We start from the raw sequence: 72,089 nt of genomic DNA on the forward strand, positions 1-72,089 counted from the left end.
GTGAACAGCACCCTCTACCATCCGTACCTCTCCTGCCTCGACTCGGACCCCCGGACCACTCTACTCTCAAGACGTGCCCTCGTGGCTGTGGGTGGCGTTATATCCTATCCCACCTCAGCACCGCGGTCCCGCCTCGTTTGTGGTGAGCTCGTCCTGACACTCAGGTACTTCAGGTTGGTTTAAGTTTATGATGTTTCGCTTGTCATTTTTGTCCAAGATGGATATTGAAGTTTCAGGATGTTGAGATATGCTCCTGAGCCGGAAGGATTGTTTTTCTTGAGCTCAGGCCCAATGACTTTAAGATTGTCCAGACATCTGCAGAAGGTGCATCAATCTAGAAGGTATCATGGTAAGAGAATAATAATTGTATATAAAACACCAGCGGTACCAGATTTGTTTTTGGCCAGTGTTTGGTGGTGTGCATTTTCAAACTCGATCCGAGTTTGAGATCGAGACAATCGGAGGATCTCCTCTTTGGCACGATAGAAGTGCATGTGAACGATGGTGTCTCGTGACTTATTAACCTTCAGATTCCCGTGTTTTGTTGCTCTATGTGCTCAATCTATTTGTTTCATGTCTTCTGGATGGTCTGAAGGCGAGAGCGCTAGGAACTTAGCTGGTCTCCTCCAATCTCTTCTGGGATGCCTCTAATCCTAAGGTTATTTTGCCTGAAACAATTTTCAGCATCCTGAAATTTGTTAAAAATGGATTTAATTTGTGTTTGTATTTCTTGCATGTTGTGTGTATTAGATGTTTGAGCTTGTCACCTCCATGCGCTCTTCCAACTTGGCTATGGGCTCTCCAATATAAGTAAATTCTTCCTATAAACTTGTGCATTATCTGGATTTCCATTTGGAAGTTAGACTTTGTCTTTAATATGTTCGTCTTTGTCATGACATTGGCGCTCTTCAGTAGCAGTGACTTGCGTTTCAGCGTTAACAGTCTCTTGCCAAGTTTAATAACTAGGGTGGCTATGTACAGGCTTACCCCGGTTTAAGGACACTCACTTTAAGTACACTCGTGAGTAAGGACATATCGCTCAATAGGCAAACGGCAGCTCACGCATGCGCTTGTCAGCACGTCTTGAACAGCAATGCCGGCTCCCTACCTGCACCAAAGCTGTGCGCAAGCGGGGAGACTATAGAGCCTTTTACAAATGCGTTATTTATATCAGTTATGCACGTATATGATGATTGCAGTACAGTACATGCATCGATAAGTGGAAAAAAGGTAGTGCTTCACTTTAAGTACATTTTCCCTTTACATACATGCTCCAGTCCCATTGCGTACGTTAATGCGGGGTATGCCTGTATAAATAATTGTTTTTAAAAAAAAAAAATTTAAAGGGTGCATTGCTTAGAGAGTTGGTATGTCATTCTTTATGTTCTTATATTTAGGGAATGCTTTCTTATATGTAGGGTATGCTTCATGTTCATACATATGAATGCATTAAGAATTCTTTGTATCTACAGTACCTGCATTTGTCTTTTACGCCCCAAAAAACTTGACAGACACCTTTGACACATTTATGGTGCACAAAAGCGACTCATACCTGAAGTTTAATATTTCATATCATTTACATATGTACACCACAGAAAAAAATACACATTTACCTTAACTCCACCCTCACATGAAAATCATTTTTATACATGGGTGCCAGGAGGCGCACAAAATTGCTCCTTTTCTGTACATCGGTCTTACTACAAAATGACTTACAGTAACACGTTATACATAGCCTCCTTCCTCTGGTAGTTTGATGGCCTTTGGTCCCTCTATAAAATGAGCCCTTATAAGGTCTCAGAAGTTGGGGACAAAGTATAATAATTTGCCTTTGGGTACACACGATGATGAGAACTGTTACTGGATAGTCCTCTGTTTGTTTAATGCTAATTTTTAAAAGATGTACTATTGTATTGAGCTGATACAGTTCAATTTGGCTTTCAAGTTTGTCCTAGACAATAACAAAATTCCTGTTCAGATAGTCTTGGAATCCAAAGCAATTATTTTTAGAACTACAAACCTAAAACTAAGTCAATATTGCTTTTATTACATGTTCCCTCTTTGCTCTCAGCTATGATCTGAAAAATATATTGCATTTGCTTTTCTGAATACAGAGGTAATCAGAATTCAGTCAAGTGGGTTGACTCTGAGTGCTGACATCAAAGGGAAATACTGTTTGATTGCTACTACCCAGATGCCAATATTGTTTGAAGAAATGTAGTCAGAAGGCTGACAATTTACAGACTGTGAAAAGTTTCCAGATATGAGAGTGCAATGTTCCATACTGATTTCTGATGCACAGGGCTTTGTATTACAGAATTGTCAGCAACGTTGCAATCTTGTTTCTCAGACACATATTGCTAAAAATATAGAGAAGAAACTCCAGATGTAGGTTTCCAGGGGAGTTATTGTCCACTAGGATCATTGAAAATCTTTAAGTAAAAGCTTCCTTATTTTTGGTGTTCCATGTTACAGTACATAATATACCAGTGTACTGTAGTTTAGAGAAACATATAGCATTAGTAAACTACAATGATTTTATTTTTTCATGCTTTCTACCGGTAATTGCATTTGTTACATATACTGTATTTTTAAAGTGTTGGAAAGTAAATGTTTTTTACCCCCACTACATAATGTTATAAAAGTAAAAAAAATAACATAGGTTAACATTTCTGGGCATGAAAAATATAAATACAAATATGTGTGATGCCTACAGTATTTCATATCAAATAAAATCATTGTTAACTATGTTTCAGCTTGATAGTTATTTCACAATACATACAAAGTCAAACACATTTTGTTAAACTAAAAAAATGTTTTGCCCAGAATGGAGCTGGCTTCCCAACTGGTACGTTTCAGGAATGAGAAGCATAAGATGTGGCAATTTTACAAGGATTACAGTGAGGGCTCCTACAGGGTTACTGAGAGATTAAGGGCTCAAATGCTCCACATAAATTGTTGTGACACTGATTTCTATTGTACCTGTGCACCCTGTAGTGACATAAGTATCTAAAAATTAATTAAAATCGTTACAGTGCATTTGTATACAGCTTGCCCAATGGAGATATTACACTAATGCTAAATTTGAATTTTAACATTAACACGGTGGATAAATTCGCAACCAAGTTTTTTTTTCCGCTTAGCCAAAAACAAAGTAGTTGCATTGTTGTCTTTTGATTTAGCACCATTGTTTCACCAATGTACTAAACGTTAAAATAATTGTAGTGTTTGACTTCAGCCATGTTTACAATGGATGATATATTAGGAAAACTACTAATGTGTCCGTCAATAGTAGAAATCTCCCCTCATATCGAAAGTCGAGCCTTTCTTGTTGACACCCAAACATCATATGAGATTCCACAATGGCCAATGTGTAACATCAACGATTGGTCCTTATTAAACATCTGTGACATATTTGACATAAATTACAATCACTTCAAACGAGTAGCATATGATTTAAATAATAACAGTGTGGTAAATGATATACATTGCAGCTTCTACAATGAGTCGGCAACAAAAAGTTTACAATCCAATATTTGCTATCTGGAACGCAGGAAGACGCAAAAGATATTTTCCCAAGGTCACAGACTTTGGAATTGATTAGAGAGAAGGAGAGTAAAGACAAAGACTGGCACTGGGTTTGGAGCAGGGGAACCTGGTTTAATTCCCGGTGTCGGCTCTTTGTGACTTTGGGCAAATCACTTTGTCTCCCTGTGCCTCAGGCACCAAAACATAGACTGTAAGCTCCACGGGGCAGGGACCTGTGCCTGCAAAATGTCTCTGTAAAGTGCTACGTAAAACTAGCAGCGCTATACAAGAACATGCTATTATTATTATTATTATTATTATTATTATTTAACTAAACGGTCCAAATTCAAAGACTAGCACATTTTTGGCATGCCCAACACCATTTTTTTTTTATTTTTTTTTTTAAAAAAGGCTTATTTCCATATTGGGGAAAAAAACAAAAACAAAAGCCCATCAATTTTTAAAGTTTTTTATTTTATTTTTTTTTAAAGAATTTGAAATGAGTACTATGCCAAGCTGTTAAGTGTGTGGTGGTAAACAGTGTCATGAAGCATTCGGAGGCTGAAAAAATAACCATGGCAACAGCAGTACAGTAAGGGATGAACATGGCTATTAGGATAAGGGAGCTATGTAATAAGAACTTGGCACTGAGGTCTTTTAACAAACAGACTTGATTAATAATCACTAATGTTTTCCTTCAAATGGTCTCCTTAATTATATGTATTTGATACCAGCGAGTAACTTTCTTTTGAAGCAGTAGGATGCCAATGTCAATCTTGACTGCCCTACAACTAGCACTGGCTCTTATCCAAGTTTTCCCTCGCTCAGCCTCTAGTCTTGTGCTAAGCCTCTGATGTAGAAAATGCTCAACATTTGTAGATAGAAGAAGCTCGGCTTGCAACAGTTTGAAAAAGCAAAATAACAAAACAGAATGTACAAGTTAGCTGGTTAATGCAAGAGTTTAGCTGTAGGTATTGCAAGTAAAAAACATGCATGCACCATCAGATGCCTGCTTATTTTACACTTCATGTAGAATACCCAACCTATTAAAAATATGTGAATATATGTACGTTTTTAAGATGCATACCAATTACCGCAGAAAGATGTAGGCAATGAAAATGCACTAAACACACTGTTTATATTTTTGGACCAGTTTAATGGATTACATTCTTGTTTAGAGATTGCTATAGCGCTCAATTTATCAAGACAATTGTGGCAATAAATTGATTCCGAGAAAGGCATTGTCATCTTATATGCTACAGTACGTGTGTGTGTGTGTGTGTGTGTGTGTGTGTGTGTGTGTGTGTGTGTGTGTGTGTGTGTGTGTGTGTGTGTGTTCCTGCCTCCTGCTAGCTCAAAGTCTTAGCCACTTTCCAAGAAAATAACAGAATGAAAAACATAGGAATAAACTACAATTATATATGCATACTGCTAATTTTCCATCCTATGCATTACAATGTGACACCATTACTGGGCTCATTATAGTCATCTGAAGTTACAGTAATAACAGGAAGGCATTGCAATTTTGAATATCCTGTTAATCCGGGGTGGGAAACAGAAAGACAGCACAACTAATGATATTAATAATAACCATGAACCTCTTTGTAACCCCTTAAACCATACTAAAACCTTGCCAGCTATTTATACTATATGCAATGGAAGAAAAAGCCCCCTATTTAATATGCTGTGGAGCTGCTGCATATCAAGGTTATTGAATGGCAGCCAACAAGTCACTACAGCTTCACTAGGTTATTTGTAGTAAAAAAAAAATTTGCATCTACTGTAGTTGTAAAAGAGAAAAAGAACAAAGCGCACGACTCTCATAGCGTAAAAAAGTAATTATATTGTGACACTAATAAAGTGGAAATTATTGCACGTACAAGAAAGACTAATCATATGAGCAGGGCATGTTAAGGGTACATGTTACCACTCTGGAAGATGGGGACTTGCTTCGTGGGGCTCCCTCAGCATACACTGCTCCTGATCCAGTATATTAAGTAGCAGCAGGGGTAGCCAAACAACGCTAGCAAGTATTGTCCGTAACACAGTACCCAATACAGGTTACATTGAAGAGACAAATGGCAACAAATCTCTACTGCGCCGTCCGATCCGCTTCAGCTCAAAGCCTGTCAGGGAACAGCAAAGCCTCCGACTCGCCACACTCACAGACCGGGACTCTGACGTCACCTCAACGCGCCGTAGGTCCACAACGGGCCCCCCAGTGATCAGTGAAGTAAATGAAAGTCCCGTGGGTAGCGCAAGCAGGATCAAAGACCCTGGTAGTATTGCAGGAGAGTGTCCAATGTAGCGTAAACAATCCTACATGTTTCGTAGCGAACTACTTCGTCAGGGAGTCTGCAGTAGAACATTCCATTTGTCCTGTTTCCCTTTTCTGCACGTATAGTTGTTTCTTTTTTAAGTTCCCATTTTTCTTACTCCTGTTTGTGGATGATTTGTTTGCTGCCTCTATTTCACACAAAAATCTCATTCAAAAGAGGAGAAGAGTGGTGTCCTAAAGTGTCTAAAACAATGGACTTCCCACTACCCAGTCTGTTACGTCCCACAACTCCAGTCCTCAAGGGCCACCCACAGGTCAGTTTTTAAGGATATCCCTGCTTCAGCACAGGTGGCTCAATCAGTGGCTCAATAGACTGACTGAGCCACTGATTGAGCCACCTGTGCTGAACAGGGTCATCTTAACACCATTATAGGCCCCCGGGCAAAGCAGTGCACTGGGCCCTGCCTACACAACCCCAGCTGTTAATTGCCTCCCGCGAATCCGTTACGATATTCTGCTTCCGTAACATTGCAAGCAATAAAAACGGCAAAGCGGGAGATTTGAATGTTGAGGCGGGTGTTCGGAAAATTAGTGTTAAATTCTGGTCTGTGCATAGATTAGCATGGGGCCCCTATGCTCGTGGGGCCCCCGGGCAACTGCCCAGCGTGCCCATGCGTTAAGACGGCACTGGTGCTGAAACAGGGATATCCCCAATACCTGGCCTGTTGGTGGTCTTTGAGGACTGGAGTTGTCCACCCGTGTATTAGTGCCATTGATGGTACATAAATAACTAAATTAGATAGTAATACGACAGCCAAATACACACATTCTTCCATTTCAAATGTTGATGATAATTACACAGAAGAATAAGAATATAGATGCATATACAGTATGTATGTATGTATGTATGTATGTATGTATGTATGTGTAGCACTGCTTCCCCCCCCCCCCCCCCCCCCCTCTGGGAGATTTACTCTGGCTACAATCCTGTATGGTGCTCGGTACCTGTTTGGCTCACGAGATGTTGAGTGTTCCGCGGTGTAGTGGGGAAACAGGACAGGCTCACGGTGATCCTGGATGTTCTTTCTTGGTGTCAGCGCCTCCAGCCATAGTGAGCTCCAGTAGAACTGAAGGCAATCCCACATCCTCATCCTTTGAAGGGGAAGAGGAAACTGCCTGAACCTCACCCTGTGAGGGCTGGGTTCATCGCTATAATTTAGGACACCTCCTCCTTGGTGCAAAAGGGGAGGGCACAGAATCTGCATCCTTATTGGACATACACAGACTCCCATGTCATCTCCACTTCTGCCACTCAAAGAGGCTTTAGGAGGAGGGGAATCCCCCACAGGATAGCCTGTCACTGTCTGGATCTTACTAGAACTTACATGACAGAAAAGGCAGAAAGGTAGTTGGCCCAGCCATGGCTACATATGTATGTATGTCTTTATTTATATAGCACCATTAATATACATAGCACTTCACAGCAGTAATAAATGTGACAATCATATAAATAACAAATTATACAAAAAACAGAACATGGGAATAATGATTATTTATTGACATTCTTTCCCATAGTCAGTACAACTGTCATTTAGTAAAAGAAATGTACAAGGTTGGAGCACAGAATAATTGCGGATAATAGCAATAGAAAAATCTTAATTGTTCACTAAGAAAACGCAAAATAATATCACATAGTTTCTATAGGATTCACTGACAGTGCTGGTGCAGAATGTATTTATTATTTTATTATTTATAACATGTTTTACTAGGAGGTAATACATTGAGAGTTACCTCTCGTTTTCAAGTATGTCCTGGGCATAGAGTTATGTTGACAAATAATACATAGTTACAAATACATAGTTACATAAGTGAACAGGGTATACATTATATACAAGACATTCCATGCACAGTTAAAGATAATATATATTATAGGCATATGTAACAGTTACAGACCAGATTAAAATGTGAGACAGATTTAATTTGGAAAGAACTTAGACTGGTTGTGGCTGTGAAAGTCTCCGGTATATTGCTCCAGTTTTGGGGTGCACGGTAAGAGAAGGAGGAGCGGCTGGATACATTGCTGAACCTTGGGACCATGAACAGTCTTTTGGAGTCAGATCTCAGATGATAAGTGCTGCATGTGGTAGGGTTGAAGAGCATGTTCAGATAGACAGGTAGCTTGCCAAGAAAGTATTTGAAGGCAAGACAGGAAAGATGAACTCTGCACCAAGACTCAAGTGATGACCAATCAAGTTCTTTGAGCATTTCACAGTGATGGGTGTTGTAATTGCATTGGAGAACAAAACTTCATATTGAATTGTAGAGGGTGTCATGTTTGCTAAGGTTGGTTTGGGGGTGCTGAGCTCTATACTATGTCCCCATAGTCGATAATTGGCATTGGCATCTGCTGTGTGATACTATTTCTGATCAGCAGACTTTGGGAGGATTTGTTCCTATAAAGTACACCTAGTTTGGCATAGGTTGTGGATGTCAGGTTATCAATGGGTATCCCGAATGTTAAATGGGAGTCAAACCATATGCCCAAGTATTTAAAACTAGTAACAGGAGCTAGGGTGGTATTAGCATTGGTTCTGATCTGGAGCACACTCATTGGAAGCTTTTAAAATTTAGCCTTGGTCCCAAATACCATTGTTATAGTCTTGTCAGTGTTTAAAAACTGTTTGTTTTGGTAAATCCCATTTTCAAGTCTCAAAAAGTCAGATTGAAGTATGTGTTCAAGGTCTGAGAAGCTAGGCCTGTATGCATATAAAATTGTGTCATCTGCATACATGTGTATTGAAACTGCCTTACAAGCTGTAGGAAGATCATTGATGAACACTGAAAAGAGTAGGCCCCCTAGAACAGAGCCTTGCGGGACACCACATCAAAAGGGTTGGAGTTAGAGCCTGAAATAGACACATTTTGGGATCTACGTGATAGGTAGGAATGAAACCAGTTTAAAGCATGCTTCCCTATTCCAGAGTACTGGAGTTTGTTAAGCAAGATAACATGATCAACAGTATCAAAAGCCTTTGCAAAATCTAGGAATATTGCACCAGTGAGTTGTCCTAGTTCCATTCCACACTGGATCTCATTGCAAACAGCAGGGTAGTTACCGAGGAGGGTTTGGGGTGAAAGTCAGATTGGAATTGGCTAGGGAAATTTGTCTTGGTATAGTAATCGCTTAATTGAGAGTGAACACTTTTTTCCATGACTTTGGATAGTATTGGGAGAAGAGTGATTGGCCTGTAGTTTGAGACAGTGTTTTTGTCTCCACTTTTGAAGATTGGGACAACTCGGGCACGTCCATATTGGCTGCTTAGTTTTAATTTGAGGAGTGCTTATGTAATCTCCTCTTCAGATACTGGGAAAAATTGAAAATTGTGGGCAGTGTTGGGAGAGGGTGGGGCTATAGGGGTATTCTCAGAATGAGGTTCATGATTGTGGTTTGCATTTCGCTAATAAGTTAGTGGTACACCGCACAAAGTAATCATTGAATGCATTTGCAATGTCGGTGGGATTTTTCAGAGTAATATCCTCAGAGATATTACTTGGTTGTTGATGGCTAGAAGGCTGAATAGCTCAGCATATACCACCAAAAGGGAATAATAAAGTCTGTTACATGTGTAGGTTAACAATTACATCTAATATCAATTTCCAGTCTTATGGCAGTCAATGCTGTGAACCTAAACATATTTAATAAACGTGAGGAGTCACCATGTGCATCTCTGACTTCTCTGACTTTGCCAGGTGGACCAATATGGCGCCAAAACAGGAAGTTAGCTTCCTCTTTGAACTGGTAATTGTTTGCATTGTTTGGTCTAGGCCTACAAAGGTTCACCAGATTGTTAAGCCCTTTGCCAAGCAACGTGTCTCTTGCATTGTGTTCCTGGTCCCTGTCTGTACCCTGTTACGCGTTGCCTTGCTGAACCTCTGCAGGAACTTGGGCACTGTTTGCTTCTCTCTTGTCCTGACCTTGGAATCGTGACCCCAACTATGCTATCGCACCTTGCCCTGAACTTGGAACCGTAATCCTGACTATTCTGCTGCACCCTGACCACGATCCTGGATCCGGACCTGACTATTTTTGTCTTGTCTAGGCACCAGTTGCCAGGTCAAGGGTTGGTTACTATACTCCCTACTACTTCCCTGCGCGTCCGTATCCTGTACTGCAGTTAGCAAAGTTACAATAAGCTCCCATTTAAGACATGCCTAGACACAGGGCCTTAGCCTTTATTATGCAAAGAGGCCGCACGGGACGGTTTGGACAAAAACTCGATTGAACTCGAGGAGTTTTGACTGAAAATGGTCTGAACGGCATATATAGAATTACTCCCACAGACCTGAAACCGAAACGAAAATTAAGAATCACATACAAGCTCCCTTTCATGTTGGAAAGGCTGTTGTGGACAGATGTTTCAGCCTGAACTGTTTATTTAACCACACAATGTGCATAGCTCAAATACATGGATGGGCCTACAAAATAATCACTACAATGATCATTTGAAATTCTGCCTGTTTTGGAGACAGCTGAGTGAACTAATGTCAGAGGTACAGAGGATTATGAGAGAAGGAGCGGTAAACACATATGACATATATGACACATGAGACAATTTGGAGATTGTGACTTACTCGATACAAGGCCCTAAATTCACAGAGTACTCCAAAGACAAAACCACCAGACAATCCCTTCTGCCTATATCTTTTAAATATTTCCTCTTTACAGTACAGTACAGTGTTGTGCATCTAAAAAAAAACGATAAAAGATGGTCAACCATAACTTGTAGCAAGAACTTTAACAGGACAGAAAGATTTATGATGGCAAAGAACATACAATAAAAATCTATATATTGTGAGATTTATCAAATGGGTTACCAAATCTGACAAAACAATATCCTATAAACTTACGTATGATTTAGGAAAATCATGACGCACAAAAGAAGTAGAGGGAATTACAGTCTAAAGTGTGTAAGTGTTGATTTTTTGGGTTATATGATATCTAGTGCCAGAATAACTTAGCCTTGTTTGGGTGGTATCTTGCTTACTTAACTAACTGGCAAAAGAATTGGAGGTCCTCAGTCGAGTTTGACAGGTAGCAACTCGTACCGAGAGTCTGTCAGGTCTCATTATATTTGGGTATTAGTGAAATTACTGAAGCATGGATGAGTGCTGCGTAGAACTACATTGTATTTAAATCTCTGTACAGTGATGAAATAACCTTGACAAGTATACAAATGAAGACCAGTCCACACCAATTGAAGGGTAAACATGATTTACTATTGGGTCGTGGGAGGTAAGAAAGCAAGTAAAGAGCAGTGATATCCACATCAATAAGCAATAATAACATGAAATTATGAAGTCAACTTTTCCATTCAATTAATATATTTTTCAATACTTTTTAGGACTGGACCCATTCTTTTGAGACACTCTTTCTGTATCATTATGATATTTTTCCTTTCTGACATAACAAGCCCTGAAATGAACAAACTGATGCCTTCCATCATTGTAGAAGGAAACCCAGGCTTACTTCACTTAATCTTCATAGCCGGGTAGCATCTGTACACGACACTCTTCCGGAAAGGAACTCATAAATGCATATAATCCTTAAAATCAAAATGTAAATGAAGTTGACCATAGAGATTAAAAAAATCATTAAAAACAGACTTATTTCTTCATTTAAAATAATCTCTGATCGGTTTCGGCATACTAGACGCCATCATCAGCTGATTTTCATATGAAATCAGCGTGAAGTGGTTTTTGGAGGGATTGCAACTTTAACATAATATTCAGAGCCTGCAAGTTCCCACTTGGATGCACTCTAGTCCCATGTCCTGTACCACAGTGTCTCTATCTATTTCTCCTATCACTAGTGATGGTAACACAGTCATGGGTATGAGGTCTAGGGCTTAGAAGAATTGGCAGAAGGTATTGAAAGACCCAAGGGCGATTAACAAAGGGGAAAAATGGGACTGGAAATTATCTATTTTTCATCTTTGTGGCATGAGGTAAGTGGTGATTGGCTAGTGAGTTGCTGAGGTATTTTGGCGGGAAAGGTGTAGGGAAGTTGCTAGGTAGAGGTAGGTTAGGTGTCACGGCATTGGCTAGTATTGTAGTACTGGAAGAGCGAGTGCTGCCCCAAGCCAAGATCCCTTCTAGTCCCACAGAAGATCTTCACCTTCAGGCTGGAAGACAGGATGTATCTGGAGCAGCGCCTGCATCTATGGGCAAAGTATTATGTCTTACCAAACCCCTGGTTGTCCATTAGGAGAGGTATTGGGTTTTCTTCAGCTTAGCGTAGTGAGATTCAATGCAGCTGTGAACAAACAGTTCGTTGTGTCCTCTTGGCTCATTAACATTCCAGTGGGTGCGGTTGACGTTCCACAAAGTACAAGCAAATGTTAACCCTTAGCACGCTGGTCCTGTCCAGAGGGGAGCAGCTCTGGGGAGTCCCATCAGGCTGTCCGCCTTTGGTGCAACGCAGATGTACACTGGGGTGGTTGAGATTCATTGCAGCTCTGAACAAAATTTAGCCTTGTATCGTTATTTATAGTCACTATATAAATCACAAAGAAAAATATCGTTCAGTTTAAAAAAAATTAAAAAAATGTCTAAGTCATTATTTGCAAGACTAATAATGGAAACTTCCAAGTTGGTTGTATACAAGTGATTTTTTCTCTCTAACCAAAGTATTTTTTCACTTATGTTAAAGGGACGTTTGCAAACGAATTTGGATATCTGACTATGGTGCTATTGCCAAGGTTCTGGGAGAAAGAAAACTAAATGCTGCTTGCGTTTGATAGCATACACATTGTTTCTTTATTTAGAGCCTCTTTATCAGTATCAATTAAACTCCAGTTAAATCTGACACATCTTAACCTTGCATGGAATCCAATTCGTTGCTACAGCAGAATCCATATGGCACTGAGAAAGCTGCAGACATCAATTCATTGCTTGTGTGGCATTCCTGGATACAGGCCAAGCTGTAATCACAGCTTTTTGTTAATAGACGTGTTTGCTTTTGCAGTCATTTCTACACAAAATGCACCACTTTAATTTCGATAAAATCTGTCATCTGAGAAACTGCTTATTTTTTGTATATATATTTCAGGGGCGTTGAACACAGCCCTGCTGCAGTACAATTGCATCTTTAAACCAATCATAAAAAATAAAGCAGGTGTGCACTATTTAGCCAGCATAAGGTAGAATAAATATATGTCGCACCTGTTCCCCCCTGCCACGGAAGATCTGCCCACTACATGGGTGTTTCCCCGGTGCTGTAGCTCACGTGCTTGGTACAGGAGATCTGAGTTGCTTCGCGGTCTTTGTATGGGAGAAGCAACAGGGCAGGCTTTCTCCTTCTCATAGTGCAGCGCCTCCACCCCATGAGGATCTTGCTGAAAGCAGGATGGTCCCCTCAGGCAATTCTTCTTCCCAATAACCACACATCATAGTTGGTTCAATGGCAGGTGTATTGTGCAGACAGCATGGTATCATCTCCATTCCCTGGAGCAGACCCCCAGGAGCTTGATGCCCCAAAAGTCCCTCCTAATCTCTTTTACCCTCTTGCAGGGAAAAGGGTATCACACAATACAGCAGGGGTGTGCAAACTGGGGGCACAGGATTTTTTTTGGGGGGGGGGGTGCGGCAGTTGCAGAGGCCCCGCGCTCGTCCCCATGGCATTCAAATGAAATGCCGGGGCATCGCATGAGGCCTCTGCAACTCTACTTACCGTGATTCAGATGGCTGGTGTGACGTGTCGCTATGGCAAGGCAGCGTCAAATGACACTGCGGGTCATGTGATGGGATGTCACATGACCCCATGCCGTCACTTGACGCCGACCAAAGAGGTAAGGGGGGCTCGAGCAGTGCAGGGAGCGGGCAGGGGGGCGCAGCTTCAAAAGTTTGCGCACCCCTGCCATACAGTTTACTCATAGCCTAGCCTGCAGTTTGAGGACTTAGGGGCTCATGCAGAGAGCATAGATAAGGAAATAGCGCCATCTTCTGGCGAAAAAACTAGCCAGAAATCCTTAAACTCGGGAGAAAATGGCGCGATTTTTAAAAGTGCTCTGAAAATTTTTCAGAGCTGTAAAACTCGCCAAACTCGTGGCGAGAACCTGAAACTCGCCATGCTAATATAGCGTTGTATTCCAGAAGCTCCGAATCGCTGGAACACGCCAATATGTGCATTAGTATGGCGAGTTTCAAATAGCCAGGAAAAGTTGGCAATTTGCAGTTTTTTGCCGAAATGAGTTAACGACGTTCCCTGCATAACACCTTCACGAACGGCAAATCTGTGGCTATTTTACAGCCATTTTAAACTTTTTTAACGTTCCTCTCTGCATAAGCCCCTTAGTCGTCTGTGCTGGCCTATAGGTGAAGAGACTCCTTCATTTGTTCTCTAATGCAGCCGTGTGCTGAGTTAAGGAGGCAATCTCTTCTTTAAACTCTTTTATGGATTTCTGTAAATCTGACGGGAAGGAGTTCTGCATCTTTTGAAATAGGGTTTCAAGAAACTCCCGTGTTACCCCCGAATTCTCTTCTCTCTCCATGTCAGAGTCAGATGCCACACGTGGTGCGCTCTCTCCCGAGTCCGCATTGTCCAGGTCTGCGCATCAGGCTGAGTTCTGACATCACTTGGGCCGTCTTTTTTTTATATTTTGGGGGCATCCAAGGTCATTCCCACACCTTTGGGAGTCTTTTTGGGTTGATTTTGATAGGGGTTCTGAGTTGTTTTATTTTATTACGCTATGAAAGCTCAATAGATCCCTCACCAGATCTCCATGCCTGATGACGTCATGTGCGTGCCCCGATACTCTAATTTTTTTTTCTTTTATAAATTTCATTTTTATTTGGTTTTACAGTTCTTACATTGCATCACAACCCAATGTCATACACCAGTGAACAATAATTGGACATAATGCCCCGGTTAACGTGGGCAAGTACATAAACACATGACTGACTTGACACACTACATCTACTTACGATACAAGACATACATGACTCACTGGACACGGGCGGGACACGTGAGGGAAACCAGACCGGGCAGGGGGGGGACACGAAAATCACTTCATCGGAGATTAGTATTTCTTCGTGGTTTGCATTCCGCTCTGTTGGCCCTCTGATACCTTGGTATAACTGCTCTACCAGGGGGTCTTACCTACTCTACCTGTCGCTATGTCGTCGTCTAACCTGCTTTGTTGAAGGAGAACACATCTGGATCTATTAGTGGAGGATTGTGCCGGTGTCTATCCCCGGGATGTCTGTTTGGGCTAGCCACGGTCCCCATACTTTTAGAAAGTTTGAGCCAGAGTCGTTGATCCAACTAGTCAACTGTTCCATCTGGCAGACGTGCCAAATTCTGTTCCTGATTTTGGGCATAACTGGTAATTCCGCTTGTTTCCATAATGCTGCGATCTCGCACCTCGTGGCAGTTGCGAAATGTGCAACCAATTTGTGTATCGCGTTGGACACACCCCGGACCCGGCTGCCCACCAGGAACAGCCACGGGTCCAGGGGGATCTCCAAGTTGAGTATCCTCTGTAACCAATCTCTAATATTTTCCCAATTCGGGACCACGTTCGGGCAGGACCACAGCATATGTTTTAAGTCAGCGATCTCCCCGCACTGTTTTGGGCAGAGCGGGAGTATCACCTGACAAATTTAGAGAGTTTTAGTGGGGTATGATACCAGCGCATTAGGACCTTATATGCGTTCTCCTTCAGCGTGGCGCATATTGAGCTTTCAGCTGCCGCTTGCAGGATTTGGTCCCAGTCTGCGTCCTCTAGAGCAGCGGTGTGCAAACTGTGGGGTGCGACCCCCAGGGGGGCGCGAGACTGCCGGCGGGGGGGCGCGGGGTTTACAGAGGCCCCGCGCGCTTCCCGAAGGCACTTAAATTAAGTGCCGGGGGAGCTGCAGGACCTCTGTAAACCTTCACTTACCTAGGCTCCCGCAGCTTCCTTCCTGCGTCGCCATGGCAACGTGGCAGCAAAATGACACTGCGAAGTCATGTGACGTCACGTTGCTATGGCAACGTGACGTCATGACGCCGGAGCGCAGGTGAGTGGGGGTTAGGGGGGGCGCGGGAGTGAGGGGACCGCCGGTAGGGGGGCGCAGGGAAAAAAGTTTGCGCCCCCCTGCTCAAGAGTCTCCCCTAGATCCATCTCCCATTGTCTCATGTATTTAAGTCGTGGGCCGTCAGGTGTCTCAGGACAGATCACTTCCCTGTACATCCTAGATGTTAGTCCCCTTGTGTTTACGTTTCTCTTGAACACAGCTGTTCGAAATTTGTCCGTGCCGGTCGAATTAGGAATTTATTGCAAAATTCTCTGACCTGAAGGAATCTAAAGAATTTAGTGTTTGGTATCTTTTTCTCGGCTTTAATCATCTCAAATGTTTTGATAAATTTCCTTCCCTCCAGGTCTTTTAGTCGTTTGTATCTCGACTGCGTCCAGATCCAAAAATGTAGTACCTAACAGCCCCGGAACAAAATCCGGGTTCCCCACCAGGGGGGTCATTAGCGAATATTTAGTGGTCAGGTTATAGCGAAATGTAGAAGTCTCCCAGACCGCCAGCGAGTTCGCTGTCACCTGGAGCGGCATCCCCATCATGTTCCCACTTTTTTTGGTAGCCAGATTATATTGTGCAATTCCACCGGTGCACAACACTCTTTTTCCAGAGCCACCCACCTCCTCTTATCTGGGTCTGAGTGCCACTGGACAATTTAGCATAATTGAGCCGCTTTGTAATATGCCAACAAGCAAGGTACTGATAACTTTCGTAACTGGCCTCGTTAAGATGCCTTTTTTGCAATTCGTGGGCTTTTTATATTCCAAATAAATTGGATAATGTGCGACTGCAGTGAGAGGATGTCAGCTTGAACTAGTGGTATTGGAAGGGTTTGAAACAGATATAGCATTCTAGGAAGTAGGTTCATTTTTACACTGTGAATCCTCCCGAACCATGAGATGCCGTAACCCGCCCATACCCTGAGATCCTCTCTCAGCGCCTTTATTAATTTAGGATAATTAGCCTTGTATAAAAGTTTTATAATCTTTAGTGATATACACCCCTAAATATTTGATCCCGGAGGCTTGCCATTTAAAATTAAAATTTAATTCTAACAATTTTTCTACCGGTTTCGATAGGTTTATATTGAGGGCTTCAGATTTGAATTGATTAATTTTAAATCCCGAAATTTGGTTAAATGTCCTTAGGATCTCAAAGACATTGGGCAGAGAGGTGAGAGGTTTAGATAACATCAAAATCACGTCATCTGCGTAAAGTGCCACTTTATGCGACTGCTCCCTGAAACATCTGGGCTCAATCTGATATGGGCTGCGAGGGGCTCGATACATAGGGCAAATAGCAAAAGCGACAGGGGGCACCCCTGTCTTGTCCCGCTACGGATGTTAAACAGCTCCGAGGGGAATCCCTCATGTCTCACGCTTGCCATAGGACCTTTGTAAAGGGCCCAAATCGCTTCCAGACGGCGTCCCTCAAAGCTAAACGCCTCCAGTGTTTCTCGTAGGTAGGGCCAGTGTATCCTGTCGAAGGCCTTTTCTGCGTCCAGACTTAATACCATTGACGGGATATTTTGTTTCTTGGCCAGATCGATCAAATCTATTATCTGCCTGGTATTGTCTGCCACTTGCCTGCCCCTATAAATCCTACTTGATCCGGATGTATTAACCCGGGAAGGACGAGACCCACCCTGTTGGCTATCAGTTTAGAGAATATTTTGATGTCTGAATTAATCAGGGAGATGGGCCGGTAGCTCTTGTAGTCTGCCGGGTCTTTTCCAGGTTTGTGGATCAGTGAGATGGACGCCTGAAGCATCTGTGCTCGGAAGGACGCCCCTGCGAGTATCTCATTAAATAATTTCAATAGATGAGGAGCTAAAATTTTACTGTATTTTTTATAATATAAATTTGAGAAGCCATCTAGCCCTGGGGCTTTGGCTGGCTTAAGTGACTTCATTACCTCCGTCAGCTCCTCCAATGTGAAATCTCCTTGCAGCGTAACTCTTTCCACCCTGTTCAATGTAGGTAATTGTGCCTCTTTTAGGAATTTCCTTAAGATCTCTTTAGTCTTTTGTGTGTGGCTGACCTTATCTCCATCATAGAGCGTCACGTAGTATTGTTTGAATACCTCTACGATTTGTCTAGGGTTGGAGGTAAGGTCCCCCCCCCTGAGACTTAATGGATGCTATACGAAAATTTGGAAGCTTGTTTCGGAGCTTATTGGCAAGTAAGGTATCTGGCTTGTTGGCTTTTTCATAAAATTTGCGCTTAGACCACGCCAACTCCTTTATGGCCTGGGAGGAAAGCACCAAATTAAGCTTGATTTTGGTGTCAGATAACTCTTTCCATATTTCCCCCTGCTTGCTTTCTTTTTGCCGTGCAGTGAGGTGTGCTAATTTCTCCTGCAGCTCTATTATCTTTTTCTCCTTTTCCCTTTTCCTTCTAGCGGCCAAATTCATTAAAATCCCTCTCAGGGTAGTCTTATGGGCCTCCCAAAGTGTGGAGTGTGATGTCACGCTCCCTTCATTTTCGTTGAAATATTCCTTAATCCTTTCCCCAATCTCTTCTTCTGTTGCCGGGGATTTCAGTAGGAGCTCATTGAGCTTCCAGTTCGCTCCGGGTCTGTCTAGCGAGCTTAGTATGCACCTCAGCTCTATCGGTGCGTGATCTGACCACGAGATATTAAGAATCCCTGAATGGTCGATCACTGGGACCACTCTATTAGACACTAGAAAGTAATCTATCCTGCTGTATCTGTTGTGGGGATGAGAAAAGAGGGTGTATTCTCGTGACCCTGGATGTTGTTCTCTCCAGATGTCTACCAGTTGGCAGTCTTGGAGGCCCTGTTTTATTGTTAGTACGTCCTGTCTGTGGGTATTGTTAGTCCCTGTGCATCTATCTAAGTCTGGGTCTAGCGCTCGGTTGAGATCACCCGCAAGGAAGATACTACCTTTTGCCACTTTATGGAGTTTATTAAAGAAGCGCGTAAAGAACTCCGGGTCTTGCTCACATGGAGCGTATTTTGAGGCTAGCGTAAGGGTCTGACCCTGGATAGAGCCAGTCAGGATGATAAATTTGCCGTACTTGTCTGTGTATGTTTTGTCTATTTCTAGCGCTAATCTATTATGTACCACACTGGCTACTCCCCTTTTTTTTTACGGCGGCTGAGGCCAAGAAGAATGCTCTATAGTTCTTATCTAGGTACTTTGGGTGGTTAGTGTTTGAGAAGTGCGTTTCTTGAAGGAAAATTATATCTGCTTTCTTACGGTTATAATCCCTGAATGCTACTCTTCGTTTAATCGGACTATTAAAACCTTTTACATTGTGGGAGATCAAAATTAATTCTCTACTCATCTGTGCTGCAAATCTTTGCTGCTCCAATGTAAGGTGGGATTACTTTCCGATCACTTTCCACGCTTGTGGCTTCTCCTTCTTCATTCTTGTTCCTATGCCTCCGGTGACCTGGGTAGGTGGGGATGCTGGGGAGGGAATGGGAGGATACAAAAGGGGGGGAGGGTGGGGAACACATAGACACCCACATGTAAAACATATAAACAATGTCCTCAGAACCCTGGCGCAAGCACCCCGGTCCTGAGTCCAACGCCCTTGGGTATATACTGGAGAAGGCCGTACTTCCTCTCTTCCTGCCCTTCTCCCTCCCCCTCCCATACCCAAGTGTCTTTGCCGGTGTCCTGGAAAGAGTCCCCTCCAATCTCCGGCGGTCGTCCCATGCGGACACCGAAACAGGCTCCACCCCTGCCACTCCGGACCCGCTCCTGTATTATTTGTGAACAAAAACTTCCCTAACCTTTGTTTCTTCAAACCCGAGATGCTATAAACTTCTTATAACTTTCTATTTTGACCTAACTGTTGCAATGCTCCCTTCGCCCCTTCACCATGGTCTCTTCTCTGCTCACCTTATTCTACTTGTCTCCCTGTGCCCTATACCGCGTCTACTTTGTCTTCACCTAATCCACCTCACTTGTCTTCCTTTGTCGACTACCACTTAGTTCCCAACCTATAACTACTCCCTCTCCATTCCTCTATATCTGTGCTCTTTCATCCTCCAACCAATTACCTTTATACCACCTTCGTTCCTTATTATCTACATATCCACTTTCTTTATTCCTACATCTATCTTACCTCTCCCTTCCCTTCTCGCCATCTAATCCTCAGCCTTCTTACCTCTCTGCTACCTACTCCCTCCCGCTTCTGCTCACTTCACGTCCCCCTTCCTCTCGATCAACATGCTGTGTATTTTTTCTTCTCCATCCGATTACCTTTATGCCATCCTTGTTCGTTACAACCGACCTATCCACTTTCATTGTCTCTCTGCTTGTCATTCCTATCCCTGCCCTTCTCGCCAGCTAAACCTCTGCCACGCTACCTCTACCTCACCTACTCTCTTCCACTGCTGCTCACTTCACCTCCCCCTTCCTGTCCACCTTCACGCTGCTTTCCTGACTTACTGACCCTACTTTGCCTTCTTCTATCTACCTGCCCTGCCTCCATTATTACACTTCCCCCTGCTTTCTACTGTGACTGACTTACTGTTCCCCTCCTCTTTTCTACTTCCTCTTACCTTTCTCACCTTCTACTTGCCTCTCACCCCACCCCTTCCCTCCTCTTCCTCTATTGCCTCCTAACTTGATCTCTATAATCACCGCCCACTTTGTTTGTCTCACCTTCTTTGCCTTCTTTCTATTGTGATCCCCCTTTCTCCGCTTTCTACACATTCACATTCTATGCCCTCGGGTGTGTATCTGTCCTCCTATCTATCTGCCCCCCTCTCACTCCTGAGACACCACCTGCGCCAGCTTCCCCCTCCCCGGTCTCCGAATCCCTCTCCGTGCTGATTAGCGCCCCTTATCCCTCCTTTTTAACTCCCCCCTCTACTTTAAACCCCCTCTCCCGCTATTCCCCTCCCCTGCCCTTCTCTTCCCCCGTCGCTTTGATCCGCCAAGTTTCCCTCTGTGCCAGCAGTCTGGAGTCTGCTGCCGGGCTTTGGGTTCCCCTGCGAGGTCTCTTCCAGAGCTTCCCGGCTTCGTGTTCTCTTCCTCTATCGGCCTCCGCACTGCAGCTTTCATTTCCGGTGCTCTGTAATGATGTCACGTCGGCTGTCTCTCGTGCCTTCCGCCTCACCCAAGATGGCCACCGCCCATCCGGTTCCTGCCTCTGACGCGTGTCCGGTCTCCGCCATTTTGAGTCAGGCCTCTCACCTCTGCTGAAGCAGCCTCGTCTGTTCTTCCCGCTCGAGCTGTCCATCCCGCTCGAGCTGTCCTTCCTGGATCTGCGTGCCACCCTGGTTAGGCTGCCTCCGCCATATTTCCTTGCACGCCATGCTTACACCACGAGGTAAGTAGAACAATTCTTTTACAGGTACTAACGCTTAGTGAAAGTACTTTGGTGAGCAGACTCTCCACCTTTTGGTTCTAGGGGAGATATTACAGTTCTGTAGCCTTTGCATCCTGGTTTAGCATCCAACAACTTTAAAACTTTGAACCTTCCTAACTGTGGAACTTAAAAACTATTCCAAACGTCCCTTTTGTGTGGGATATCTGCCGCTTTGACATCAGCCCTGATCAGCTCGTGCATTGGACGGCTCCCCACCGTTGTCCAAGAGGGCCCTGGGGTATCTTCCTCAACCGCTGGGCTAGGTGGAGTCTCCCTGAGTCCTAGCTTTTTTAGAAATGTGGCTCCTTCCTCTGGGTCCCTCATGGAGATTGGCCTCCCATTTCGGACCACTAGCAGCCGAAACGGAAAGGTCCATCGATATCTGATGGCCTTATCTCGTAGTACTTTTGTAACGAGCCAGAGGTTTCTCTTTCTTGCCAGCATCGACGGGGCCAGATCCTGGAGTACCATCAGCTTAGTGCCTTTAAACTCTGCGTTGGTCACACTTCTGGATTTTTGCAGCACTGCTTCTCTCGTGCTATAATAGTGCAGCCTCACGATTATGTCTCTGGGCTGCTCATTTTGAAGCGGTCGCGATCTCAGTGCTCTGTCAAATCTATCCATCATGAGCCTGTCTTTGGGGCTGTCTGGGCAGATGTGTTCCAGCCAGCGCGATACAAAGTCCTCACAGTCCCCTACTGTCTCCGGGACCCCTCTGAGCCTGATATTATTTCGGCGGTCTCGATTCTCCACGTCTTCCTGCCGCTCTCGGAACTCGTTGATCTGGAGCTGAAGATCCGCCGATTTCTTTTCATTCTTCTGCGCTGACTTAGCGTTTAAGTCCACGCGTGCCTCCAACTCACCCGTCCTTGCTCCAAGACTCCCGACTTCTTTTCGGAGCTCTTTAATCTCCGCTTATAGGAGCATTTTCAAATCTTTGTATAGGCGCTCAAAGTCGCAGCGCCTCACCGGCAACAATCCCTGGGCATCCCCCTCTTCTCCTTCTCCTTCGTCCTCCGATTCGGAGCCCGTGCGGGAGGCGGGCGCCATTGTGAGGGCCGCCTTACTGGTTCGTGTTCCGCCAAAATATTCCAGCAGTCCCTTTTTCTTGGGGGTTTTGCTGACTTTTCTCGACATCCTTGCCACTTCTTATCTGTGTTAATGTGTTTTTTGTGGGGGAAATATTGATTTGGAAGTTTTTTTATTACATTTTCTTTGGAGCGGGGCATGGAGCTATCAGGTTATGCAGCCATGCTCCCTGCCGTCGCGCATGCGCCTCCGATACTCTCATTTTTAATGAAGTACTCCAACTAAGCGGTGACCTGTTCTTCAGCCCTCTCTGGGACGCACAAGTGATCATTAAAAAATATTTTGTTTTCTTTGAGGCTGAGAGCCTAGTATCTGGCTATCATTTATAGCCTTCTAAACTACACGTCACCTTTAGTGAGCCATTAGTGATAACCCCACAATTAAACACTCTTTGAAGATCTGCACAGACCCAGGAAGGGTCTTGGCCTGTCATAAACCCAATATATTGTATTTTAAGACAAATGGTAACTCATTAACCCCTGAATGGGGTTAATTGATTAAAATACAGATTTATTAAAATACATAATATCTCATGATATTGTCATGACAGTAGGACTATCAAAAAGGGGTATCTATGTGCGTGTCAAACTCATCTGAACGCTAGGACGCGGGTAGCATTAACCTAGTAGTTATAGGGAGAGAGTTATGATGTATTTTATACTCTAACCTTAAAGTAAATTAAATAATTTCTCTTAATAAAATCAGCCATAAAAACGGTCACCCAGGAAGAGTGATGAGCCAGAAATATGACATACCACCAAAAAATTGCTCTCTGTTTTTTGTCAAAGAAAAAAAAATGGACTTTACAAGTAAGGGGTTGAGGATCCCTAAGGCAGAATTCATCCAGAGCAGTTTTATATCTGTAAAACTGTAATTTTCATATTTCTTATCCTCACGATCTCTTGAGGAGCCTAGTAGTATTAATTGGTAATGTATCAGTCTTTCTGTTTAACTCCCTTGTAGTTTGTAAAACTGTCTGTATTTACTGTATATAGTGTTTTGCTAATCCTTTCTTTTCTGTAACAAGCACTGCACACTTTTTTTTGTAATATTACATTTTAGATTTAGGTACTACTGCCTTTAAGCTCTAATTGAACCTTGTACCCTTTTGAAGAAATTGATCACACTTTTGGACACGTTTTGTTAAATTGGGTTTTGTTTTAATTACACATTATGCCCGTATTTTCGGGCATTAGTGCCTTGCGGGGAGGTCCTGTAAAGTGAGTCAGCTGGATAGCCAGTGGTTATTAACCACTTTCACATACACACGTGCATACAGGTAGCGTGTACGTGACACATATACAAATAGGTCTGTAAGTACAAAACGCATTGATAAGCTACCATCACTCTTCAGTCTCTGAAGTGTGACCTTATTAAAATGTAGATGCGCCCCACTGTCTCCTACTGTGACTTGTGTTTTCAACAGTTCAGTTTCAAGACAATATAATGGATTCGGCTATGCAGGTTTCCATGTTCCAGTCTTATATGAAACCCATGTCATGCACTGCTGATTTTACAGCCATTGAAAGCCTCTCTGTGAGTTCAACCAGTTTATCTGGAAAGTTATCCTAATAACCTGAACATAACAAAGTACCCACAACAAAACAAATAAAAAAAACACATGTAGAAAACGTTTTGATTCCTCTTTCCACTACTGTCTCTTAAAGTTTCCCAATGTTTGCTACAGTACCTCCTACCTGGTTTAACTGTTGTACAGTACACATAGTAATTACTATTAAATATTACAAAACTGACACCTTCTTTCACATGAATAGATATGTCAATCTCCAAGAAACAACATAGGCGACACTTATATAGCCAAAAATTGCATTGTGATTGAAAAGTGCTGATCTTGTAAGTGAGACTACAATGACTTTTATGAAACACTGTTGCTAAAAATCAGAGAGACTGACTGCAAATCAATGAAACTCACATAGAGACAGTAGCTGTTGAGAAGTCTGTATGAAGATTTGTGTTACCTGAGATTTGCGCTGGTACAAAAAACATTTGGCTGTTTGGCTACTTAATATTAAAAGACAATTTTTTTTGTATGCTATAGGTCCCGAAGGGGAGGAGCTGCAGGGCCTCTGTAAACCTTTTTTTTACCTAGGCTCCGGCGGCTTCCTTCCTGCGGCACCATGGCAACGCGGTGTCAAAATGACGCCGCGAGGTCATGCAACGTCACGTTGCTATGGCAACATGACGTCATGACGACGGAGTGCAGGTAAGTGGGGGTTAGGGAGGCACGGGAGTAAGGGGACCGCCGGCAGTGGGGCGCAGGGAAAGAAGTTTGCGCCCCCCTGCTATAGGTCATGATAATACCATGAGATATTAGGTATTTTAATCCATTTGGTGCTTAAGGGGTTAAAGAGCTACAGTTTGAAGTTAAAATAAAATATATATTGGGTTTATGACAAGCCCAAGCTTGTCACGGGTGGGTGATGGGTTTCAAACAGAACTTAACTGGTGGGTTATCCTGTATGGCTCAATTAAAAGGGCCAGGTTTGCATGGGTTGCATGTTGCTGATAGTCTCCAGATAAGGGCAGACATGGGAATAAAATATGGCCCCTGTGACATGTTTATAAACACGATTCTTTTACAACTAAGCTTGAAAGCATTTTTCGACAGGGGGTGTATGGATGGCCAGGGGCGTGGCTACAGAAGGTATCAAACCAAGAGGACTTTATTAAAAATGAGAATATCATGAGATGTCATCCCTTCTGCATAATAAAAGTAACAAACATATAACGGTGTCACCAAGAGGCATGTTCTGAAATCACACATTGTATGTTTAAGAGAGAATAAGGGACAGATATTCACTTGTCTCTTAAATTTAGGATTAAGGTGTTCATATTTAGTCTGATTGTGTCCGCCTTGAGTGCCTGAATGTATTGATGTGACATGTGTGTGTAAGTGTTAGTTAAGGAAAGTTATGAGTACATTTAGATATTTCCGGCTTCACGTAAACGTCATTTGGTAAGAGGTTTTTTTTACTCTGTCATAAAACTGTCAATCGCACAGCTGATTTACGCTAGGGGCTGGGTTTATGTGGTTTACATGGGCAGAATGAATATTTAAGTCTGAGCAAAGATTATGAAGGTCAGATCCTACCAGAGGAGTGTTTTGGATAAAACACATAGATCTCATATTCTAAACCAGTGGCCTCTCTGGGGAAAATCTATGGCATTTGGTAATGTATAGGTTTTCTTTTATGTTTATCATTTTATTTTAAGAAGCTGTTGTGCATTTAATTGTAACTGTATGTTTCTCATAATTTCTTTTCTGTAACCTAAGCAGTGTATTTTTTAATATTAAAGCCAACGTTTCATAAGTAATGCTTTGGGCTCTGAATGAACTGTTGTTTGCTCTGGAGAGAGTATTTATGTTTTCGGACACATTTTGCTACAACTGATTTTTGTGTGTTAAAGTGCATAGTTTTTTCTATAATAAACAGGGACCTGGGGCCGTCGCAAATATTAATTTGACACCTTATATGCATACCCCAAGTGGTGGCAGTGGATAGATATGATTTGCAATTGAGTAGAGGTTAATATTAAATCACTGGAGATACCTTGCAGAGGAGAAAGGTGAGTTCGCTAGAGTGGCATATCTAAGTCATATACTCACTTGTGTGCTGTTCGTGATGGTGGTATATTGGGACGGATTTAGGAGAGATATAACTAATTTGAGGGACCTTTGCGGAGGTGAAGAGTGGGGCAGCTTGAAGGTTGTGTATTAATCCTTGTGCTGCAGAGGAAATATTGTCCATTTGACAGACCTCAAAGTGGGAGCGCTTGCGGGCGTGAGTATTAACCCTTGTTCCATATGCAGGTTGCGTGCTCGCAGGGTGCCGTACATAACACTATGGGACCTATTCTATAAGACTCGATATCCAACTTATCGAGGCTTGTCAGCTGTTTTCGCAAGGTAGCTCTTCAGGAAACCTCGATAAGCGAAAGCATTTTTCGCGATTTCTGGCTCCTGGTCAAACACGCTGTGCGGTTGCCGGAGAGAAGCCCCCAAATCGCAATTTTTATCAAATTGTGCAATTCTGGTAGCCTTGATTATCTTATCGAGGCTCTGGAATTGCGATTTGATCAGAGTCTTCTCGCCAGCAAAAGCTGGTTCAAACAATAGACTTTGGGTCATTTTTACCATGCCATAAGACATCTTCCAGCCTGGGAAGACATCTTCTAGTGCTTGTTGAAAGGATCACTGCACAACTGGGTACTTTGCAACCCTAAGGGCTGTTTTTCAACGCCGAAATGCGTTATCCAACGTTCACCGCCACTGATTAACATGGGACTCACTTTACAACGGTTTCACTATCCAACCCTACTTCCAGAACGGATTACGTTGGATAACCGAGGACTGCCTGTACTGCATGTTACAGAAGAAAGTACCAATTTCTACTTTTATTTCCCATTTGAGTTTTTTTTGTAACAGTGTTGCATTGCAATGAAATAGGAATGGGGTAGCAGATCAATCCTGAAAGGGTGCTTCCAAAAATCCTGTTCTGCATGCAGTACACATAATGCAATCTTTTTAAAGACAAAAACAGACTTTGAAAAGACTTTTTAAAAACAAAAACGGACTTCTTCTTATAATCCCCAAGCTGTATAAATAACTTAGCCTAGTAGTGTGCTGAGCGCAAGATGAACAATCTTAGAACCACTGGAATAAACACTAAACCACTGACTATATGCATGGTCAAAAGCCCGTACACTGACAGGTGTATAGGATTTCCACCAACAAACTGAAGGGGTAAAGGGAATGATAAATTGCATATAATAAATCACTACTCACACGGCCTTGTGTGAGCAACCACTATTCAAATGGTATCTTTGCAATCTCTTGCTTGTTGCACAGGTCTTAGATAATCACGGTAGGTAGTTGTACCCCGCATAGGTTAACCAGCACTCTCGTCACAGATGGGGGGGGGGGGCTCCTCAGTCAAAAACGGATATGGAAAGTATATTGTAAAAGCGTAATATATTTATTTATAAAAAGCACATATAAACTCACATCTAGGTTTACTGTAGTGGTCACAGTGGAGTCCGCTCTCTCTGCACTAAGAGGCTACTTCTCCGCCATCGCGTCCGGTGGTTTCCTGTAGAGCTCCGTCGGTACAAACAGAAACAGACTCCTACGGTGGCCACCGAGGGTGAAAAGGGTCCAGCAAATTAGAGAAACTGCCTTTTGCCTCCAAACTCATTGAATGTCTTGTATTCTCTTGTTTGCTCTATTTTATCAACACCTATTCTCTCCTAGACCCTCTACAATCTGGCTTCCGCACTGCTCACTCCACTGAAACAGCCCTCACTAAAATAACTAATGACCTCCATGCTGCCAAAGACAGGTTATTACACTCTGCTCATACTACTTGACCTCTCTGCAGCATTTAACACCGTGGATCACCCTCTTCTCCTTCACATTCTCCATACTCTTGGTATTCGTAACAAAGCTCTATCCTGGATCTCCTCCTACCTCTCCAGTAATACTTTGTGTCTCTTTTGCTAACACCTCCTCCTCCTTCTCTATCGATCTCTCTGTGGGGGTACCCCAGGGCTCTGTCCTGGGACCTCTTTTCTTTTCTCTGTACACACTTTCTCTAGGTGACCTAATCACATCTCTTTACTTTTTAACTCCTGACCTTACACTTGCTGTACAGACGAAAGTTTCTGAATGTCTCTCTTTGATATCATCCTGGATGGCCCTCCGCCAGCTTAAACTTAGCATGGCAAAAACAGAGCTCCTTATAATTCCTCCCAAACCTGCCCTACTACCTCCTTCCACATTACTGTTGGAGGTACCATCATTCACCCAGTAGCCCAAGCACGCTGCCTAGGGGACACACTCGACTCTGCTCTCACATTCTCCCCTCACATTCAAAACGTATCTAAAGCTGTCACTTTTTTCTCTGCAATATTAAAAAAATACGCCTTCTCCTTTGTTACTCCACTGCTAAAACTTTGACTCAGGCCCTCATTCTCTCCCGTCTTGATTACTGTAATCTCCTGCTGTTCGGCCTTCCTGCCTCTCACCTGTCTCTCCACAATCTATCCTTAACGCTGCTGCCAGAATCACTCTACTCTTTCCTAAATCTGTCTCAGCGTCTCCCCTGCTGAAATCACTCTCCTGGCTTCCTATCAAATCCCGCATCTCGCACTCAATTCTCCTCCTCACTTTTAAAGCTTGACACTCTTCTGCTCCTCCTTACATCTGAGCCCTAATTTCTCGCTATGCACCATCCCGACTCTTGCGTTCTGCTCAAGGATGTCTTCTTTCTACCCCCTTTGTATCTAAAGCCCTCTCCCGCCTTAAACCTTTCTCACTGATGGCCCCACACCTCTGGAATGCCCTTTCCCTCAATACCCAACTAGCACCCCCTCTATCCACATTTAAGACCCACCTTAAGACACACTTGCTTAAAGAAGCATATGAGTAGCACCGTGGCTAATACTATACACGATACATAAAGACTAGCCCCCTGCAGATGCACTTACCATAATGCCCTCCTACTGTATCTGTACGTTCTCCCTACCAATTAGATTGCAAGTTCTTTGGAGCAGGGACTCCTCTTCCACAATGTTACGTTTATGTCTGAAGCACTTATTCCCATGATCTGTTATTTGTAGTTATTTGTTATTTATACAATTGTCACGTTTATTACTACTGTGAAGCGCTATGTACATTAATGGCGCTTTATAAATAAAGACATACACACATACAAACATGAAATATTATAAACGCTACATAGATGATTTATTATTCATTTGGGATGGGGATGCATGCACTTTACAAGAGTTCATTACTTCACTTAATATCAATAATAATATTATTTTCACATATGAACACAATGTTCATCATATTTATTATTTAGATCTTATGCTTTATATAGATATTAATGGTGTCATCCAAACAGATTTATACGGGAAGGTTAACTCGAGAAATTCATTTTTGATGGCCACAAGTAATAACGCAAGATTCCTGAAACAGGGGATACTTAAAGGCCAACTATTAAGACTAAAAAGGATTTGCTCTACAGAGGAGAATTTTGAAATACAAGCAAAAGAACTAATAAATAGATTTCGTGTTAGGGGATACAGTGACCCCCTGCTTGAACAAGCTCTGTTTGATGTGAGACAGATGGATAGAAAGGATCTATTGTCAAAAGATATTAACAGAAAGAAACAACATGGCAAAAAGTTGGGTAATACACCACTGTTTATTACACAACAGAGCAGATAAGCGGGGGAAGTGCAATCCATCATTTCCAAACATTGGGACATTTTGAAATTGTATAAGGGATTGGCATCCTTAACACAGGAGGGACTGAAGTTTGTCTTCAAAAAAGCTAGGTAATCAGCCACCTTTCTGTCTCCAAGCCTGTTCAGTTCTCAATCTGGTTTCAGTGGGGTCAGGAGTATCCCGAAGGGGTTCCATAAATGTGGATGCTGTACGATGTATAAATATGCCCTTCCCATGAAGAAAATTGAAAATTAAAGGACAAAAAAAGGATACAAACGTTTATCAGCTGTAACACAAGTTATGTTATATATGTCTTGAGATGTGAATGTGTCAAGCACTATATTGGACGCACCATTAGGCCCCTCAAAAAGAGAGTTATGGAGCATAGTTCATTTTTTAAACCAGCCTGCAGCCCAAATTCTTTGCAGTGCTCAACCCGACTTTTCCTCTTTCATGAAATACGTACAGTATGCAGGGTGTGAGAAGGAAAAATTATCTATGGGGGAAATGGCAGCCATCTTATATCCGCCTCCAAAATCTAAAAATCACAGGCAGGTATCTCAACTTATTAATGATTTTTTTTACATTATTTGAACTTGGGTATGGGAGAGGGTGGGGAGTGTATAAGAAATACATTCCTAGAGTTGGAGACCCTTGATTTGGACGTGCAAAAAAAAAAATTAAATAAGGAGCGTGTGATGGGATTGCTGCTTTAAAAGGTTTTATAGAAGGGTAACACTTTTTTTTAATACAGAGCATTTAAAAACACCTTAAATGTACTTCTTGGCATCGCTAAAGATCTCAATGTGTTAGGATGTGCTCACCACAAACGAGACGGGACCGCGGTGCTGAGGTGGGATAGGAAATAACGCCACCCACAGCCACGAGGGCACGTCTTGATTGAAGAGTGGTCTGGGATTCCGGATCGGGGTAGGAGAGGTACGGTAGGTAGAGGGGCCGTTAGCCAAGTCCGGGGTAAGAGAGAGGGACGTTGTAGTTTACCGTAAGCCAGGATCGGGATGCCAGAGGTGCGGAGAGTCGTGTAGCTGTAAGCCGAGTTCGGGATGCCAGAGGTACAGGTAGACGTAGCGGAAGCCGGTTCAGTTCACGAGGAAGTCTGCGGAATAGACTAAGGAGGCAGAGAATGGTGAGAACAACTGGTTCTATGCTCAGCCAACGAGTCAGTGACTCTGCAGGGTATATATAGGAGAGAGGAACCAATAGCAGCGCAGCAAGGTAGGGGTGTGTGGAAAGGCCAGGTTACAGCAGGTATAGGTCCAGAAGGAGTCCCAGGGGAGGAGCCATAAAGCCTAGCAGCCTGGCTGAGTTTGGTGGTAGCCATCAAAAGAGGCGCTGTGCCTTTAAGAGGCGGGAGCGCCTCCGTGTGGCCGCGCCTCCGTGAGGCAGTGCCATCGGCTGCGTGCGCGGACCCACGCCCTGCTCTGAGAGCAGAAGAGGAAGGAAGATGTGCGCGCGCGCGCATAGAGGGAAAAGCTGACGGCGGCTTGCCTCCGGAGTCCACGTGTGCCGCGGGAGACCCAAATGGAGCTGCAGGTAAGTGAGGAGCACGCCGAGAGCGGCGTGGCTCCAGAATCCTCACAGTACCCCCCCCTTCAGGGGCGACCTCCGGGCGACCATGATAAGGCTTGGAAGGATTCTTGCGATGAAAAGCCTGTAGAAGACGAGGTGCGTGAAGATCCCGGTGAGGAATCCATGAACGCTCCTCTGGTCCGTACCCCTTCCAGTGAACCAAGTATTGTACTCCTCCTCTGGAAATTCTAGAATCCAGGACAAACTGCACCTCGTATTCCTGTTGACCTTGAATCATAATCGGACGTGGAGGAGAAGTTCTTCTGGAAAAGCGAGGACTCTGAAACACTGGTTTCAGTAAGGACACATGGAAGACCGAAGGTATCTTCATAGAAGGTGGAAGACATAGCTTGTAAGCCACAGGATTAATCCTCCTAAGTATGGTAAAGGGACCGAGGAACTTGGGAGCGAGCTTCATGGTAGGAACCTTCAAACGGATATTCCTGGACGAGAGCCATACCCTGTCTCCTGGGGCGAACTCCGGTACTTGACGTCGAAGTCGATCAGCCTGGAGTTTCTGTCTCCCTGTAGCGAGCTTCAAATTCTCCTGAATCTTAGACCATAAGACCCTCAGGCGAGAGACGTGCTTGTCCACTGCTGGCACCCCTGAGGAGAGAGAAGAGAAAGGTGACCGAGACGGATGAAATCCAAAGTTTATAAAAAATGGAGATTCTTGGGTAGAATCATTGCGAAGAGAGTTCAGAGCAAACTCGGCCCATGGAAGAAGATCCACCCAGTCCTCCTGTGTATCAGTTATAAAACATCGAAGGTATTGTTCCAGGTTTTGGTTGGCCCTCTCCGTCTGTCCATTGGTCTGTGGATGGTACCCAGAAGAGAACTGAAGCGAAATCCCCAACTTCTGGGAAAAGGCACGCCAAAACCTCGACACGAATTGAGACCCACGATCCGAGACAATGGTAGAAGGTACTCCGTGAAGACGAAAAATCTCCTGAATGAAGACATCTGCCAGCCTGGGGGAATTTGGTAGACCCCTCAAAGGAACAAGGTGCGACTGTTTGGAAAAACGATCGATGACCACCAGAATGGTATTCTTTCCTTTGGACTCTGGAAGCTCTACAATAAAGTCCATAGAAATATGGCTCCAGGGACGGTCTGGAATGGGTAACGGAAGTAGAAGCCCAGCAGGTTTGACCCGAGGCACCTTGTTGCGAGCGCAAATATTACACGCCTTGACAAACTCCTCCACATCTTTAGCCCTCTCAGGCCACCAGAAGGTACGTTGAACCAGATCGTTGGTCTTCCGTATCCCTGGGTGTCCTGCTGATTTAGAGGAATGACACCACTCGAGAACCTTCTTGCGGTGTTGAGGTGCCGTGTAGAGTCTTCCCTCCGGAACCTTGAGTCCCTTAGGAATCCGTGACTGTTCGGATTGAATTTTGCCCATGATATCAAACGAATTAGCGGAGAGGATACAACTAGAAGGAATAATAGACTCCAGCTGCTCCTCAGACCTGTCCTCCGCCAGAAACTGTCGTGATAGGGCGTCCGCTTTTAGATTCTTGGAGCCAGGAATGAAGGAAATGAGAAAGTTAAATCGTGAAAAAAACAAAGCCCAGCGGGCTTGTCGAGCGTTCAAACGCCGTGCCCCTTCTAGGTAGAGGAGATTCTTATGATCCGTCAGAATGGTAATGGGTGTCTCAGTCCCCTCTAATAAATGTCTCCACTCCTCTAAAGCCAACTTGATCGCTAAAAGCTCCCTATTCCCGACATCATAATTCCGTTCAGCGGACGAAAATTTCTTCGAGAAAAACGCACATGGATGCAGTCTGGCTAAGGGAGAAGTTCTCTGGGACAGAACAGCCCCAGCCCCAATGTCCGAAGCATCCACCTCCAAGGTAAATGGGAGTTTAGGATCTGGGTGGGTGAGGATGGGAGCAGACACAAAAGCCCTCTTAAGCAGATCAAACGCCCTTATGGCGGACTCCGACCAAGATGAAGGATCAGCACCCTTCTTGGTGAGGGCAGTTATGGGAGATACGGTGGACGAAAAATTGCGGATGAAACGTCGATAATAGTTTGCAAAACCTAAAAAACGTTGCACGGCTCTAAGAGTAGTCGGACGAGGCCAGTCCAGAATAGCCTTAAGTTTCTCTGGATCCATGTTAAAACCAGAGTCCGAGATGACGTAACCCAAAAATGCAACAGATTTGAGGTGGAACTGACATTTCTCCAGCTTCGCAAAAAGATGGTTCTCCCGAAGACGTAACAGTACTTGTTGAACATGTTTGATGTGTTCTTGAGTGGATTTAGAAAAAATGAGGATGTCATCCAAGTAAACAATAAGAAATGAGTTCAGAATGTCCCGAAAAATCTCGTTGACAAAATCCTGGAAAACTGCTGGTGCGTTGCATAAACCGAACGGCATAACCAGATATTCATAGTGGCCGTCATGAGTGTTAAAAGCAGTCTTCCACTCGTCCCCCTCTCGTATCCTTACTAAATTGTAGGCACCTCTTAGATCCAGTTTAGAAAAGATATTTGCTCCCTGGAGACGGTCGAAGAGCTCCGGAATCAAAGGCAGAGGATAGCGATTTTTACGAGTGATATTGTTCAAACCCCGGTAGTCTATGCATGGGCGGAGAGAGCCGTCCTTTTTTTTGACAAAGAAGAAGCCTGCTCCGACCGGGGAAGACGATTTTCTGATGAAACCCCTCTCTAAGTTCTCAGCGATGTAAGTGTTCATGGCTTTTGTCTCTGGGAGAGAGAGAGGATAGGATCTTGCCCTGGGAAGAGGTGCGCCCGGAAGTAGGTCGATAGGACAATCAAAAGAACGGTGTGGAGGTAGAATCTCGGAACGTGCCTTGTCGAAAACATCACGGAATTCCCAGTACTCAAAGGGTAAGGAGTTAATCTTCTCAGATAAGGTAGACAAACCACCAATTCTCTTGAAAATCTGGGTACAGGTCTTGGCACAAGAAGGAGCCCACTGGATAGGTTTCTGATCCGTCCAGTCGATGCGAGGATTATGAAGTTGAAGCCAAGGAAGACCCAAAATCAACTCAGCAGAAGGAGTGTGGATTACATCGAGGGTAATGATCTCCGTATGGACGTTGACGAATTGTAGAAGAAGAGGCACCGTCTGTAGCGTGATAAAAGCTGGTTTAAGCGGTCGACCGTCAATGGCCTCCAGTCCTACCGGCGTCCTCCTGTTGACCAAAGGGATATTGTTCAGTCTAGCAAAAGTCTCATCAATGAAATTACCTGCAGAACCAGAGTCAATGAACGCTTGTGCCGGAGTGTGAAACCCCTCTCCAGACAGTGTAATGGGCAAGGTTATCCTGGTGGGAAGGATGTTCTGGACGATGGGAGAAAGTGTCAATATTCCCAACGAAACTCTCCGGGATCTCATTGGGAGCTGGCGTTTCCCGGTGCGTGAGGACACTGGGGTACAGCGTGACCGGAATTGCCACAGTACATGCAAAGGCCGGCCTTGCGCCGACGCAGTTTCTCAGCAGGAGACAGCCTATTGCCTCCCAACTGCATGGGTTCTGGAATGTCCCCGGAAGGAGGTAGCGGAGCCACGAAGGAGGGAGCAAGAGTTCTTGAAACCCGTATACGGACATGGGAACGCTCGTATTTCCGCTCCAGCAGACGCTGATCCACACGAATGGAGAGAGCGATCAACTCCTCCAGGTTAGTGGGACGATCTCGTGCAGCAAGCTCATCCTTTAGGGTCTCCGACAGACCTTGCCAGAATGCAGAAGATAGAGCCTCATCATTCCAACCTGTCTCAGCAGCAAGGGTGCGGAACTCCACTGCATACACGGCAACCGAACGATCTCCCTGGATTATGTGGTGAAGAGCAGAAGATGCCGTTAACCTCCGTGCGGGAGTATCGAAGACTCTTCGGAATTCCTCGACGAAGAGATCGATGTCCTGTGTGATGGCCCCCTGTCGTTCCCAAATGGGAGAGGCCCACGCCAGTGCCTGGTCGGTGAGAAGGGAGTAGATGTAACCAACCTTGGAGACAGAAGACACAAAGCGAGAGGGAGAGAAGTTAAATTGGACGAGACATTGGTTAATGAAACCCCGGCATCCTCGAGGATCCCCCGCATAGTGTCTGGGAGGCGGAATCCGTGGTTCCGGAGCAGACGCAGACAGAGGTGTCGGAGCAGGACTAGCCGGTACAGGAGCTGCCACGGGAGACAGTTGCTGAGAGAGGGTACGAAATTGAAGAGTAAGGGTATGGACGGTTTGCTGCAAGGTATCTGTCCGTTTATCTGCTTGGTCTAGGTAAGTCTCTAGTCTGGCAAACAGAGCAGTATGAGCGTTTAAAGTGCGCTCCACCTCAGCGGGGTCCATGTTTGTTGGGCTGAGCATAATGTTAGGATGTGCTCACCACAAACGAGACGGGACCGCGGTGCTGAGGTGGGATAGGAAATAACGCCACCCACAGCCACGAGGGCACGTCTTGATTGAAGAGTGGTCTGGGATTCCGGATCGGGGTAGGAGAGGTACGGTAGGTAGAGGGGCCGTTAGCCAAGTCCGGGGTAAGAGAGAGGGACGTTGTAGTTTACCGTAAGCCAGGATCGGGATGCCAGAGGTGCGGAGAGTCGTGTAGCTGTAAGCCGAGTTCGGGATGCCAGAGGTACAGGTAGACGTAGCGGAAGCCGGTTCAGTTCACGAGGAAGTCTGCGGAATAGACTAAGAAGGCAGAGAATGGTGAGAACAACTGGTTCTATGCTCAGCCAACGAGTCAGTGACTCTGCAGGGTATATATAGGAGAGAGGAACCAATAGCAGCGCAGCAAGGTAGGGGTGTGTGGAAAGGCCAGGTTACAGCAGGTATAGGTCCAGAAGGAGTCCCAGGGGAGGAGCCATAAAGCCCAGCAGCCTGGCTGAGTTTGGTGGTAGCCATCAAAAGAGGCGCTGTGCCTTTAAGAGGCGGGAGCGCCTCCGTGTGGCCGCGCCTCCGTGAGGCAGTGCCATCGGCTGCGTGCGCGGACCCACGCCCTGCTCTGAGAGCAGAAGAGGAAGGAAGATGTGCGCGCGCGCGCATAGAGGGAAAAGCTGACGGCGGCTTGCCTCCGGAGTCCACGTGTGCCGCGGGAGACCCAAATGGAGCTGCAGGTAAGTGAGGAGCACGCCGAGAGCGGCGTGGCTCCAGAATCCTCACACAATGTAAACAGATTTTTTTGCAAGAAGAACCTAGTTCTGTATGCTAGTGCTACTAGATTTGTGTTACAAAGCACAGTCAGAATATGCTATGTATCCTTGAAATCCTTTATCTTATTATGAAGCTCATCATTTTTAGCATAATCATATCTAGATTTATAATAAGATCTATCCTTCTCTATTCGCACTTACTTAATTTACAGATATTATTTTTTTTCAAATGAGCAGCCTCTGAAAGGAGTACTGTCGGCTATTTTATTCCCAAACGGGTTAAACAGATATAATCACATTAATTTGATAATCCACGGACTCTAAACCACTGTAAAACCCAATTTAATTCACAATACTTATGAGATGAAAACGAGAGAACACAGTGGAACAGTATTTATTCCTAGACTATTATTAAAAAGCCACCCACAGTAATGGCTCATGATAGAAGCAAATGCATAAGCGTTAGTAATAACTGCTAATTAATTCTTTATCTTTGTTCTTAATGAAGAATGCATCAACTGTCTATTCTACCAAATAAGTTATTATTGTGTTTTTTTTTACATCATCCCCGTGTCTAGTCTTTCTATTCAGCCAGGGTTCCCAGACCCTATTAAACGATTTTGTATTATGTTTAAGGAATACTGTCCATCAATATGATGTAATTTACTTTTTGGATAACTTTATTCAGAGTAGGTGCCCCTGGCTTTTTCCAAATCGCTGCTATTATGCATCTTGCCGCCGTGAGAATGTGGGAGACAAGTTTGCGTTGTGGCGTAGACATAACCTCTAATGGTTTTGCCAACAGGAAATGGTTCCATCCCAACCCTTGTGTCAAATACAGATTCTAAGAGTCTCTGAATGGAGGCCCAGTAATGTTTAATTTTCGGACATGTCCGCTACAAACAAGTCATTCTAACTTAAACAAATTCATGTTCTTAAATACATTTTTTTTTTTAAAAAGGTGTCCAATTCCCTGTAGGATACAAAATCGTCTTAACTTGCTCTTAGAGGAAGAAACCAGACCCTTATGTATGAAAGTTACAGATGTAGCCAACCTTATTTCACCCATTAACCTGTTAATGTTAAAAAAATAAATAATTTGCGGGTCAACATTTGTTTTGATGGTGTTGTGTTTACGGCTGCATTAACGATGGTTACAACTGTATGTACTGTACAGTACTTTAAATTCAGATATCTGCTCCAATAAGAAAAAGTAGAGCACATATATTCTCTTAAGCCAATCTTTTGACACAGTACAAGTATGTTTATCACAGCCTACACATGTCACTTGCTTGGTGCAGTGTTCTCACCCATACGGCTCCAGCTGTCCTGCTTGGAGACTTCGATAAATAGACCCATACAGCTCGCAGAGACTTACTGGAATGGATCTCTCCAATCTGCTCTCTCCCTTTAAGTATTCACCTGCATTTTTTTCCGCAGAGTGAGGCATCATCCCATAACATTTAGAGTTATGTGTGGTGCTACGAATGGGCTATATCGTGTCTTCTGGCGCTTTAAGATGTTATTTGGCATAGCGCTGCTTAATAAACATAAGCCAAATTTTAACATCAGACAAATCTATCCATTGCCCCTATCTGCATGCTTCAGATCAATTAATGATGAACACCCATGCCATTTTCTGACTTCGAATAAGCTATCCCAGCCAATCTGAGTTGAGTCACACACACACACACACACAGGTTATTTTAAGTAACACATTTCCTACCAGCTGCATTGACACCCTATTTAAAAAAAAACAAAAAACCTTTAATAACATGATAATTAAAATCATCTTTTACTCTCATAGGTATACAGAAAAGTAAACATCTCTTTATCCATAAATATTTAGCAAGCATAAATATTTATGTATCATAAATGTAGAAATGTTGGCGAAGATGGTGTTTCGAGAGGCAGACTACTTATAAAAAGGTTTAATGTCCATGTAAGGTTTCTCATTAGTATTTTGTTTCCTTTTAAAAAAAAACAAAGAACAGTTGGTATATTAGCAAATGAATTAGCCAGACTGTTTCGGATGTTTCCAAGATATTGCAGGCTACTAAAGTTAGCAGGCTTTGCTTGATGCATTTAAATAGCATCTGATCATTTCTGTTGGTACTAAATTGGATTACTCCTGAATAATGTAATCAAATTTAGATTCAATCTTGAAACATGAGGCTCTTAGTAACAAAAAAACAGATATTGCATTCTCCATTGGGAAAGGCTTGTTGTTCATTTCAAAATAGTTACAACTGGATTGTTGAAGGTCGTAATACATTTTATTGAACCACGATAAGAATGGCACCTGGATGTTGTAAGTGACTGAGATGGGCGAACCAGTCCAAATCAGAGATGGGCGAACCAGTCCAAATCAGTTTCCTGGATCTTTCTAAATTTGCCATTCAAAATCCGTTCCGCCGTGTAAAATCCGCCGGAGGGATTGTTACAGTTTCAAGCCGCGCGGATTAATCCAAAACCGCCATTGGATACAATCCTCTGGTGTATTCCTAGAATCCAACCACGGATTCAGCACGTGGATGGATTGTTGGTGTTAAAAATAAATAAAAATAAAATAAAAAAGGCGACTCCTTTAATTGAAATGCCTGGAGGGAGACCGCGGGACCTCTATAACTGCTGCCCGCCCCCCTGGAAAATCTACGCGCCCCACCGGTCTATGTAACAATGCAGATAAAAGTGTATCTATGTAACAATGCAGATAAAAGTGTATCTATGTAACAATGCAGATAAAAGTGTATCTATGTAACAATGCAGATAAAAGTGTATCTAGGTAACAATGCAGATAAAAGTGTGTTTATAATAACTGCTCCATTTTCGGAGCACAGCTGCAGTATATGCAAGAACAGTTTTTTGTTACATCTAATGCAGAATTTTAGCTTTACGCTACTTCAGATATGGAGAATTTTTGGGACAAATAAAAGGTAAGAAAAGTGGCCAGAGAGATGTAGACTGTGATACCTCTTATTATAATATGCCCACCATCTAACTCTTCCCAAATTCCTCCTGCTAACACTCCCCAAGGAGCAGGGTAGGACACAAAGTGCAAAATTGGAGCAAAATACTACAATTAAATTTAAATAAAAGGAATAAGGTATTTGGGCTCACATTTATTTAAAGGTGCTCAGCATTAGACCTTAATGCCGTTTCACTTCCATAGCCTGAAGCGGTGGCAATGCTAAGCTAATGGTATTTAGTAAATGTGGCCCTCTGTTTTTTTATCCAATAATCATGGGATAAAATGTATTGACAGTCGCAGGCTGGTACAGATTTGAAAAGTTTTCAGAATTAATTTCGGGGATGTTCATGTACATATCTTAACTTACATGAACATTGTCAAACTCCTTGTGCACATGTAAAAAAAAAAAATTAAATGTTTAGCGAGTTTGGAAAAAACTGTACATTTTTGCATTGTACGCAAATTTGGGCAAAAGGTTTGCCCATGTCTACCAGTTAACCTACTCAACTTGTGGTGGGACATATTCAAATCAATATTATATGTGCAAGATTATGCAAACAAAACATCCCTTAAAAGGGGTCCATGAGATATCATTGACAGACCTGGTAGGCTGCAGAAATGCTGGTCTTTCCATCTGTTGTATATCTGTGATTCAATTTCGTGCAGTGGCTCATGTACAGTATTTCTTTATATTATACATTTTTTTGGAGGAATTACCACTATCACTTAACCTTTACTACTACATTAGTCATTAGTAGATTAGTGCCAACAAGGATTTCTCTTTAAAGGATAACTTCTTGTGAGATATTTAATTTTCACCACGAGTTGAACTCGTGTCAGTGTTATTTACTGTAAGGAGAGAGGGGTGACTTTCAAACATTCATAAATTATCTCCTTCCTTATCTATCTGTTAATAAACTATTCCAGAACTGAAGATGTATCTGCATTGTTCTGAGATTAGTCAAATGAAATACATGAATATTCATACAGTGTGGCAGATGTGAGTGGATTATCTGATTGTAGCCATACATTTTGGGGAAGGTATATATTTAATAAAAATGCAACTTGCCTTAAAGTTGTTTGTACAGTAGTCACACAAAAAAATAACAGTTTTGTTACCTCTGCAGTTATCACTTCTACATGTCAGTGTAATTGAATAATCTCAACACCTATTTGGTGAATGCTAGTCAGAGTTATGCAGCGAATCTTCGAATGTATACTTGTTTTCACCTAGAACAGGCTCTGATGGGATTCTCACACCTCTTTCTTTGCTTACTAATAGACACATGCTTGCTATAATGCAAATACCAGATTTCATATTTTCCTCATACTCTTGACCTTCATTCTGCTATATATTTTTTATATTAACCGTGTATAGTACAAATTAGCCTCTTGAGTGTCAGAAGGCCCTCCAATGCATTGCACTACACTTGCAGCAAGGAGACATCGTTAGACTACATGTGTATAAATACTTATGGTAATTTGGTTGCTGCAGAATCTTAAACCTTTTAATGTATAATCATACATATTGTATCTATATTATAGGGATGGAAAAATACCAGGTACCTACACTTTTGCCTCTGGCGGCTGTGCTGTGGTGACCCGACAGTCACCGCCATGACTGGTGTAAACAATCCCCATCATGCTTTGCTAGCACGACCACAAAGCTGGATAGACGAGCTGTTACTGGCCACAGTGGTGACTGACAGGTCACTCACTGTCGTGTCACTTAATCTGGCCTGTGTGGCGGTGTAGCAGAGAGCGGGTAGTAGCATGGCGTAAGGGGGGGAGGGAGCGAAGGGGACAGCTCCAGGACTGTGCCTACCCCTGCTCTCAATTATGACAGTGTGTCAAGGGAGGAGGAGGAGTGTTTGTGTCTGATGTGTGTATCAGTGTCAGGACGAGCTCACCACAAACGAGGCGGGACCGCGGTGCTGAGGTGGGATAGGATAAAACGCCACCCACAGCCACGAGAGCGCGTCTTGAGTGTAGAGTGGTCTGGGAGTCCGAGTCGGGGCAGGAGAGGTCCGGATGGTCGAGGGTACTGTTCGCCAAGTCCGGGGTTAGAGAGAGGGACGTAATCGTTTTACCGTTTGCCGGGTTCGGGGTGCCAGAGGTGCGGAGAGTCGTAGAGGAAGCCGGTTCGGTACACGAGGAAGACTGCAAAAAAAGACAGGACAAGACAGGACTACGGAGGCAGAGAGTGATGAGAACAACTGGTTCTATGCTCAGCCGACGAGTTAATGAAGCTGCAGGGTATATATAGGCAAGAGGGTCCAATGGCAGAGTAGCAAGGTGGGGGTCTGTGAATGGGCCAGGCTGAGACAGGGATAGGTCTAGATGAGTTCCTGGAGGAGGGGCTATAGATCCTAGAAGAACTGGTATATTGGATTGCAGCATTAGAAATAGGTACTGTGCCTTTAAGAAGCTGGTGCGCCTCCGTGTGGTAGCGCCTCCATGTGACCGTGCCTGTGGATGCGTGAGCGAGCACACACCCAGAGCCGAAGGCAGAAGAAGAGGACTGACGTGCGCGCGCGCACAGGGGAAACGGAGCTCGGCGTCCTGGAGGAGAGATCCGTGTGAGACGCGGGAAGCCCTGGCAGGGCTGTACGTAAGTGGGGAGCACGCCGAGAGCGGCGTGACTCCCCGTTCGTTACAGTACCCCCCCCTTCAGGGGCGACCTCCGGGCGTCCATGACATGGCTTGGAGGGATTCCTACGATGGAAAGCCTGGACGAGTCGAGGTGCGTGAAGATCCCGGTGGGGAATCCATGAACGTTCCTCTGGTCCGAACCCCCTCCAGTGGACCAGGTATTGTACTCCTCCTCTGGAAATCCTAGAATCAAGGATAGACTGGACCTCATCCTCCTGTTGGCCTTGGATCAGAAGAGGAAGTGGAGGAGAAGTGGTCTTAGAAAACCAAGGACTCTGAAATGCTGGTTTAAGCAAAGATACATGGAAGACTGAAGGAATCTTCATCGAGGGTGGAAGGCGCAGGCGATAAGCCACAGGATTAATCCTCCTGACCACGGGAAAGGGACCGAGGAACTTGGGTGCTAGCTTCATGGTAGGAACCTTTAGTCGGATATTCCTGGAAGAAAGCCAGACCCTGTCTCCTGGAGTGAACTCCGGGACCTGGCGTCGAAGGCGGTCTGCCTGCAGTTTCTGTCTCCCTGTGGCCACCTTTAAGTTCTCCTGAATCCTCCTCCATAAGTCTTTCAGCCGGGAGATGCGCTTGTCAACCGCTGGTACTCCTGAGGATAGAGGGGAGAAGGGTAAACTAGAAGGATGAAAGCCACATTTTATAAAGAAGGGATATTCTTGAGTGGAGTCATTGCGAAGGGAGTTAAGAGCAAATTCGGCCCAAGGAAGCAGATCCACCCAGTCATCCTGTGTATCGGTTATAAAACATCGAAGGTATTGTTCCAGGTTTCGGTTGGCCCTCTCCATCTGCCCATTGGTCTGTGGGTGGTATCCCGAGGAGAATTGTAGTGAAATACCCAATTTTCGGGAAAAAGCTCGCCAAAATCTAGACACAAATTGGGACCCTCGATCAGAGACAATGGTTGAAGGCACTCAGTGAAGACGAAAAATCTCCTGGATGAAAACATCCGCAAGCCTGGAGGAATTCGGAAGACCCCTCAAGGGAACAAGGTGCGTCTGTTTGGAAAAACGATCAATTACCACAAGAATCGTATTCATCCCTTTGGAGTTTGGGAGCTTTACGATGAAGTCCATAGAAATATGGTTCCAGGGACGGTCTGGAATGGGTAAAGGAAGGAGAAGGCCTGCTGGTCTGACCCGGGGTACTTTGTTGCGAGCGCATGTGCCACACGCTGTAACAAACTCCTCCACATCCTTAGCCCTCTCTGGCCACCAGAAGGTACGTTGAACAAGGTCGTTGGTTTTCCGTATCCCTGGATGTCCTGCCGATTTAGAGGAATGGCACCACTCGAGAACCCTCTTGCGGTGTTGGGGTGCCGTGTAGAGTCTTCCCTCCGGAACCTTGAACCCCATCGGAGCCTGTGATTGCTCGGATTGAATCTTGTCCATGATATCAAATGAGTTGGCGGACAGAATACATTTAGAGGGAATTATCGTCTCTAGCTGTTCTTCAGACTTGTCCTCTGCAAGGAACTGTCGAGACAGGGCGTCCGCCTTCAGATTTTTGGAGCCAGGAATGAAGGAGATGAGGAAATTGAAGCGTGAAAAGAATAGTGCCCAGCGGGCTTGTCGAGAGCTCAAACGACGTGCCCCTTCTAAGTAGAGAAGGTTCTTATGGTCTGTGAGTATGGTTATGAGTGTCTCCGTGCCCTCTAAGAAGTGTCTCCACTCTTCTAATGCCAATTTGATAGCCAAAAGCTCCCGGTTCCCGACATCGTAATTCCGTTCTGCGGACGAGAATTTCTTCGAAAAGAAGGCACATGGGTGTAGTCTGGCTAAGGGAGAAGTCCTTTGGGACAGGACAGCCCCAGCCCCGATGTCAGAGGCATCTACCTCCAGGGTAAATGGAAGTTTAGGATCTGGGTGGGTGAGGATAGGGGCAGACACAAAAGCCTTTTTTAGAAGATTGAATGCCCGTATGGCGGTTTCAGACCATGATGAAGGATCTGCACCCTTCTTGGTGAGAGCAGTTATGGGAGATACCGTAGAAGAAAAATTGTGAATAAAGCGCCGGTAATAGTTTGCAAAACCTAGAAAGCTTTGCACGGCTTTGAGGGTGGTCGGACGGGGCCAGTCCAAAATAGCCTTAAGTTTTTCTGGATCCATATTGAAGCCGGAGTCAGAGATAACGTATCCCAGAAATGCCACGGACGTGAGATGAAACTGGCATTTCTCCAATTTCGCAAAGAGATGGTTCTCCCGGAGGCGTAACAGCACCTGTTGAACGTGTTTGATGTGTTCTTGAGTGGATTTAGAAAAAATTAGGATGTCATCTAGGTAGACGATAAGAAATTTGTTAAGAATGTCCCGAAAAATCTCATTGACGAAATCCTGAAAGACTGCGGGTGCGTTGCACAGACCGAACGGCATGACCAGGTATTCATAGTGGCCTTCATGGGTGTTAAAAGCAGTCTTCCACTCGTCCCCCTCACGTATCCTTACTAAATTGTAAGCACCTCTTAAATCCAGTTTAGAAAAGATAGTAGCTCCCTGAAGACGGTCGAAGAGTTCCGGTATCAAGGGCAGCGGGTAGCGGTTCTTGCGCGTGATGTTATTCACACCCCGGTAATCGATGCATGGACGAAGAGAACCGTCCTTCTTTTTTACGAAAAAGAAGCCTGCTCCGACTGGGGAGGAAGACTTTCGGATGAAACCCCTCTCTAAATTCTCTGCAATAAAAGTGTTCATGACTTTAGTCTCTGGAAAAGAGAGAGGATAGGATCGTCCTCTGGGAAGAGGTGCCCCAGGTAGTAGGTCAATTGGGCAGTCGAAAGGACGGTGCGGAGGAAGAACCTCAGAACGTGCTTTGTCGAACACATCGCGGAATTCCAAATACACAGAAAGTAGGGAGTCAACCTTCTCTGGCAGGGTAGACAACCCACCAATCTTCTGGAAAATCCTGGTACATGTCTTGGCACATGGAGCACCCCACTGGATGGGTTCCCGATCCGTCCAGTCGATGCGAGGATTATGGACTTGGAGCCAAGGAAGACCCAAAATCAGCTCAACAGAGGGAGTGTGGATAACATCGAGGGTAATGATCTCCGCATGAACATTGACGACCTGTAGTAGAAGAGGCACCGTCTGTAGCGTGATGAATGCCGGCTGTAGGGGTCGACCGTCAATGGCCTGCAAACCTACTGGCGTCCTTCTACTGATAAGTCGAATATTGTTCCGTCTAGCAAAGCTTTGATCAATGAAATTGCCTGCGGAACCGGAGTCTATAAATGCCCGTGCTTGAGTCTGAAACCCTGCTCCAGACAGTGTTACTGGCAACTGTATCTGGGTGGGAAGGACGTCTTTGATGATGGGAGAAAGGGTCAGTATTCCCAACGAGACTCTCCGGGATCTCATTGGGAGTTGGCGTTTCCCGGCTTGTGGGGACACTGGAGTACTACGTGACCGGAATTGCCACAATACATGCAGAGACCGGCATTGCGCCGACGTTGTTTCTCGGCAGAAGACAGCTTGTTACCTCCCAACTGCATTGGTTCCGGGGCGTCCCCGGATGGGGGTGTTGGAGACACGAACGATGGAGCAAGAGGCCTTGAAACCCGTTGACTGTAACGAGAACGTTCAGTCCTCCGCTCCTGCAGACGCTGATCCACCCGAACGCACAGATCGATCAAATCCTCTAGGTCAGTGGGATGTTCCCGTGCCGCGAGCTCATCCTTTAGGGATTCGGACAGGCCTTGCCAAAACGCTGAAGATAGTGCTTCATTGTTCCATCCTGTCTCAGCAGCAAGTGTGCGGAACTCCACAGCGTACCGGGCGACGGAACGATCTGCCTGGGTTATGTGATGAAGAGAGGATACTGCCGTTAATTGCCGTGCAGGGGTGTCGAAGACTCTTCGAAACTCATGGACGAAGATGTCGATGTCCTGTGTGATGGGTCCTTGTTGTTCCCAGATGGGAGAAGCCCATGCCAGCGTCTCGTCGGTGAGAAGAGCAACGATATAGCCGACCCTAGAGACGGAAGAGACAAAACGAGAGGGCGAGAGTCGGAATTGGATGAGGCATTGATTAAGGAAGCCCCTACATCCTTGGGGATCCCCAGCATAGTGTTTGGGAGCAGGAATACGGGGTTCCAAAGCAAACAGAGGTGCTGGAAAGGCTGTTGCGGAGGCTGTGGAAGCCGTGGGTGAAGGTACCCGACTGGAAGCTCGGGCTTGGATGGTAAGGGAATGAAGGCTCTGCTGAAACATCTCCATCCGCCTATCATTTTGTTCCAGATAAGTCTCTAGCCTGGTGAAGAGATTTGTATGGGCATTTAAAGTACGCTCCACCTCAGCGGGGTCCATGTTTGTAGGGCTGAGCATAATGTCAGGACGAGCTCACCACAAACGAGGCGGGAGCGCGGTGCTGAGGTGGGATAGGATAAAACGCCACCCACAGCCACGAGAGCGCGTCTTGAGTGTAGAGTGGTCTGGGAGTCCGAGTCGGGGCAGGAGAGGTTCGGATGGTCGAGGGTACTGTTCGCCAAGTCCGGGGTTAGAGAGAGGGACGTAATCGTTTTACCGTTTGCCGGGTTCGGGGTGCCAGAGGTGCGGAGAGTCGTATTGCCGTATGCCGAGTTCGGGATGCCAGAGGTGCGGATAGTCGTAGAGGAAGCCGGTTCGGTACACGAGGAAGACTGCAAAACAAGACAGGACAAGACAGGACTACGGAGGCAGAGAGTGATGAGAACAACTGGTTCTATGCTCAGCCGACGAGTTAATGAAGCTGCAGGGTATATATAGGCAAGAGGGTCCAATGGCAGAGTAGCAAGGTGGGGATGTGTGAATGGGCCAGGCTGAGACAGGGATAGGTCTAGATGAGTTCCTGGAGGAGGGACTATAGATCCTAGAAGAACTGGTATATTGGATTGCAGCATTAGAAATAGGTACTGTGCCTTTAAGAGGCTGGTGCACCTCTGTGTGGCCGCGCCTCCGTGTGGCCGTGCCTGTGGATGCGTGAGCGGGCACACGCCCAGAGCCGAAGGCAGAAGAAGAGGACTGACGTGCGCGCGCACAGGGGAAACAGAGCTCGGCGTCCTGGAGGAGAGATCCGTGTGAGACGCGGGAAGCCCTGGCAGGGCTGTAGGTAAGTGGGGAGCACGCCGAGAGCGGAGTGACTCCCCGTTCGTTACAATCAGTGTGTTTTAGTGAGTGTGTGTGCTTAAGTGTGTCAGTGTGTGTGCGTGCGTGTGTGTGACATACACAGCCACTGACGGTGAGGGGGCTCTGAGCCTCCTCCCCCTGCTGCCAGTGCCAGATTAAGGGGTGGGCTGACCGGGCACATGCAAGGGGCGCCAACTGAAAAGGGGCGCCGCACCTCACCGCTTCACTTTTTGCTGCAAGCGCTCTGACCCCGGCGCCATCTTTAAATGCCAGAGTCCTGCGCACCCTCTTCAATGTCGTGGGACATTTAAAGATGGAGCAGCGGGCGTGTGCAGGACTCTGAGAGGCAGCAGCCAGGGACATTGACGAGGGTCACATTTTCTTGCAAAGTTAGGTGAAAAGTTGGCACATCTTTATACAACACATCTACGAAAGAAACTTCAAGTCTTGAAAACTAAACAAAGACCCAAGCAAGTTTACCTACACCTACATCTAGAAACACTGTCTGTATCATGTTGGTCCAGGAAACGTGATCACAACCAGCAAAAAAGCTAATGTGCCCAGCAACGATATGGCTATAACTGTACACTAAAGTTTGGTTCAATTTAAATTCTGTTTCAATTTAGCACTAGATCAAAGAATAGCATATTTATCAATGACAACATCGTGCTCATGCTGAACAAGCATTTCCTTGCTTGTAAATCAATAGTATTTTATTATTATTACCAATACACTACGCGGATTCTGCAACCCGTAGACGGATTTGTAGAGTCCAATCAGTGGATTCTTTTTCGTCCACTGGTTGCATCCAATGGTGGTTTTTGATGAATCTACATGGATTAGAAGCAACCAAATCCGTTTGTGGATCTTACACTGCAAAAGCTACTAGTTAGTGCAGGCGTGCACAAAGTTTTGATCCTGCGCCCCCCCTGTCTGCTCGTGCCCCCTCTTCTGCTCGGCTCTGGCGTCAAAGGACGTTGTAGGGCCATGTGACGTCACGTTGCCATGGCAACACGGTGTCACGTGACCCCCCACAGCGTCATTTGACACTGGGTTACCATGGCGACGCGTTGCTGAAGACAAAGTAGGAAAAGCTGCAGAGGCCACGTGCTGTCATCCGGCATTTAACTTTGTGCACCCTTGAGTTAGTGTGAATGGGTAAACCCCTAATTGGCATAAAAGTGAACTACAAGTGTAGTGGGAAAAAAAACACACCTACAGGTGTGTATAGCAAACCAGTATATAAAGGTATGTGTCGATTGCAGCTCAACCCTTGTGTGAATTTCTTTTTCCAATCCCAATTATGCTGATTTCCAGGTCATGGGGAGCGCAGGTCAATATAGAAAAATATGTCTGTAATATGGTGAGTTGTAGTCTGTAAATCCACAGGGGATATACTCATCAGTGGCAATGTTGTATGGTGATAAACTCTAGTTGATATTGTATATGAAGAGGCTTTTATAAAACAAAGGTAGAAGACCCAATAGTGCAGACTACATATACATTTGTATTAATATAAACAAGTAAAGATGAACACTCACATGGTGTCAATTCTTTAAAAGAATTTAGCCACACAGGGCAGTAGGATCGCCAGGCGTGCTTCTCTGCTTTGTGTACTCCGGTACCGCACTTCTGGGTTCAGCTCCCAGGATGCTCGGCAGTGACAACAGCAACACTGTATCGGTGTCCTCTCTCTCTGCTCACACAGTGGCTCTACACGTTCCATAGGTTCTTCATATACAAGACCAACTAGAGTCTATCACCATACATCATTGCCAAGGATTTGGGATATGCTAAAAAGAATGCGAAATATGTGAGTATATCCCCATGTGGATTTACAGACTACAACTCACCATATTACAGACATATTGCACGATTGTATTTTTTCCTATATTTCTATATTGACCTGCGCTCCCCATGACCTGGAAACCTGTCACTTCTAAACTTGCAAGCCACTCTCACAGAATTTGGTAAACTCGGAATGAAGTAGAAATAAGTAGTAAACTCTTGGGATACAAAATAAATAGAGCTAAATCTGAAGCATTGAATTTGACCCTCCCCCAACATGACATCAAACTTATCCAACTAAACTTTAACTTTAGATGGCGGGAAAATGATCTCTAATATCTTGGTATCAATATAGCTAACTAGCTGTACCCGACATAACACACGCCGATCTAGGAGATCTGAAAGGTTATTAAACATTACTATTTATTTTCACCCCTCCCTGTAATGCCTTATTGTCTCTTATCCCCTCTACCCCACCTTATTATCTCCTCCATCATGCCCTGCTCTTCTTTGCACTCCCTGCCTTACTGTCTGCTCCTCTCTGTGCATACGACACCCCCCCCTCTCCTACTCATCTCATCTGTATCATCTACTTGCTGTCTTTCTGTTTCCTCCTCCTACTCACCTTGCTGTCTCTCCTCGCCTCTCTTTGCAATCCCCCCTGCTCCATGTGCACACTGCTCTCCATTCCATTCACAGAGGGGAAAGGGACATTCACTGTCTGGTGATATTTTGCTGAAACTTTACTAATTTGGTGACTTTTTTAGCCCTTTTGAGACCTGGGGAAACTTTTCTAGGGTACTGGAATTTAGGGGGAAAAGCACAGAAGAAGTTGCAAATGCATCTGAAAAAATGTACCAAGTTAGCAACTCAAACGAAAAAAGACAAGCCAGAACAAAAAACTCATGGCTTAAGAATAAAATACAGTATGTAATTTGCACCAAAGAAAACTATGTGTGAAGTGAAACTTTGCTTTAAATCTATGAAGGTGGCAGACTAGACACAGTTGAGCATTTCCCTTTTCTTTAGCGTTCCAGAGCAGTATACAGTATAAGAGGTCTTGTAGCAGAGCACAACCTCACATTACACAAATTGTCTACATTTCATCAATTCCGGTTGTCGCAGGATGATGAGAATGACCCAAAGTGGGCTTGAGGCCAGCAAAACTTTGTTATGTTAGCAAACTGTGGTTTGAGAAAGGAAAAAAAAAGGTTAAATAAACGCAAACAGGTCATAAAACAATGTAGCTTAACCACCTGCTGGAAGTAATAACAATAAGCACTGTGTTCATCACCAGAAAATTACTACTCATCTAATTCAGGTATTTGAGAAGCAGTCCAACAGCAATGACAGGGCCTCAGGGACAAATGGCTTTATGGAAGTCTATAACTGCATGTCAACATCGGCATCTATGTCAGAAAACTTCTATTAACCTGGTGAATTAAGTTCCCAAGTAGCACTATATACAGAACATACACTGAGAAAGGAACCCAATATACCATCGAGATTCACAGTTAGTTGCAAAGACAAACTCACTCTGTGCCAATTCTTGAAAGAGCTGCATTTGCAGCAAAATGAAGAGTATTATCTCATGTCTTAAATAATTAGGCACTGATCTTGACAGTTCACTCTTTTCCTGATATATTTAAACAATGGTTATCTGTAGCCATTAAATCATCTGAAGAATATATCCCTGTTCGTAAGATAGTTGTCACTATTTGAAGTACCTCTGTATAGTGGGATGTACTCTTCACATATCTATATAAGAAATATTGGAAAAATGACATAGCCTCTTAGTTTGTCGGGCAATTGTTGAATTTTGTCAACGCTTCGTTTTCTTTCCAGAAAGTCATGACAGCTCAGTATAAAAAAACAACCCCCAAAAAACAAGGAGGGGGGGGGGGGGGGGCGCAGCAAAAAAAGTTAGCGTATCCCTGACTTATGGCATCTAAATTGAGTTCCAATTCCATATAAATAGAAAAATTACCGGACCAGTTACTAACAAAACATTCATTTTGGAGCCATAGTGGATCTTTCTGTCTTATGCTGTCAGTAGGACTTAATATAGGAATTTAATTATGTGTCATACATAGATATATACAATAATATGGATCATGTAAATGACTGAAACACATAAAGACATTAGATCAATTAGATTAGATTGTAAGCTCCTCGGAGCAGGGACTCCTCTTCCTAAATGTTACGTTTATGTCTGAAGCACTTATTTCTATGACCTGTTATTTATATTATTTGTTATTTATATGATTACCACATGTATTACTACTGTGAAGCGCTATGTACATTAATGGCGCTATACAAATAAAGACATACTATAAGACAGAAGGGAAAGTGATCTGCGCTCATAAATCGTGATAATTGTGCAAAAAGTGATCAAATAACCATACCCTTGTGATTAATAAACAAGAAAAACCTGTTAACAAAACTGAGGCGATGCTGCTGCCTCGTGGTGTAGCTCCACAGACCAAACTAGTGCAAAAACAGAAAAAAGACAGAGCAAAAAAACCTCATTGTGCAGTGTATAAACAATATTTTATTTAAAAAACAGGTAAGTATCGCACGTACATCAATAAAATCAATATGAGGCAAAACATGTTAGGGACATGTTACCACTCTGTGCTCAGCCGGGGTCAGCTCTCCTCCCGCATGCTCCGTAGGATCGATGCAGACTTCTCAGACCTCTGCCGAGTGTGGTATAGGCGCTGTAGCTGCCAACGCTGAAGGAAACTCCTCTCCGGCCTTGTTCACCGCAGAAGGGGGATTCCCTCTGCCTCTGCCAAGTCCGGTGTAGTCGATGCAACAGCCGCCACGGAAGGACACTCTTCTCCGGTTGCTGGTTCCTCTATCCTGGATCACTAGACGCATGCCAGTGACGTCATCAAGCGGTGCCAGCCACAGATCACGAGCGGATGAGTTGCTGATAGAGAGTGTAAGTGTCCTGATTATGTCCCGAGCCACAAAGTGGTATATAGAATACAATGGGCAATAAAAACCTCGTGAGATGTAGGGAGAATGCGCCCTCATTCAGTCCAACGCGTTTCGTGTATCAAACACTTTGTCAGGTTTTTTAGAGAACCTATGGCGTTTTAGACAGAAGTTGGTCTCCTTTTGAGTAGCGTTAAATTGGACCTACATCCATATTACTGTTTAGTCACGTTTCCTGGTCATTTCAATACCACCGGTGTTACACTACCTTAAGGTCACTGATTAATTTTAGCGCTGTTGTGTAAGCTTTTTTCTTTTCACCGTACATAGTTTTCTTATGAAATATAAAAAGGGCCACACTTACAGATGTGTATGAGGGGAAACAAAGGTAATTTTTACTGTAGCACTGGCACAGAGATGCATGATGTGCTCCTTGCACATCAGCTTGGATGTTGGACAGATGGAGATGTGTGTAAAACTTTTTTTACCCTGGCAAGTACAGGTAAACAATAATAGCACTTTTGTTCTTACTTAGTTCTTTAGTGAACTAAACTTGCATATCATTTTTTTAGAGCTAGGGCAGAGCTTGCAATCTATTTTTTTATTCCCATGCACAAAAAGCTGGCACTGGACTTTGAACCAGGTTACCCTGCATACTCGGGTAACCTATTTTTGTTTTCAGCTGGCTGCTGATGGAATTGACTCTATTGGAAAATAGAACTCATAGAAGTGATATTTCTCAGCAACCCTATGTTAAAATCCAGGAGGGGCATTGTCCCCTTCTGCATGCCTACTGCCAGTGCTTGTATAACATTTATAACATTAATCTAAGTAAAGCATGCTTAGTTTTGTCATTCAGTTCCATCCTTGGGGGCCATATATCTTACCCACTATCCCTTCATCCCGGGTTGTCAAGCTGTTAGTCTCACCAAGAGACCATGATTTACAGTACCAGCTGAAAAACATTGAGGTGAGGTAAAGGTCAAGACCAAGTAAAAACCAGCGATTCCTTCTATCAGTATACAGTATGCAGTGAGAAGAAGCCAATTCTTATGTCTGAGGCTAGCTAATATTTTCATTTGTGTAGATATAGAGTCTGGTTGACATGTAAGACAGGTTTTGTTATCTAAGTGTGAATATTTTATCAAATACAGTACTTGTTATGAATCCGTTTCTGTTTGCTAAAATATTCTTACTGTAAATATTTCCACAGACAGTGGGGCCTGCAGCAAATTCCAGAGAAAAGCACAGGCAGTGTGAAGGTGTTAAACAAATGCACGGAGCTAAAGTTTGACTTACAGCTTTTACCTACTTTGTCTAACTTTTTTTCCCTCTGATATCTGAGTTACGATGCTCCAAGCAAAAACCTTTTGTCAGCAAAAGAAAAGTGTTTATTGCCATGGTGAACAGGACTGCGCAAGATATTATCCTGTATTAAATGAAATCCTTTTTCTATGTAACCAAAAAAAAAATACATTTTCATGTTTTTTCACTGTCAAAACATTTCATTTTACCAACCTACAAACACGTGTGTTTATATTTCAAGTAGTAATACATGTAGTAATCAAATTCAATGGCTATTATCAATCAGGAAAGGTTTATTTAAAGCCAGTGTGACCAGTCATCCCTGTTTAGCCGTGACAGTACCGTTTTTTCATGTGCTGTTCCGGTTTTTTATGTGCTGTCCCGGTTTTCAATTGATTCTCAAAATGTTCCGGTTTTTACTTGGGATCCCGGCTTTTGAGGCTGCAGGGAGCGGAGGATGCTGGCTGCCCTCCCAAGCGGGCGGGCGGGCTGGCCTGGGGGGTGGGTTGGGGAGAAAGCAGGAGAATGCCGGCTGTGATTGTTGGAGAATGCCGGGAGGGGGGCGGCGTTTTGACGATGTGTTGCAAGACGGGCCCTTCCCTCAGCACTGCCCCCCTCCCTTCTCTCCTACAGTAATGCCGGGTCCTCCCCTTCCTTAGGCTCTGCTCCTCTATCCCTCCCTTTAGGCTCCGCGGGCCTGCCAGCCTCATCTGCACACTGGCAACCTATGCTGCTCCAGCAGCCCATCCACGGGCCCCAGGTAACCCACATGCCCCTTATACCCCCCCCCAGGCACCTGACCCACCCCAAAGGGGGAGAGGCCTTATTTTTGTGTGTGTTTGCAGAGGTGGGCTGATTGTGTCTGTGTGTGTCACTGTTTGTGTGTGTGTGTGTGTCACTGTGTGTGTGGGTGGGTGTCACTGTGTGCGTGTGTGTGTGTCACTGTGTGTGTGTGTGTCACTGTGAGTGTGTGTGTGTGTCACTGCCTGTTGGTGTGTGTGTCATTGCCTGTCTGTCTGTGTGTGTCACTGTCTCTATGTGTGTGTCACTGTGTGTGTGTCACTGTCTGTGTGTGTCAGTGTCACTGTGTGTGTGTGTGTGTGTGTGTGTGTGTGTTACTGTCTGTCTGTGTGTGTCACTGTGTGTGAGTGTGTGTGTGTTTGTGTATGTCACTGTGTCTCTGTGTGTGTGTGTGTGTGTGTGCGTGTGTGTCACTGTCTCTGTGTGTGTGTGTCACTGTCTGTCTGTGTGTGTGTGTCACTGTCTGTCTGTGTGTGTGAGTCACTGTGTCTCTGTGTGTGTGTCACTGTGTCTCTGTGTGTGTGTGTCACTGTGTGTGTGTGTGTGTGTCACTGTCTGTCTGTGTGTGTGTGTGTCACTATCTGTCTGTGTGTGTGTGTGTGTCACTTTCTGTGTGTCACTGTGTTACTGTGTGTGTGTGTCACTGTCTGTGTGTGTGTCACTGTCTGTGTGTGTGTCACTGTCTGTCTGTGTGTGTGTCACTGTCTGTCTGTGTGTCTCTGTCTGTCTGTGTGTCACTGTCTGTCTGTCTGTGTGTCACTGTCTATGTGTGTGTCACTGTCTGTCTGTGTGTGTCACTGTCTGTGTGTCACTGTCTGTGTGTGTGTGTGTCTTTGTCACTGTCATTGTGTTTGTGTGTCACTGTCTGTGTGTGTGTGGCTGTATCCTCCCCTCCAAATTCCATCAACATGGCTGCACGACGTCACATAATGCACATTGCCATAACAACGAGACAATCCATGACGTCACGCGGCATCCAGCTGACATGACAACAGGACGTATTATGGCGCCGAGGCATCACGTGATGCCACATTGTCATGGCAACATGTCACCGCCTGACGTCAGTGTCTCGTTGTCATGGCGACGGGGTGCGTCACGTGATGTAATTTGTTTTATAAATAATTTTTTGATGTGTCCCGGTTTTTCATTTTGGAAATCTGGTCACCCTATTTAAAGCAGCACTACAGGTTGCAGTTTAGGTTTATTTTTTAGTTGTAGGTTTGAAGCAAGGGGTCTCCGGAGCTGACCTGCATTCATTTCAGCTCTGGGGACCCCCTGCTTCCAGAAATACTTACCTCTGTAGGGGGTGATGGTATCTCTGCAGGTAGCAGCCCTGACTGGGATTGTTGAGGCTAACATAATGGCGTCTTACATGTCCCAGGTCTTGTAGGCCAATAGGAAGCTGTCATCCCTTGTGGCTTCCTATTGTCATGCGTGACGACGGACATTTAAACATGGAGATACATGGAGGTAAGTATCTTGGGAAGCAGGGGTTCTCCGAAGCTGAAATCAACGCAATTCAGCTCCGGAGACCCCCTGTTTCAATCCTATAACTAGTAGATAGGCAGTAGCCAAGCACACCAAAAACAGGAGAATATCCTTGATGACGGTGCTCTGCACCAAAATGTTAAATGCTTGGATGACTCTTTAGTCATTAAATTACCTTTCTTGCAATTCTTTGATCTCCTGTTTGTGGTGTGCTTGGCTACTGACTATCTACTAGTCTTGTTTGCTGACCAGATTCTTTTCGCCTTAGCATCCAGGTCTACCTCTTATTATCCCTTTATATTCTGGAACCAGGGTCACGTGTAGGATATGAATGAGTCCAGATAGCTTAACTCGTCCCCTTTTGAAAGCACACAAAGTCCTTCTATTTTCTTCAACTTTATTCGGGGAGTTACAGAAATAAAAGGTACTTATTAATGATGTTATTGGCTGAATTCTCTTGTCAGGAGAATGCCCTATGACTGGGAAGGTGTTCTGCAGTGAGAGAGTTCTTCTTCAAGATGAAGGTGCCTTGTTATGGGAAGAAGGTAAAAAAGGATTGCCTTTGCAGAGGGAGTGAATGGAAGAAGGGTGTACTCATTTAGGCTGCTAGTAAGGAAAAGAAGTACAATTTTCCTGTCAGACAGGAACAGTCTGAGGACCAATGTAACTACCAGAAAGGGGCAGGGGACCTGGGCTAAACCAACCTTATGGCTATAAGAGTTGGGATATTGCCAGAGTAACCAAGTAGAGGCTGTGTAAAGAGGAGATATGTAACAATAATGTAGCAGTTTACACAGCTCTGGCTACATCAGAGCAGGGAAAACATGTAAGGCTAAGGCCCCGCTCCCAGAGTCAGCGCGCCCGCACTGCATACAGGCGGGGCGCTGACATACACAGACCGCGATATGCGGTCTGTAGGGAGCGGGAGGTGGGCGGGAGTGGGAGGTTTGAGCGGGAGGGGGGGCATGGCTTGAGCGGAGGGACCCGCTACTCTCCCCCCCCTCCCTCCACGGCTCGGGTAAGTAAAGCAACACACACACACACACAGACAGAGGCAGGCACTCATGCACTCAGGCACACACACACACACACACACACACACAGACAGAGGCAGGCACTCACGCACTCAGGCACACACATACACACACACACACACACACAGACAGGCACGCACGCACTCAGACACACACACAGACAGGCACACACATACACGCACACACATACACACACACACACAGACAGGCACGCACGCACTCAGACACACACACAGACAGGCACTCACGCTGCTTTCACTCCACACTCCTCCCCGCTCCCCGAAGCCTCTCCTCCTCCCGAAGCCTCCCCGCCACACCACGTGACGCGTCAACGCTAGGGAACACCATTCTCTTGTATCCCATAGCGGCTGACACGCGACAGCGTGTAGTAAGCTGTGCAGCCAGGGGGGACCGGGACCGGCTCCGCAGGATTCCCCTGCTGGTGGGGAACTCGCGTGTGGCCGCCCGCGCCACCGAGCGCAGCGGGACCGAGGCCTAACTTTCCCTGGGGAGAGCTGGCAGTGTGAGAACAGAGAAAATGTATAATCCTGTTCCAGGACACTTTCGATTCCAGTTAGGGGCATCCCCAGTTGCTGGCCCTGAGTCTCCTTTTTGTGTATTCAATCCTATCACTAAAATAAATAAATACAACATAAACGGCAACCTGCAGTGTTGCTTTAAATGCATCAAAAGTGTATCATCTGTACACTTTTGCATGAGAATCACACTCACTAGATAGGAAATCATATGATATGTGGCAACCATAGGTAATCATATTTGAATCCTTGGATAGAACTATTTAGTGATACACAAGGCTTTCTATTTTGTTCTTCTCAAATCAAATGTATGTTATCATGAGAAGTTAATGTGTTAATATATTCTGAGTGAAAGGTCACTTGGAAAAAGAACTAGGGATTCCTGAAAATGAACCCAGATGCAGAATCATTGTGAGGTCTTGTACTTTTTGAAAATAGTTGATATCCATTTCTAGTGCTTCTTGCCATAGTAAAAAGGCACATAATCAATACATTAATGGCGCTATATAAATAAAGACATACATACATAAGAAATCTTTGCAATGGTTTGAATTCCTAAACTCATAAATAGATACTCCTCACAGTGCATTATATACATTTGCAGCAAACAATTAGGACTAGATGGACATTCACTCTGTTGGTTTTGAACACCGTCACACAAGGAAATATATTTCAATTTAACTCATGTCTTAGCTGGGCTCCATTGTTTCTTGCTTTCTAATGCATTTTCTAATTTTAGTAATGTAGTTGAGTTTTGACCTCTAGGAGCTGCTGCTGTCTGCCTTGGAAAGCATATTGTTATGCTGAGTGCACAGAAGCATCAATCTTACCCACACTTTTTTGTTCTGCTTCATAATTTCACACCATAGATTGCAGAATCAGGCACCTCAGGGCAAATTTAATTTGGAGCGAGTCTCTGTCTTGACAACAGAATTTTACTAGGTACTGAACAATGGAAAGTCTAGTTTCTTCAGGCTATGCAGTACTCAAACCTGATATTCTTAGGCTCCAGAATCTAAGCACAGTTAGTAATCTCAGAATGCACAAACATTCAAAAGCAGCATAAATACAAATAATCATTGTGCATCTTCTGCCTTTTTCCTTTTCTTTACATCAATAGGATTGAACGTTTGTATGTCACTTGATTAACAGCTGCAGTATTAATTTCCCGTTTTTGGTTGTTTGACTCACAGCAAGAATCACGTCAGGCAGCCGAGAAGCAATTAAATTGATTTTAATCTTTGTCAGAGAAGATAACATGTCTCTTTCTTTTCTCATTTAAATAATTAAAGTTTCAGTAGGTATTATCTCTGGCTTTAAAGAAATTGGTATCTTAATGTAAAACAATCCTTGTAATTATACACTTAATGGTCCTTAATGCGTTAATCATGGTTCTTGATTTAAAATGTGTTTTTTTTTTTTTTTAACCAAAGTTTAAGCTGAAGACAAAGAAGGAGCTGGGATGAGGGTGAAAAGGAGACGGGTGGGGTGAGAAAGGTGGAGGGGGTTGTGTGAGAAAGGGGGAGGGGGAAGGAAGGGGGAGGGGGAAGGAAGGGGGAGGAGGGTGGGGTGAGGAAGGGGGAGGGGAAGGGGGAGGGGAGGGGAGGGGAAGGGGGAGGGGAGGGGAGGGGAAGGGGGAGGGGAAGGGGGAGGGGAGGGGAGGGGAGGGGAAGGGGGAGGGGAGGGGAGGGGAAGGGGGAGGGGAGGGGAAGGGGGAGGGAGGGGAGGGGAAGGGGGAGGGAGGGGAGGGGAAGGGGGAGGGAGGGGAGGGGAAGGGGGAGGGGGGGAGGGGAAGTAGGAGTAGGGGGAGGGGAAGGAGGAGTAGGGGGAGGGGAAGAGGGGGGAAGGGGTGAGGAAAGGGAGAGGAAGGGAGGGGTAAGGGGGGTGAGGATGGGGGGGGGAGGGGTGAGGAAGGGGGGAAGGGGTGAAGAAGGATGGGGGGAAGGGGTGAAGAAGGATGGGGGGAAGGGTTGAGGAAGGGGGGAAGGGGTGCGGAAGGAGGAAGGGAGGGAGAGGGGTGAGGAAGGAGGAAGGGGGGGAGAGGGGTGAGGAAGGGGGGGAGGAGGGTGGGGTGAGGAAGGGGGAGGGGGAAGGAGGATGGGGTGAGGAAGGGGGAGGGGGGAAGGAGGGTGGGGTGAGGAAGGAGGAAGGGGGGGAGAGGGGTGAGTAAGGGGGGGGAGAGGGGTGAGGAAGGGGGGGAGGTGAGGGGGGAGGGTGGGGTGAGGAAGGGGGAGGGGGGAAGGTGAGGGGGGAGGGTGGGGTGAGGAAGGGGGAGGGGGGAAGGAGGGTGGGGTGAGGAAGGGCGATTGGTGGGAAGGTGGGTGAGGAGATGGGGGTTCTCTAAAGATTACAATTCGTTGGTAGCTCAATGTAGGGAAGGATTTTTCAAGTAAGTATGTTATGAGCTGAGTTATATGGTCTCTGAGTTATATGGTCACTAGGCGTTTGGGGCATAAAGTTGCTTTGTGACCACTCCCTGTGTCCCGTTAAATACATCTGTAACTGAGTGGTCTACCTGCATCACCTATTTTTCATGGGTTGTTTGAGTTTTTTTGATGGTGGAAGGCAGATAAAGGACATGTGAATACAATTGTATTATGTCTTAGTTTCAGAAACATAAAATTGCATAAAAATGCACACGGACAAATTAAAGTAAATTAAGTCCATCTTGTTCTTTCTCTGTTAGTTTGTCGCACCAGCCTTGCAAATCTAACTGTTGCTTCAGCCAAACCTACTATTAGAGATTCTAGATCTCTAAATCCCTTAACACTTTTGTGGAGTTTGATGACGTTTAAGATTTTTCCTCAATATATAAACGCACTCGTAACTTCCTTCTCTAATACTTAGACAGACATGAATCATATCAACTGTCTTGTGCCTAAATTTGAGTGAGAAATGGATATCTGTCCCTTGTTACCTGCTACACCTGACACATGGTTTACGGTTTGATTTGTCTTTTTGCCACAATGCCGAATTTGTATCTTTTAGTATGTACAGTAGATAACGTCACATAATATTCTAGTTTTTAATAAAGTCCTCCAACTAAGGCATGACCTGCGTGTCACCTCTCTCTGGGCTGCATCAGTAATCATTCAAGAAATATAATAGAGAGCAGGAGCACAGCCGAAATCCAGGAAAAACAAATATTCCAGGGCAACTCCAGGTTCAATAAAAAATATATTTATTGTAGAATCAGCTCACGATGGTAGTGTAGAAACACACATATGCATTTCGTCCAGAGGGACTTTATCAAGGAATAAACCTTGGTATTTACCACTGTATCAAACATTTTCTATGTTTGAATGTATCATACAGATTACAACTGTTCCTGTATTCTCTCTACATGAAGAGGAAAACTGCAGTAGTAAAACCTCACAATAGCTTTTATATTCTTTTTTTTTTTTTTAAATTTAAACTTGTATTTTATTGATTTTGTAAATAGGGGGAGGGGGGAGTTGCCAGGGTAATACCTAGCATATACGTACATAGATTCAAAGAAAATAATACACTTTAATGAGAAATCTCGAGAGAACCATTGCATGTTACCCAACATTGTCCACACGGTGAGGGTCTCCCTGGTGACCAGGTCAGCTCACATATGCCACATTGTTCCCATATATTTTGGAAGCTGTTATGTTTGTCCTGAAGGAGACTCTTACGTTTCTCCATGAGCATTATGGTATTAATTTTATTTTTGACTATATTGATGTCTGGTGGTTTTTCTTATTTCCAGTGGCTAGCTATCCCTGCCTTGGCAGCCGCGAGCATGTTTTTAAGCAGTGAGTCCTTATTTCTATCTATTTGCTCAATAGGTTTGTTAATCATGAAAGTGCTTATATCCCAGGAAGGGACAATACCCATAAACTGGGTTATCAATCTCTTGATTTTCCTCCAGTATGGGGAAATTCTGGAGCAGGACGTAAGCTATACAGTACCATCTTGTTTTGTATATTCCTAAACTAGCTTCAAAGTCAGAATATTTGGGACAGGAGTCATAGGCCAGGATTTACTACGCGACGATATGGGGTATCACAACCTCATTTGGCGTTAACCACCATTGGTACCCTGCATCAGCACTGTGCGAATCTCCCCCATAGTCTTATCTACTGTGAGCTTCTGCATTTTGGTGTTCAAAAAAACGGGATGGTTTTGATATACTGGGTTGTAAAGACTTTTCAAAAATACAATTTCTTCATGTTTAGAAAATAAGATTTTTTTTGTAAACCATATATATATTTTAATAGCATATACAATATTTGGTTTTGGGGCACAAATAAATATGTTCTTTGTTTACAAGGATTCTGCTCTAGTATTCTGCATTCAAGCACTGTGAAGAAGTACATTCCCATGTAATGGCAACCAATGTCTCTCAGTAGTATTATGGTAAAAAATATGAAGATGATCTCTGCTATTGTCTGATATAGTATTGAGGTCTGATTCCATTATGTTTGCAGTGTCTGCCAGGACAAACAAGGCGTTTTGTGAACATTTCTGTAATCCTTTTTTTTTGTATTATTCATTATTTCATGATCAGTACCTTTGCTGTAGTTTTCTGTCTATTTGCTTTCCTTTGTTCCTTTTCTTTATTACCTTTTAAAAATTGAAGGCTTCTTTTTCAAATAAATAACTAAATATTATTGGACAATGCCTTTTTTAAATCCTGACATCAATTGACCTCTTGCTGTAAAACATACGTGCAGTTATTTCAGGGAAAAAAACAATAAAAAATCTGATATGTCGATTCCTTTTGCAATCAGGTAACATGAAGAATAATAGTGAGAAAAATATATACCTTGCCTGTCAGCATCATTTTGATGGGCCTTTTGTGCTTTCCAAGTTGCACTGGGATTAGTTATTTTCTGAATTTAAAAGATGTCAGTGTGTGCTTCTCCGCATTTAAAATGTTGTTATGGAATGGAGAAGCACACTGCATAGGCATCAGGGAACACACAGAAAGGGATAATTTATGCTGCTCGTTGATAAGAGTAACTGATTTCTGCCACCTTTCACTATATCTAAAAATACAGTTTAGGTCTCCAAATGCCTTCCTAGCAAATAGCAGAGAACTCTTTCCAATGCCTAGCACTAAAACCAATTTTAAGTAATATCTTGCCATCAGTGTTAAGATTCATAAAAAAATCATGCAAGGCTACCTTTCCTAGCATGTTTTTACTCTGCAAACACCAGTTCAAAGCAAATTTTATGCATAGCTACAGTCAAAGGAGCTGGAGACATGGATGCATGGCCTTAATCCCCCCAAAAAGGAGAAAATAATCTGAGTGCATGGATACTAAAGTTTGAAAGAATAGTAGCAGTAAAATAGCAATAGCTTTCTGCCATCATAAGATGTATTGACGCTTTCTGCTTTTTAAAGTTCTCGGAGTCCTCAGCAGAATGTTTAGATATACTGTATGCTATACGGTTGCAAATGGTCTAAACAACTAAAGATATTTTCACTTTCCTATGGTTGGGTTTATCTTCAGGTTGCACCTTAAATAATATTACGCCTCAAACTAGAGCTGTACATTCATTTCGTTACTAATTTGACAATGGCAAAAACTACATTCTTGCTACTGTTTCCTTGTTACTTTAGGGTTTTGATCTCTGTGTTTTCTTTCCTTATACCAAACTGCCAATCTTAAATGATTTCTTTTTCCGTTTGTACAGCCTATTAGACCCTTTGACGTGTTTACCAGGTTACTGAAGATTTAAAAAAATTAAAATATGAGGTGTTAAGTAGCTGCTAATACATCTTGAATTGTACGTATGAAAGTCTCTTCAAGTCAGACAGCAACTAATGTGGGATATACAGTAAAGCACAGTAGTTCTTACTGATTGATATTTCCAATATACTATATGGTCAATATCATGACTACAATGATTTATCAAATAACTCCCACTACGATTGATAGCCACTTCCAGGATTCGGCCAGTAATAACTGCAATTAGGGTTACTACCAGCCGTTCCATATTTGATGGGACTCTCCAAAATTTGTAGAATATGTCCCACCTCAAATTTGGTCAGGAAAAGGCAGGGAATGTTCCACCTCAGGTTTGGTCAGGATAATGCCCCACATTTTTAAACAGCTGTTTTTTCTTCATTTTTAACTGAGATGAGTGGTCATGAAATACACAGGAAGAAGTGAGGTAGGAGAGACATAGATGGTAAAGCAGATCATCCAGTCAGCCCTCTACTGACTCAGGAAGAAAGTGCTGTCGACGCCAGTCACCACTCATCAATAATTAGGCGTATACCTACTTTCCTTGTTTGGAAGATAGTAACCCTAAAACCTCTCTTCAATTGGTGTGGTTTTGTGATCACTCCCTAACCCTAGTGTTTTCTCTAAAAATATTTCCATAAGGTACTGTAGACCCTTACCCACCATTAACTGATTATTATCTGTCACATATTCAATAACACCCTTTTTATTTGCCAACATCTAGGGTATGAGCTTTTTAAGATTATCTACTATCTATACATCCAAAGCTCTATATGTACCCTTTATGGCTTAGATGTATATCATGGGCATTTCCAACCATATTGGATGAGTACAGATCGATTGAACAATCAAAATCACACTGTGTATTAATAAGGCTAAATATTTCTAAGTGCCCACGCATGCGCGATATGAACATTTTCATTTATTATTTTTGATGAAATTTTCTAAGTCCCGACGCATGCGCACTGCGCGTGATCTCAGACGGCAGCAAGCCATATAATTTTGGAGTCCGAACGCATGCGCAACACGCCTGGACTATGGCAGTACTGTTGCCTTAGTCTCCTACACATGCGCGGTTATATGAGTTACTTTGGAGTCTCCGTGCATGCGCAGTTACGCGGGCATCGGGCTAGAGCCTTTAAGTCTTCGCGCATGCGCAGTGCATAGACTCCGATTTAGCAACTTTTACTCTAAGTTCCCACGCATGCGCAATATGCTCTACTTTGGTTTATTGGATTCTCAGAGTCCGCGCGCATGCGCATTGGACTCTAATTTCGCCGATTAATGCCACACTATTATAGAAGCCTAAAAAACGCTCGAATTCACATACAAATTCAGCACTATTGCTGTTGAATGTGTGGGAACTGACACAGATGTTTTAATTAGCATTTTTGAAGTTTGATGGGTTTAGTTTGGTAACTGACCAACTGCGCATGTGCAACAGCTGGCAATTGTTCAATCTGTAATCAAGGTACTGTTTGGGTATATAAGGGTTCATTCTTCCTCCCCCCAGCAAATTTGTCCCTGAGGAAGCTCCTTTGCTGGAGGGAAACGCGCGTTGGACGCGCAATGTTGTCAGTCTCCTACTTGGAGCTGCTTTTATGTAGTGTTCTGTAGTCTCCTGGCTCTATCTATGTAGATCTAAATTGGTTACTTTTACGAACACTCAGTGTGCAAGCCTTCCTGCTTTCTACATGACATGTTCATTTGGAGTGTGATGTACAATGATTCACTGACCAAAATTCTGTGAACAATTGCTTCACTATGCTGTGAATCATTTACCCTCCATTATCACACTATCAGTTGCACTTCTATACTTAGTGGATGGTAATACACTTCTAACTAACATCCCTAAGTGCTCTGTGGTTTATAAGTCCAAGCAGGACTGCAGTATTTTCACGCTACAATCATTCACTGAGTCTGTTAGTTATATTTATATATATACATGTACCTGGTCTCATAGGTGCCCCAGAGGGGTTTATACCCTGACTATTAGCGTCTTGTGTCCTGCTATCTCAACTACAATTCGCTGTTTGAGACCATTCCAACGCACATTTACTGACACGGACGCTTGGTCTTGTTAATTTAATTTATTTTTAATGCACAATACACGACGATTTGGTAACATATGTTTTATGTAAATATATTAAAAGTTAAATTTTAAATCAAGTAGGAGTGCAGTATAGTGAATTCTTTTAGGAGACACATCCATTTTGTGTTTTCCTTCCCTCCCTTTTTCTGATTCACTTTTCAGTTCACAGTTTGCACCCACTTTTTTGATTACCATATATTCACCCATTATTTTGTTTCAATTGGTGTGGTTTTGTGATCACTCCCTAACCCTAGTGTTTTCTCCTAACCCTAAAACCTAACTGATGTATAATATTTCCCATATGATGCATAACAGCACTGATCATCCTTTTGACTGAAATATTTGGCACCAAATCTATATTTTACGTGTAAGTTTAAGTCAAGTGATGCTTCCATTCTCCATTCATGCATGGCAGATAATCCCAGCAGCATCTGTATAATACTGTATTATATCTGCAATATACTGATTTATGTTAATATTAAACAAACATAACCGAATCAAGAGCAAATAACACTTTAAGTGAAAAATTGTGAACCAGTGGAAAAAAGATCAGTGATCATATAGAAAAGCAAAATACAACCATTTAAGAATAGTGCTGCTCCGAAGTAAAATACTTTTCCCCAAATGTCTTGGATGCAGGCTAAAAAGGGTAACGGGGTGCAATATTCCCAGGTATGGCTATAAAAACAGAAAAAACAGGGAAATATACTGCAATATTGTTTGGAAAAGTAATAATAAAAAAAGAAAAATGGGCTTTGAATTATCCCACTCATGTGGTGTCTGAATCAAACAGGCGATTATAGGATATACCCCTCTGCAACTGGGCAGTAGCTAGTCAGAGAATGAGCTTACTTGAAGTAGACAGGATCATCGATCAAATACACTCAGAAATGATGACTGAAAACAAGCAGTAGAACCACTGTTATTCCGTGAACGGTGCTGGAACCACCCTGGAGCTCACACCATCCGTCTCCTTCGTCTAAATAAACATATGTGACATCACTTATGGAAAGTGATGTCTCTTGCAGAATATGCGAAACTACAGAGCTGGATAAAGATCTTCTCTGTGGTTGGTGGATTGCTTGTCTCCCAGAGCATCAATGCCCTACGCGTTTTCTTCAATGAACTTACTCGGGTCTATATGCCCCTGAGGAAGTTCATTGAAGGAAACGCATAGGGCTATATTTCCCTGAGGAAGTTAATTGATGGAAACGCGTAGGGCTATATTTCCCTGAGGAAGTTAATTGATGGAAACGCGTAGGGCATTGATGTGCTGGGAGACTAGGGAATCTACCACCCAGAGAGAAGATCTTTATCCACCTCCTTAGCTTTGCATACTCTGCAAGTGGCATCCCTTTCCGGAAGTTGCGGATGTGTGTTCAGAAGAAGGACAATGGAGATGAATGGTGTGAGCTCCAGGATGGTTCCAGCACCGTTCATAGACCCACAGTGGTTCTACTGCTTGTTTTCAATAATTGTTTCTGAGCGTATTTTCACTTCTTTTGCATTTATCAATAAAAACATATTTGCACTACAGTATTTTTGTTTTCTCTTCTACTTACTTGAGGGATGATCCTGTCTACTACAAGTAAGATCAACCTCTGACTAGCTGTTGACCGGCTGCAGAGGAGTATATCCTCTAATCGCTTGTTTGATTCAGATACCACATGAGTGAGATAATTCAAAGCCCATTTTCCCTCCCCCCCAACAATATTGCACTATATGTCACTGTTTTATCTGTTAATATTAACCTGAACTTTAGACAGAATAGCATAACCTCTCCAAAACCAGAATACATTAAACAACTCATTATGATATTACAATAAGGTCCTTCAAGCATGAACTTGCAAAGACCTGACTTATACTGCATGCCATTTAGCTTGATGCCTATTATAACATTTTCTCTATGGGTGTACAGAGGTTCCATCCCTTCCTATATATGGAATATTGCTCCAGGGATTACGCAGCATGCAAGAAAAAAGTAGCCTTATTAGATAAAGGTTGTGACGCTAATCACTGATCTCCACACTCTACCATCCTTATCATCTCTCTCTACTCCTTGTCAGATAGCTTTACTATGCTTACCATGCTGTGCTTCATCCCTTTACATGGATTGAAGAGTCAGTCAGGCTTATGTTCTCTGGACTCTGTAATATCATACTAGCTATCCTTAAAATCCTGCAATTTCTATCTCCTTTTTAACTTTGCTGGACAATGTTTGATATACGGATTCCACTAGGTATTGATAATCTTTCAATGTAGTTATTTCAAGATAAAGCATATTTTTACCAGATGCACATACAATCCACGTAGGGTTTGTACATATAGTGATAACCTCTTCTTAATATAGTTAGAGTTTGAATCAAATAGAGTAAAACATAATATTTTTCTTTGAAAAATCGGAGTTGTAAACTGTAATTAAAATGCAATCTGACTCCAACATGTTATTTTGAACATTATTATTAGAGTTGACAATTTGCTTTCTATTACTTAGTCAGTAAAATATGGTCACATACATACAAAAGCGTAATTAAATACAGAATTAAATGCAGGAGAACACTTTTCTGTTTGCCACACTACAGAACTACTGTAGTTAAATGATCCTTTTACTTCATTATTGGGTCTCTGGTGACATCTTCCATTTTTTTTATTACTGTTGTACTGTATCTATTTCAATTTGCAATGTTTGGAAAACAATAAAGGGTGATGTATTATGTGGAATATATATATATATATATATATATATATATATATATATATATATATATATATATATATATATATATATATATATATACAGTGGTTGACAAATCACCAAAAAATCTACTCGACACACAAAAAAATCTACTCGCCACTTAGTACCTGTAAGGCCGCTGCCCGCTGCGGTTCCTACCTCGGCTGCCGGGGCGCGCGGCACCCGGTCACGTGGACCTCCTCTTCTTCCTGAACTCCCGGCAGCCCCTGCTGCCCATGCGCGCCGCCGTGGAAAGGCCGCGCGCGCGCCTACGGCTCCTGCCTTTCAGTCCGGCGAACTCAACCCGCCCCTTCCGTCGCGCGCGTTGCGCGCTACTATGTCCATCTCTACTGCCGCCAATGTTATTGTTCCGTTCCCACCTGTTCTGCATCCTGCCTCAGCCTATCAGCGCTCTACCTACGTCTGACATCACCGCTGGAGGTTCTCATTGGTTCCTGTCAGTATTTAGTGCCACCAGCCCTGAGCTGATTGCTGAGCATAGTCAGTTTCTAGTTGTGCTTGCTACAAGCTACTTCGCAGTCTGCTTTTGTCTTTCGTCACAGACCCTAGCCTGAACCTGGACTCCCGATCTCTGGCACCCTCGAACCCCGGCTCGCTCAACGGACTTCTACCTTCTCCTCTCCTCGACCCTGGCTTTGGACACCGACTACTCCTGATCTCTCCTACCCCGGATCTGGCAAGTACCTCTACCACTCTACTCTCTCCTCTCCCGAACAAGGCGATCTACACGACTCTGCTTACCGGACCCGCTCACGCGGCTGTAGGGCGGTGGTTTTCCTGTATCCCCACCTCGGCCTCGCGGTCCAGTCCGGTTTGTGGTGAGCACTCCTATATTCCCGTGACATTATGCTCAGCCCAACAGACCTGGACTCCGCCGGGGTGGGTCGACGCCTAAGCGAACACGATGGCCTGTTCAAGGAAGTAGAGAACTGTCTCTCCCAAAATAACCAGCGTATGGAAATGCTCCAAAATTCCCTGGGTACCATTTCGGAGCAACTCAAATCCCTTCTGTCCTCTCCCGAGGCTGCTGCCGCTCCTCCTGCTCCTATTTTCTCTCCACCGGTACCTTTGACTCATTCCCCGGAACCTCGTCTACCTTCTCCCAATCGCTATTCGGGAGAGCCTTCAGCATGCCGTGGCTTTCTGGCGCAGTGTTCCGTCCAATTTGAACTGTTACCCTCTCACTTCCCGACTCCTCGTTCCAAGGTTGCGTACATCTACTCTCTGCTGACCGATGACGCTCTGGCCTGGGCTACACCCATATGGGAGCATCGCCTGGAGCTGACCTCCAGCTTGGACCGGTTTTGTACTGAATTCCGGAAGGTGTTCGATACACCAGGAAGGAGGGTAACGGCCGCTTCTTCTCTCCTCAATGTTTTACAGGGTAATCGCTCGGTGGCACGCTACGCACTGGAGTTTCGCACCATTTCCGCTGAAACAAAGTGGAATGATGAAGCACTCGCCGCAGTGTTTTGGCAGGGTTTGAATGACACCCTCAAAGACGAGCTGGCCGCACTGGAGCGCCCTACATCATTGGATGCACTCATCGCACTCAGTATCCGTATGGACCAGCGGCTTCAGGAGCGAAGAGTAGAGAAAGGAAAGCGTCTAAAAGGTACCCAATCCACTTTCTCTTCACATACAGCTCCAGGGGAGCCCGTTGCTGTATCCACCGAAGAACCCATGCAGTTGGGTGGAGCTCGCCTTTCGTTAACGGAAAGACTACGTCGCCGTCGGGCGGGTCTCTGCCTCTACTGCGGTAATGGTGGACACCTGGTGAGTACCTGTCCCTCCAAGTCGGGAAACGCCAGCCCCCAGTGAGTACTGGGAGAACTACACTGGGCATGGTAACCTCTCCTTTCTCTCCCAAACTACCATCTAAGATACTTCTTCCTATAACTCTATCAGGGGACTTTGGAGACATCTCTACGAGGGCCTTTCTAGACTCCGGTTCTGGGGGGAATTTCATTGATCAATCATTTGCGGAGAGACACCAGATCTCTCTGGTAGCCAAGGATTGGCCCGTAGGCCTTGAAGCCATTGACGGTAGGCCTTTGCAACCCGCATTTATCTCTCATCAGACCATTCCCCTCCGTCTTAAGATGTCAGGACACCATTCCGAACAAATTCAGTTGGATGCCATCCACACGCCGGCAGTAGACGTGATATTGGGTCTTCCATGGCTCCAGCACCATAATCCCCAGATCGACTGGCTTCAGTCACAACCCCTCACCTGGAGAGATCGGTGTCAAGACACTTGTCTGGTTTCATCTAATGCCCTAGTAGCTGCCACACATCCGGAACCCAAGAATCCCCTTCTTCCGGACGCCTACTGGGAGTTCAGAGATGTCTTTGACAAGATTCAGGCGGAGGAATTACCACCCCATCGCGCCTACGATTGCCCGATCGACCTTCTTCCTGGCGCGATTCCCCCCAGAGGTTGTACCTACCCACTTTCCCCCCCCCCGAGACCAAGGCGATGAAACTTTATATACAGGAGAACCTCCAGAGAGGCTTCATACGTAAGTCCTCTTCTCCAGCAGGAGCAGGTTTCTTTTTTGTAAAGAAAAAGGACGGCACACTTCGTCCTTGCATCGATTACCGTGGCCTCAACAAGGTGACTGTCAAGAATCGGTATCCCCTTCCCTTGATTGCCGAACTTTTCGACAGGTTACAAGGCGCCACTATCTTTTCCAAACTAGATCTCCGTGGAGCCTACAATCTGGTCCGGATTCGTAAGGGAGATGAGTGGAAGACGGCCTTCAACACGCGTGATGGGCACTATGAGTACCTCGTGATGCCCTTTGGTCTCTGTAACGCGCCAGCTGTCTTCCAGGATTTTGTTAATGACGTCTTCAGAGATCTGCTGGATCAACACGTGGTGGTCTACCTAGATGACATCCTGATATTCTCGCAGAATCCCCTGGAACATACTCGGCATGTCAAACAAGTACTTCAGAGGTTACGGGAGAACCGACTGTTCGCAAAGCTTGAAAAATGCCAGTTCCATCAGTCATCGACGTCATTTTTGGGGTACATAATCTCCGACACAGGACTCGCGATGGATCCTACCAAGGTGGAAGCCGTCTTGAACTGGCCTCGCCCCCTCTCTTTGAAAGCGGTACAGAGGTTTTTAGGTTTTGCCAACTATTACCGCAGGCTCATAAAAATTTTTTCCTCACTGGTCGCACCCATCACGGCCCTCACTCAGAAGAACGCCAATCCCGCACTATGGTCCCCCGATGCCATCATGGCTTTTCAGGTTCTCAAGGAAGCCTTTGTCACAGCACCTATCTTGGTGCATCCTGATCCAGCACAGCCCTTCACTCTCGAGGTGGATGCGTCGGACATAGGGGCAGGGGCGATCTTATCTCAAAGGAAGAACCCACAGGCCAGACTGCATCCCTGCGCATTCTTTTCTAAAAAAAATTCTGCAGCCGAACGGAACTATGATGTGGGTAACCGTGAGCTCCTCGCGATCAAGATGGCCTTGGAAGAGTGGCGACATCTATTGGAAGGCACTGAATACCCCGTCACCATCCTTACGGACCATAAGAACCTCTTATATATTGAGACTGCCCGCCGTCTGAGCGCTCGGCAGGCACGTTGGTCCCTTTTCTTCACCCGGTTCAACTTCCTGATTTCATATCTCCCGGGTTCCAAAAACACTAAAGCCGATGCACTGTCTCGTCAATTCTCTGTAGAGGACAAAACCGAAGACCCCCAAGAGACTATCCTTCCTCCGAAATGTGTCCTGTCTGCCAGTACCTTTGACGCACTATCAGAGATCACCAAGGTTCAAGATCAAATCCCGCAGGGTCTCAGGGTGCCAGTTGGACGACTTTTCACACCCCCTAGCTTCCGTCAGAAGGTAATGCAATGGGGGCACGCTGCTAAAACGGCAGGTCATCCAGGGATCAAAAGGACTATTGACCTCCTGCAACGAACGTTTTGGTGGCCTAGCATGCGTAAGGACATTCAACATTTCGTCTCAGCATGTTCCACCTGCGCACAGAACAAGACTCCACGGAATAAACCTCCAGGACTCCTGCAAACCCTCCCTATTCCCGATCGTCCTTGGGAACATCTCTCGATGGACTTTATTGTCGACCTACCCAAATCCAAGGGTATGGACACTATATTAGTAGTGGTCGATCGCTTTTCTAAACAGGCGCACTTTGTCCCACTTAAAGGTCTACCCAGTGCCCCTAAACTTGCCGAAGTATTTGTCAAGGAGGTCTTCAGGCTCCATGGGTCACCTCAGACCATAGTTTCTGATCGGGGGTCGCAATTTGTTTCAAAATTCTGGAGGGCCTTCTGTAAAAAACTTAATGTGGCACTTCACTTCTCCTCGGGATACCACCCACAGACCAATGGTCAAACTGAACGAACCAATCAGTCACTGGAGCAGTTCCTCCGTTGTTTCATATCGGAATCTCAGGACAATTGGCTCGACCTACTTCCTTGGGCGGAATTCACTCACAATAATCTCAGGAATGAGTCCACATTACAGTCTCCATTCTTCTCTAATTTTGGCTTTCATCCCTCCACCCTTCCTCAGTCTGGGCCGAGTACAGGAGTTCCAGCCGCAGAAGAGAGGATTCGGGATCTTCAAGCT

The sequence above is a fragment of the Ascaphus truei genome, chromosome 10 (genome assembly GCF_040206685.1).
Source record: "Ascaphus truei isolate aAscTru1 chromosome 10, aAscTru1.hap1, whole genome shotgun sequence".
Taxonomy (NCBI): domain Eukaryota; kingdom Metazoa; phylum Chordata; class Amphibia; order Anura; family Ascaphidae; genus Ascaphus; species Ascaphus truei.